The 70,224-nt window shown below is 49.3% G+C and overlaps 1 protein-coding gene, 1 long non-coding RNA gene and 1 other non-coding gene across 14 annotated transcripts; 2 read left to right on the top strand and 1 right to left on the bottom strand.

The window, feature by feature from the left end:
* The first annotated feature begins 15,308 nt into the window (after positions 1-15,308).
* TRNAL-UAA (transfer RNA leucine (anticodon UAA)) lies at positions 15,309-15,390 on the top strand. Its single transcript has one exon. It is a non-coding gene; the product is annotated as a tRNA-Leu (tRNA).
* Positions 15,391-21,820: 6,430 nt separating this feature from the next.
* On the bottom strand, positions 21,821-49,242 carry LOC102457762 (uncharacterized). Of its 5 annotated transcripts, XM_075913062.1 has the most exons (5): positions 49,093-49,242; positions 44,686-44,781; positions 43,383-43,561; positions 39,168-39,281; positions 21,821-24,926 (listed from the first exon to the last, which is right to left on the bottom strand). In XM_075913062.1, exons 3-5 carry the CDS (start codon positions 43,519-43,521, stop codon positions 22,984-22,986), a joined length of 2,196 nt encoding a protein of 731 aa, XP_075769177.1. In that variant the 5' UTR covers positions 43,522-43,561; positions 44,686-44,781; positions 49,093-49,242; the 3' UTR covers positions 21,821-22,983. The 5 variants fall into 5 exon arrangements, with proteins under 5 accessions (XP_075769177.1, XP_075769176.1, XP_014424950.2 ...); XM_075913061.1 differs by lacking the exon at positions 44,686-44,781; XM_014569464.3 differs by lacking the exons at positions 44,686-44,781; positions 49,093-49,242 and adding an exon at positions 47,703-49,068.
* On the top strand, positions 48,824-63,164 carry LOC102458018 (uncharacterized). 8 transcript variants are annotated; one of them, XR_012898331.1, is made up of 6 exons: positions 49,264-49,480; positions 52,337-52,536; positions 53,806-53,922; positions 54,144-54,324; positions 56,610-56,719; positions 57,736-63,164. It is a non-coding gene; the product is annotated as an uncharacterized LOC102458018 (long non-coding RNA). The 8 variants fall into 8 exon arrangements; XR_012898330.1 differs by lacking the exon at positions 49,264-49,480 and adding an exon at positions 48,824-48,864 and having other exon boundaries at positions 56,610-63,164; XR_012898329.1 differs by having other exon boundaries at positions 49,265-49,431; positions 56,610-63,164.
* Positions 63,165-70,224: the final 7,060 nt, after the last annotated feature.

Here is a 70,224-nt window from a genome sequence, read left to right as displayed (position 1 = left end):
GACTCATATCTAGCTTCTCATCCACTGTAACCCCCAGGTCCTTTTCTGCAGAACTACTACTTAACCGGTTGGTCCCCAGCTTGTAACTATGCTTGGGATTCTTCCATCCCAAGTGCAGGACTCTACACTTGTCCTTGTTGAACCTCATCAGATTTCTTGTGGCCCAATCCTCCAATTTGTCTAAGTCATTCTGTACCCTATCTCTGCCCTTAAGCGTATCTACCTCTCCCCCCAGCTTAGTGTCATGCGCAAACTTGCTGAGGGTGCAATCCATCCCCTCATCCAGGTCATTAATAAAGATATTGAACAAAACCGGTCCTAGAACCGAACCCTGGGGCACTCCGCTAGAAACCGACCGCCATCCTGACATCAAGCCATTGATCACTACCCGCTGGGCCCGGCCTTCTAGCCATCTTTCTATCCATCTTACCATCCATTTATCCAATCCACAATTCCTTAACTTGCTGGCAAGAATATTGTGGGAGACCGTATCAAAAGCCTTGCTAAAGTCAAGGTATATAACATCCACTGACTTCCCCATGTCCACCGAGCCAGTTACCTCATCATAGAAGCTAATCAGATTGGTCAGGCACGACTTTGCCCTTTGTGAATCCATGCTGACTATTCCTAATCACTTTCCTCTCATCCAAGTGCCTCAATATGGATTCCTTAAGGATCCCTTCCATGATTTTTCCAGGAACCGAGGTAAGACTGACCAGCCTATAGTTCCCTGGATCATCCTTCTTCCCTTTTTTGAAGATGCACACAACATTTGCCTTTTTCCAGTCATCCGGGATTTCTCCCGTTCTCCACGACTTTTCAAAGATAATAGCCAAAGGCTCCACAATGACATTTGCCAACTCCCTCATTACTCTCGGATGCACTAAGTCCGGACCCATGGATTTATGTACGTTTAGCTTTTCTAAATAGTTCCTAACCTGTTCTTTACCCACCACGGGCTGTCCATCTTCATCCCATCTTGTGTCACTTGGCGCAGAAGTCCAGGAGCTGACCTTGTCCGTGAATACAGAGGCAAAGAAAGCATTGAGTACTTCAGCTTTCCCCACATCATCTGTCACTAGGTTACCTCCTTCATCCATTACGGGCCGCACACGCTCTCTGATCACTTTCTTCTTGTTAACATGCCTGTAGAAACCTTTCTTGTTATCCTTCACATCCTTAGCCAGTCGCAATTCCATTTGTGCTTTCGCCTTCCTGATAACCCCCCGGCATTCTCGAGCTATACCTTTAAACTCCTCCCTGGTCATTTGACCAAGTTTCCACTCTTTGTAAGCTTCCTTTTTGTGCTTAAGTTCACCAAGGATTTCCCCTGTAAACCAGTCCGGTCTCCTACCATGTTTGCCTCTCTTGCTACGCGTCGGGATGGTTTCTTTCTGTGCCTTCAATAAGGCTTCTTTAAAATACTGCCAGCTGTCCTGGACTCCTTTCCCCTTCATGTTAACATCCCAGGGGATTCTGCTCATCAGATCTCGGAGGGAGACAAAATCTGCTTTTTTGAAGTCCAAGGTGTGTATTTTACTACTCTCTTTTCTTCCTTTCGTCAGGATCCTGAAATCTACCATCTCATGATCACTGCTTCCCAGGTTGTCACCCACCTCCACTTCCCCTATTAGTTCCTCCCTGTTTGTGAGCAGAAGGTCAAGCTGCACACGGCCCCTGGTCGGATCCTTCAGCACCTGTGTCAAGAAGTTATCCCCAACATTCCCCAAAAACTTCCTGGATTGCCTGTGTACTGCCGTATAGGTTTCCCAGCAGATGTCAGGGTGATTAAAGTCCCCCACGAGAACCAGGGCCTGCAATCTGGAAGCTTCGCTCAGTTGTCCAAAGAAAGCCTCATCTACCTCATCCACCTGATTTGGTGGCCTGTAGCAAACACCAACCACAACATCAATGCTGTTGTTTGCTCCTTTAAACTTAACCCATAGACTCTCAACAGGTTTTTCTCCTTCTATACTGGAGTTCAGAGCAATCGTAGTGCTCTCTTACATATAGTGCAACTCCTCCTCCTTTTCTCCCCTGCCTGTTGTTCCTGCACAGTCTATACCCTTCCATGACAGCACTCCAGTCATGAGAGTCATCCCACCAAGTCTCTGTTATCCCAATTAAATCATATTTCTTGGTCTGGGCCAGGGCCTCCAGTTCTTCCTGTTTGTTGCCCAGGCTTCTCGCATTAGTGTACAAACACTTCAGGTAACCAGTTGATCGTCCTATCTTCTCCATTCGAAACATGGGTCCTCCTTTCTTGCCCCTTCCTCTCTGCATTTCTTCCCGGTATCCGACTTTCCCACTCCCCTCAGGGTTTTGGTCACCGTCCTTCAACGAACCTAGTTTAAAGCCCTCCTCACTAGGTTTGCAAGCCTGCCCATGAAGATGCTCCTTCCTCTCTTCGTTAGGTGGATCCCATCTCTTCCTAACAATTCTTGCGCCCGGAACAGAGTCCCATGGTCGAAGAAACCAAAGCCCTCTCTGCGACACCATCTGCGCAACCACGCATTTACATCCTCAATTCGACGATCTCTGCCCAGTCCTTTCCCTTCAACAGGGAGGATGGAGGAGAATACCACTTGTGCTCCAAATTCTTGGATCCTTCTTCCTAGCGCTATATAATCCGCAGTAACACACTCAAGATCATTCTTGGCCGTATCATTAGTTCCCACGTGGAGAAGCAGGAAGGGGTAGCAATCTGAAGGTTTAATCAGCTTGGTAAGCCTCTCAGTGACATCCTGAATGCGAGCTCCTGGTAAGCAGCACACCTCTCGAGATTCCAGGTCCGGACGGCAGAGGGATGGCTCAGTCCCTCTTAGAAGGGAGTCCCCGACCACCACCACCCGTCGTTTCCTTTTGGGTGTGGTGGCCGTGGAACCCCCATCCATAGGACTACACATCCCATGCCTTCCAGTAGATGGTGTTCCCTTCTGGTTTATTCCTTGTGAGGTCCCTTCCAGAGCTTTCAGCACTGCAGAGCCTGTGGAGAGAGCTTGAAAGTGATTGCTTACCTCTATAGCATCGGGGGATTCCCGTGCTGGCCTTTTTCCCCTTCTAGAAGTTACATGCTGCCAGTTCTCTTCTTGGTCACGTACTGCCCTCTCTGGCTCTTCTGCCTGCCGTGCTTGAAGGATTAAATGCTGCCTTCTATCGAGGAAGTCTTCATCCTCTCTGATCAAGCGTAAAGTCAACACTTGGGCCTCCAGTCCTCTAATTTTTTCTTCCAAAATGTCGACCAGCTTGCACTTGGTGCAGATGAAATCCGTTCTTTCTTCCGGGAGGAAGACAAACATGGCACACTCTGTGCAGGTAACAACAGCAGACCCATCACCAACCATCGCTGCTATATCCCTTTCTTAATAATTCCTAGCATCCTATTTGCCTTTTTGACCGCCGCTGCACACTGTGTGGAAGTTTTCAGAGAACTATCCACGATAACTCCAAGATCTCTTTCCTGATTTGTCATAGCCAAATTAGCCCCCATCATACTGTAAGTATAGTTGGGGTTATTTTTCCCAACATGCATTACTTTGCACTTATCTACATTAAATTTCATTTGCCATTTTTTTGCCCAATCACTCAGTTTGGTGAGATCCTTTTGGAGTCCCTCACAGTCTGCTTCTGTCTTGACTATCCTAAGTAGTTTGGTATCATCCACAAACTTTAGCTGACGGGACAATCAGCTGGTGGAGGGTTATTTTTTCTCCTCCCTGGGCTGAAATGGATAGAACTGAGGAGAAGAAAATCCTCTTCCCTTCTCCTCAGAAGATGGAAATTGAAGTTTGTTCTCTCTTTGGTTCTACTAAGCTGGACCCCGCGACTTGACTTTTTCTTTCTAAAACCCTGGTGAAAGCTAAGTGAATTGCTTGTAGGCTCAGAATATGAGTTAAAGAAGGGCATTGCCCAGATTAAGGCTTAAACCCATGACACTGTAATTAAGGGTCTCATGCTGTATCAACTGAGCTAGCCAGGCTGCTCACAGGTGTCTTCCTAATACCTTGTCATAGGGTAACAGGAGCCATGTGTTTTCAAGTGCCTGAAGGTATGTCTACACTTGCACCTTCTTTTGAGAGAGGGATGCAAATGAAGACATTCAAAATTGTAAATGAAGCTGGGATTTAAATATCCTGCACTTCATTTGCATAATAATGGATCAATGCTATTTCAAATGTTTTATTTGTATCACTCTCTCAAAAGAGGGTGTGAGTGTGGACATACCCAGACTCAAGGCTCTTTCTTGCCCCAATGAGGTCTTTGTGCCAAGGTGCATGGCTGGGAGCCAGGACTCAGGACCCTTCCCAAAATACACAACGCCCCCCCCCCCACACACACACCAACTCACATTGTCTGGCTGCCTCCAGCATGCGCTGAGCTCAGGGGCCAGATGGGTGACCTGCCTTGCAGCTGTGATGGCATCAGACCCCTTACACCCACCTGCTAAGTCTGGAGACAGAGCTCCAGTGGGCCTCAGACACCCAGCAAGAGTGTTATTGTTAAACCTCAGTACATGGAAGCCAAAGCACCTGAAGCACAAGAGCCTTGTAATAACCAGCCCATTTGAAACATTTGCATCTCCAGTTGTGTCACATTTTGGATTTGGATTGTATAGGGTATCTTAAAATGACTACAAACCCCTAACGTGTTCCTGTGCCAATGCACATAAGCCAGGCAAACCCAGCCCTCAGCTGGAACCAGCTCAAACCCGTTGTGTGTCTGGTTTCTATTCCCAGCTATTCAATGAAGGTGTGATCTGGATTCCCATTGGTACATCCTTGCTCTCCATTGGTTGTGTTGTACAGAACAAGAACCACATCCAGCTGGGGATTAATGGCCACAATCGATCATACAGAGTTTGATTTAGCAAGCAAGACTCACTAAATCAAACCCAGAAGCCACCCCCATCAGCTTCCAGCAAGTCTCCTCTTTGCTCCCTTTGGCTTCCCGCTGTGTGGCCAAGCTCAACTGAAGGAAGCTGACTTCAGTTACATATTGAGAGATGGTGGGAAAAGCAGACACATTGGCTTGGCACCACTGGGGGCTGCCTCCCTCATTTCCCCCATACCTGGCAGGTACCTTGGCTAGCTTAGTCATGGGGCCGCTCTCTGGGACTTTTCTCCCAGCTGCTCTACATGTTGCCATTGCCCATCCCAAGGAAGGGGGGAGGAGAATCACTCTTCATGGTTGCAGGAGCTAAAGAGGTTGCACTCGAAGGATCTCTAGGCATGGACACTACCACATAATGACAACAGTGGTTGGCACTGGCTCTCCTGTCCAAGCAATTGCAGTCAGAGCCCTGCCTTGCCAGTGCCAGTCACAGCAGCCTCTGCACCTGCTCCAAGTTTGTGGTTTCCTTCTTTCCAATGCTCCTCTTCAGTTAGCCTTTTCCTGAACCAGCAGTTCCATGGGTAGTCAGGGGTGGCCTCTCCTGTGTCCCAGAAGCACATTGGAAAATGTGAGTAAAAGCTATAACAAGGTACCAGGGGAGTCGAACCCAGGCGCTGCTGTTTACTAGGCAAGTGTTTTAGCCAGCTAAGCCATGGTGCCCTCCTCATGCTCTTTGGTAAAACTGTTCTACTCTATGGTCCCAGACAACACCTTTGACTCCCAAAGTGTAGCTATTCTCCATTTCCCTCCAGCCCTGGCAGTGTGTGGCCACCTGGGCACAGAAAGCTACAGGTCATTGGGCAGAGGATCAAACATGCACATCTCCCCCAGCCACTGGGACTGCAGAGTTGGCCTTGAGGGGACGGGAGCAGTGTAGTAAACATTGATCATATGGCTTGCTAACCCCTAGGTCTCAGGGTTTGGGTTGGAGTCCCTAGGTGGGGGCCCTGCTGCCTTCAGTTTGGTACCTACCAAGAGAGAATTCCTTTCCCCTGCGTCTATCTGAGTTGGCCAAAGTGTTAGTAACAAATTTTTTCTCCATGTTTATGTACAGAAGAGCCCCTTGAAGGTGTCACTGTGGTGTAGTGGTGATCATGTTTGCTAACTTGCGAACGGTCCAACGTTCAAAGCCAGGCAGAAACACAGGACCGTCCCTTATTGCGGCTCCTCTTTGTACCCAGGTAAGCACAGTTCCTACAGCCTGGCCTGTGCCTGGGATAAGCCCAACTACCAGTTCAACATCCCCAAATAAAAACCAGAGAGTTTGTTCTTTCAACAGGGAAAAGTCCTGTTTGTTTTAACATCAGGGGAAGGGGCAGAGGAAAGTGGAAAGGGCAGGCAGGGGAAGGGTTTGTGGGGGGGAGGAGGCACAGAGAGGCAATGCAGAATCTCCTTGTGGGGGCACCCAGGAGAGAGTCTCACAGGTGCCCTTGTCTGAAACTTTCCTTCAGGGCTTCTTGGATGCACAAGCCCTGTAATGGGCTGCTGGATGTCAGCTGTGTGCTGCTGCCGAAAAACCTTTGGGAGCTGCTCAGCTTCTGGCCCCTACCCTGGGAGGAACATCTCCCCCTTGTTCTCACAAATGTGTTGTCTGGGACTATAAATTAAAACAGTTTTAGAGACACTTTTTTTTTTTCAGAAGAGGCTTTCTTGACATATGGCTCATCTATACGGGCCCAAATGTGGGGCAAACCCCGTCTGTTGGAAGAGTCCTTATTCCTAATAAAATTAGGAATACAGGGCCCCCGAAAGAACACACCCACTTTTTTGGAGACTGATCTAAAAAAGTTGACCCATTCCATGGATGTGGCGGAGTTTTTCCTGGATACAAGAGGTAAAAGCTCTGTATTGGGGCCCTAGCCAACAAGGGCACTGTGGCTTAGCTGGGTAAAGGGCTTGTGTGACGGACCGGGCCGTGTCTGGGCACAGCTGAGGGCGTCCGCTCAGAGCGAATTGCTCAAATCCGGGGCTTCTTACAGCCCCCTTGACTGGTGACCTCTCCAAACAGGCCACAAACCAGTCCCACAGAGCGCTTCAGCAACCTGCCTGAAGCCTCCCGAGCAAAACCCCTCCGACACCCCAGCAATATCCGTGCCCCAGATGGCCCCGGGCCTATACACAGGTGGGGGGTCCTAGCACCCAATCCCACCTACCCCGAACAAGTTCTGTCCGGTTCCAAGAAACCAGCCACAGATCCCTGGTCAATTTACCCTCTGGACCTTACCCACAAATCACGCTGGGCCAATCCTTTAGAATCTATATCTAAAGGTTTATTATTACAGGAAAGAAAAGCATGAGAGTAAGGTTATTAAAGTACAGTACGTTACATGCACCGAATCTCCCAGTTCTCGATTCAGGCTCTAGCAGAGATGTTGCAGCTGCTGGTTTAAAAGTTCTTATTGCACATCCTACGATCAGGATGGGTTCACAGGTCTTCCGGGCTCTTCAATCCCTGCAATGCTGCCTCTGGGATGAAGTGCTGAGCTGAGAACAAAATGGCATCGACCACATGGCCTCTTTATACCCCCTTCCCGGCCCCTTCTGGTATGCAGCAGGTCACCTGGTCCTCAGCCTCTCTGTGTTCCCTGCTGGCTGCTCTCAGGACAGCCCCCATTCTTTGGGTGTGTCTTCGGCCCATTGAGAACCATTGTTCCACAGGTAATTAGCATGTCCACAGGCTCGGCCCTGCCCAATGCTTAACCACATGCAGGGAAATCTTCAGTTTCCAAACAGATTACAGATCTACACACACAGACATTATATACTCACATAAACAGTGTACACAGGATCAGAAAACAACAAGCTCCCATTCAATACCAATTTCTGGGGCCAACACCCCCACCTAGGGGTGCAGCAGCGATCTGGCTGCTTCCCTCCAACTCAGTAATGTGACACCCCCAATGCAAAATTGATGCAGGAAGTGATGCCAGTAACATCACTGAGGGCATCACAGGCCTCCCCCAACAAAATGGTGGCACGCCTCAGTTTCCCTTCTTACACAGGACCTTCTAGCTGGAACCCTTTTTGTCCTGTAAGAAGTTCCAAGACTAGTTACAAGTGTTAACCATGAAGTAGCAACATCACAATGTCCCCTTACATACCGTCTGTCGTTTGGTACATCTCCAGACAGATTATATGGTATTTTCATAAGCTCATGCACACTGTATACCGTTACAATTCTCTGCAACAATAATACATTGGTTACAAGAATTAACATCAGTAACAAGAACAATCCTATATCAGGTGTATACTGAAATTCTCCATCAGACCCCTTCTCTGGCCCCACACCATTGCAGTTTTGGCCCTTCAGGTTTAAACTGCAAACCTTCTTGGCCAAAGCAAGTCCTGCCCCTCCCCCTTGTCCTCTGGGCTCCAGGCCTGAAACCTCTGGCCTGACCAAGACAAAGGGCTGGCTGGGTGTGACTCCCTGGCTCACAATGGCCCTGGAATTCTCCCCCTTCCCCCACTCAGTGGGGTAACAGCAGTAAGCTTCAAGGATCAGCCAGCTAAGGTAATACAGGTGGAATTTGAACCCACAACTTTTGAATGACTTGGTTGATACTGAACACCATAGCTTAGATGCCTAACACACTTCCCATTACACCTAGAGCCTGTGTGACCCCCCACATCTCTGTCTGCTTTGCTACATGGAAACTGCTGGGGGAAAAGAAAGGTAAACCAGGTCTTTCTTTCTTGGGAGGGCAAATTGGAAGAAGGAGGGGGTCACTGGAGGCCCTTAGCTCACTGGCTGGTTCTGCCAATGAGAAGATGGGATGAGGCCACCACTCTCACTGGAAAATGAGATCCATATGATCTCTAGCTGGCTCTCTGGGGGTGACACATTGGCTGCTCTCTTGCTGACCTAACACAAGGTCTGTCTTTTTCAGAGAGAAAGAAGAAACAGGGAGGGGGCTACTGCAAAAGCTTAGCCCTCTGGCTGGCTATGAAAACAGGGGGAAATGCCCCTGGAGAATGTGGGTGTCAATTCCACTGCCTCTTGCATGCAAAACAAGTGCTCTGCTACTTGAACTACTTTCCCTTCAATATTGCACTAATTCTAGGCCACCCACCTCATTCGGAAGCCCACAACATCCTTGCAGCTGCCTGGAGCTCTTCTCTGAAATGACCAGTAGTGATTCCCTTTGCTGGGGGCTGACTAACTCAGCTGTTTAGCCTTTGGTACTAATGACTTCATGCTGCTGGGTTCAAGCCTCTTGCTGGGCACTGCAAGCTTTTGGCAAGGTGGCCTGTTCTCCTTTAGCTGCCTGCTCGGGGCAGGGAGGCCGGAACAAGGAACAGGCTGAGCAGCTTGCAAGGAGCAGGCAGGAATCCTGGTGGGAGGAAGGAGCAGCAAACACAGACCCTGTGTAGCCCCAGCCTGCTGGGAGGGTGTAGCCAGACAGGAACCCCCCTTGTAACATCCATCTCTGCTTGCCTGGAGCATGCAGGGCACACAGAGCAGAAAGCCTTGAATAGGAGGCTCTGGATATGGCAGGCTGCTGTGACCGTGAATGGCTGTAAACAGAGATACGCCAATTGCTGACCAAGAGGCTGCTGAGGAGTGCCCTTGACTTAAACCTATATTGATACGAACACACAGCCGTCCGCAGGGGGAGGAATCTCTCGCACAGTAATAAAATGTCTAGTACTTACAATTTAGTTATCTCTCTTGCAAGTGTAAACTAACTAGAAACTTGCTTGTAAAAACTGGCGCCACAAAACGCACCAGTACAATTTGGCATCTTAAGAAAGAGGATATGGGCCCCCGGGGGTATAAAGATGGGTCCAGCAGCACATTTACTCTGAGTGTCACTCTACCATCTATCTGCTGGTCGGGTTTGGTGTTTGATCTCCTGAGGTTCCACGGGGACGCCCACCTCGTATTCGTCTTTCCTAGGAATTGAGGGACCGGCCCTGGCTTGACCCGCTGGAGTCGAGAGGCACAGAAGGGGGTAAAAATTGTACCTGGATGTGGTCCTTTGTCTTAAGTGTACACATAGATTTAGAGCTCTTTAAAAATTAAGCTGTCATTTGGCACCATTATTTTTATTTCCTATCTTTATTTTTTGTAACCATTTTTAAGATCTATATTTGCTAACAGTTAAGAAAGAGAGCAATAGCCATTGTAACCATATGCTTTTATAAGTCTTTTTTTTAAATAAGCCTGTAACTGTTTAAGTTTTAACCTGACTCCTTCAGTTGCTGTAACAGAACCAAGCACAATTTAAAAGAACTTCAGCCAGTCATAAGGGATAGGTATAGGAGGAGCTTGGGCGTTTGGATCGTGTCACTCCTAGGTGACAGATCCATTGGGGCATCTCTCAGTCTTCCCTAGACTGCCCGCTGTGAAGGGATCCTGTATCCTAGCAGCTAAAATCTGAGGTGTAATAAGCTCTTCCTATAAACAGGGGCGTCTGTAAACCTGTTGGCTGCCCTCTGTGACGGGACCCCCGGTCCTAGCAGTAAAGTCACGGACGTTAAACCTTTTCTCAGCACACATACACACACTGCCCTGACCGTCGGCTGACAGAGGGGGCTCCGGCCACGTTCTTCCCTCAGCCACCTCCATCCCCTGGGGCCTGAAAGTGACTTGGGCCCTTCCCCAGTGGCAGGAGAAGATGCTCATGTCTTGCCCCCACTGTCACCAGTCCACTGACTTTATGACCCAAATTCTTGCTGCCCGTGGTCTCCACCTGAGACAAGCGAGTTTCTTTGCCCTGCCTGAGCTGGCCACTGAGTTTCCCTCCTGCTTAGCTGGCTGGCCCCAGGTAAGGTCACATGAGATTATCCAAATACATCCCCATCAGCCCATAGCCACTGTTCCATATCTAGGGCCACCACTGGATGGACATTAGTCAAGGAGGCAGCAACTCACAGGTAGAAGTCAGGGGCGGGGCTATTCAGATTATCTTGATTTGTCAATGCCAAGCTGTGGCCAAAAAGGGTGAAGTGATGATCAAACACAGGAGTAACACTGGGTTAAAAGATAGGTTCCTTCCACATGTTGGTACATGCCAAAGCATGGGATTAAACTAGGGACCTTTAGACCTTCAGTCTAATGCGCTCCCAATTAAGCTACTTTAATTACTGGATACAGATCTCTCTGGCCTGTAATTCTCTGTCTGGGATGTTTGGCACCCATGCTGCACAAAATGGATATTGTCATGCACTGCCCAGGAAGGTAAGACTGGCCTTTCCACAGCACCACTCCTTCACAGCCCAGAGCCAAGGTTCCCTCTAAGCCAGGCCTGAGCAATACAGGCCAGCGGGCTGGATCCAGCCCATGAAGCCACCCAACATGGCAGCGAGAAGTCTCAGGTAGATTCCCTGCTTGCCCTGCCCCCAAACACAGATGAGAAAAGGGGCTGCTGGGCCCTTTGTTTTTCACAGCTGTAGAGGAGAAGGCTTCATGCCTGATCCCTGCTCCCAGATTGTTTGTGGCCAATGGGAGATACCTGCTTGAAGCCCTGGCTGGACCACACAAGTTCTTATTCACCCAGGCATATGACCTGTACTGCCTGCACAGGGAAGGAGCTGCCTCAAACATGTGCTTGGCTGCTGGGAGTGTCTCCCAGTCAGAGCCTGCCTCTGGCAACCCAGCCCCTCCTTTTCCTCAACCCACTGGCACTCCCTATGATGGAAAAGGGCAAAGACTTTAGCAGATCTCATAAATGCAGATGAGGTTGGCTTCTTGACTAGGAATCAAAACCACATGATAGCAGTAAGAGTGGTGAATCATAGTCACTAGACCACCAGAGAGACAAGGACCTGAGGTGTTTGCTCAGCTACACTAGCTCTTCTCAAGCCACTTTCTGTCCCCTTCAAGATGTGGGTATATTCTTGGAGAAGGCGCATGCTGCCGGCATATTTTGTTGCTCCTGATTCTACCAGAAGATGCCTCCCAGTACTTTCCCCCGACCGCACTCTCAGAGCTGGAGATGTGGACCTGCCCCTGTGCATCGTGGGGGATGCTGCCTGCCCTTTGCTCCCTGGGCTGATGAAGCCCTACACAGGACAGCCCTAAAGCAAGGAACATTTCCCAGGCAGGTTCAGGAGGGCCCGCATTGATGTGGAGGTGCCTTCAGGTCCCTTAAAGAGAGATTCCGCTGTCTGCTCCCCTGGCTAGACTTTGGAGAGTTGAACGCCACTCAAGTGTCCTCCAGAATAGTTGTGAGAACAAGGTGGAGACATTCCTGCCCCCTGAACAGCTGGCCTGGTCACTCCAACCCTGCTGCTTCAGCCCCCTGCCAGTCTCATTCCTACTCTTCCCTGCTGCCCCATCTTTAAAGTGGCGTACCGGGCAATGTTCTCATAATGATCTAATGCCCCTTCGATGACGGAAATGCCCAGCCTCTTGTTCTTAAGTCACTCAGCCTGCCTCTTTCTAGTACAAACTCCCTCTCCCAAAGGCAGAGCTGCAAGCAGCTCAAACTCCGTTGCATTTAAGAGCAGCCTCTGGAGTCAAATCCTGCAGCTTTAAGCAGAGTTCCAGTATGAAATCGAGGGAGTTCAAACTCTCCCACAGCCTTGCCAGTCACAGTGGCCTGTGCAACCACTCCAGGCTTATGGTTTCCTTCTTCCCAACCCTCCTCCCCAATCAGCCTTTTCCTGAACCAGCAGTTCCATGGTTCTGGGGAGGACCAGGGGAGGCCTCTTCTGTGTCTCAGAAGGATTTAGGAAAATGTGATCAAATGCTCCAACAAGGCATCACTGTGAGTTGCACCCAGGATTTCCTGTATATAAGGCAGGTGCTTTAGCCAGCTATGCCATGGTGCCCTCCCCAGACAGGGTTTTTCTGGTTTATGGTCCAGGACAACACCTTTGACTCAAAAAATGAGGAGTAACGTTAGTTTGAACCAAGGGCTTTGGTTCGAACTACCGCGTCCCAGCGAGCACTTCCTGGTTCAAATCAGCTATGATTCGGACTAACCCGCCAGGCGAGATCTTACTATTTAAATCTCCACGGGATATTTAAATCTCCACTTCATTAGCAATTTCGGTCGCCTACATTTGCATCCCTAGTCCGAACAAAGGAGCAAATGTAGACATACCAAAACAGCACTCCGAACCGAGCCCATTAAATAACAGATTATTTAATTTCCAGCATAAAGTGTAACAACTATTTCATTTCATGTAGCGATATGAATCATCATATCTTGCTTGCTAAATAAAGAAAATGGAGAATTTTGTTTTACGCCTCAAAGGAACAGATCCGTGTAAGATACCAAATGACTACGGAATGTGTTGCAGTGTTTATGTTCTTTGTATTTGATTTCATATTAAATACATAAAGTCACGTACCTTGTTAATTATCCCTTGTTTCAGTATTTTTTCGTCTATAAAATTATAAAACTATATTTAGCTAAGCTGTTTGTGAGTAATTGGCGGATACCACAGTAGCACACATCCGCACAAGGGCAAACGACCTCACTAGTGGTGCACATTATGAAACTCACTCTGCCCATGGATGGAAAATCTCAGAGGGAACATGGCCCTCCGCCCATCTTCTTCCCCCTGTTGGCAGCCACTGTCCCTTTCAGCCACTGGGACACCCTGGGAAGTGAGGCAGGAATGGGGCCAAGTGTGAGTCAGGCTGAGAGGGGTAGGCAAAACTCATCTTGCTTTTCAGGGCCACAGGCAGCAGCATCTCTCTTGTATACTGCTGTGGAGAAAAACATGCCTGAGAGAAGTCTCGGACTCAGAAACCTTGGGGGAGTTGCCAAAGTAGCTCACTTTGGAGAGTATTAGACTGATGATCTAAAGGTCTGTCATTCAATCCTGGACTTTGGTAGAAGCCTTTGTCAATATGGCTTAGTTTATTTTGGCATCTCTCCATCTCTGGTAAGCACATCTGCACTCAGAGTTCAAAGGCTGTACCAAGAGGCCAGAAATGACATCATAAAGATGATGATATTTCAGCATTCGAAACTGGAGAGGGGATTTCATGCCACCTCAGAGATTATTGACAAAGTAGAACAGGGCTCTTGGCTTCATCTACTCCCAGTCTTGATTCTCTGTTTTTAATTCCATGCCCCCATGAAGGAACATTAACAGAGCCTGCCTCGGACTAATTCTGAGGCTTCTCCATAGTGAGGACACGTTATTTCTATTTTCCTAGACTGGAAGTTATTAAGTCAATTTAAGCAATTTCAAAATAGTTTCCAAGTATAGACATGCTCTTATAGTCCTGGTCTTCACAACATCCTCTGGCAAGGAGTTCCACAGGTTGACTGTGAATTGTGTGAATAAATACTTCCTTTTGTTTGTTTTCAACCTGCTAATATCATGGCACACCCTTAGTTCTTCTATTATGGGAACAAGAAAAATACCTTTCCTTATTTACAGTCTCAACAACAGCCATGATTTATAGACCTCTATCTTATCTCCACTTTGTCTCCACTTTTCTAAGGTGAAAAGTCCCAATCTCTCTTTGTATGGCAACTGATCCAAACCTTTCATCATTTTTATGTGCTTTTCTGAACGTTTCCAATGTCAAGATATGTTTTTTGTGGGGGACAGGGCAACCACATTTCCAGTCAGTGCTCAAGTTGTGGGCATAGCATGGATTTATAGAGATGTAATACAATAGTCATTGTCTTATTGTCAAGGTCTTTTAAAATAATTTCTAACATCCCATTTGTGGCTGCACATGGAGTGGATGTTTTCAGAGATCTCTCCAGCTGTGACTTGTTGTAGGCATATTTGTTTTCATTTAGTATGTGTGTTACCAATTGTTTATAGTAAATATAGGGCTTAATTGCCAGACTCAGAGCTCACAGCAATTTCCCATGAAAAGGTGTTTTCCCTCCCCTGCAGAAGATGGTTTTAGAAAAAGAGTAAGTTTAAACTCTTCGGTGGGTTTCTGTGGTGTAGTGGTTATTACATTCACCTAACGTGCAGAAGGTCCCTGGTTCACAGACAGGCAGAAACACAGGGTCTCCTCTTATTGCAGCTCTCCCCAGGTAAGCACAGCTCCTGCTGCCCAGCCTATACCTGGGACAAGCCCGACTCCCATGTGACAGAGGGGGGTGACATTAGCTGAGAATGCCTTTTAGTGCCAGCCTGGGGAAGCAAGGTCTGTGGGGCCAGGCATGAGTTGGAGGCTTGTGACTTGGTGTCCCCTACCCTGGGAGGCTAGCGTATGGGGCCAGCTCTTCCTGCTGCCTCCTTATGTGACTGGCCCAAGGAGGAAGCAAGGCAGGAATGGGACAGAGAATAGTAGGCAAGCTGAGGGAGGCAGGTCAGAGGCTCAGGGGGACTCACTGGGGTGAGGAGAGCCCCCCCCCTTTGCTCTGCCAAATCCTTTGTGCTCTGGGAGCCAGGTTTGCTGTGTGAATTCTGTGTGGCAGGTGCTGTCAGGGCTGGGCACTAGGTTTATTTACCTGTTTCCCTGGCACCGGAGCAACACTGCATTCATAGCTGTGATAGCCCAGTGGTTAAGGTGTTGGACTTAAAATCCAATAGGGTTGCCCTGTGCAGGTTCAAATCCTGCTTACAGGGAGGCCTGTGTTTTGGCCACACCCATTGCTAGGGCAGCAAGCTACCTGACCCCCCCCCCTCCCCCCCCCGGCCCAGAGTAGAATGTCCCTGTCCCATCTGAAGAAGCACCTGGAAAAGGCAAGGGAAGCTACACAAAGCAGGTGGGAACGTAGATAACAGGGCCTGCCTAACTGATAGGACATGAGTCGGGCTTTCAACAGAGTTGCCTCCCCATGGACGCAGCCAGGGGGCTAAGGGCCTCCAGTGGCCCCTCCGTCTCCTTACTTGGTCTCCCAAAAGCCATCCCTGGTTGGGCAGAAAGATGCTGGGCCCCAGTGGCCTCCCTTTGGCTGGCAGTGGCAGAAGCGATGGAGACAGGCCCCCAGGGTAGCCGAGCTGTTCATGTGGGGAAGTGCCTGGAGGCAGCCAGACAGCTGGGAGGGAGCCAGAGCTGGGCAGGACCAGGGAACAGGAAAGGGACAAGGCAAAGAACAGAGGCAAGGAAGCAGAAAAGAACATCCAGGAATGTCAGTGAGAGGCGGAGGGATCGAAGTGGCAGCAGCAGCATTACTCCCCATAACACTTGTGGAAAGGGGCAGCCCCAGGAGGCATTGAGCAGACCTCAGCCCCCAGAAGGCAGCTGGACTTGCCCTTTCTCTTCCCCCCTCATCCTCTTTCTTATGTGGGGTGGAGGGTGCAAACAAGCATCCCTGTGGTGCAGAAACTTGTAGCCCCTGGGGGCAGCCATTTTTCCCCTTCTTCTGGGCCCCTTTGAAGAGATTTTCTGTCTTGTACACACTGCTCAGACAGCTAAAGTGACTCTGCTGCAATTTGAACTCACAACTTTTGAATGACTGGCCTGGCTCATACTGAGCACCACACCTTGGTAGTCCAACATGCTTTCCGTTGCACCACAGAGACACACAAGGTGAGATTTCTTCCTCTGCTCTCTCTACAGCAGAATGACTTGCTTGTATGTAGATGCCAGAAGGGTCAACTGGTACATGCTGCAGGGGGCTAGGTCAAAAAATGAGGATTACAGGATCTTTTGAAAAAGGGTTTTCTTTTTGAAAGAACCATGTCTAGATGCGGTTTCACTTTCAAAATAGCATTTTTCGAAAAAAAAACCCACCATGATGCAGTTATGTAAATGAAGCATGGGAAATTCAAATCCCAGCTTCATTTACAATTTCAATGTGTCTAACTTAAATCCCTCTTTTGAAAGAGGAATGTAGTCTAGACATAGCCTGGGTGTCCTTTAAGCCAAGGAAGCAGGGACTCTCAGAAAGAGCTGGGAGGGACCAGGGCTAATCCCATGAACATGATTTGTCAGTGCCAGGAAGTGACATGATGATCAAACACAGGAGTAATTCTGGGTTAGCAGAGAAGTTTCTATCACAGGTTGACACATGTAAAAGCCTGAAATTGAGCCAAGGACCTTTAGAGCTTCAGTCTAATACGCTCCCAACTGAACTACTTCAGCTCCAGTCCACAAAACCAATGGATCTATTCCCTGCTTGCCCTGCCCCCAAACACCGATGAGAAAAGAAGCTGCTGGGCCCTTTGTGTTTCACAGCAGTAGAGGAGAAGCTTCATGCTCTGTCCCTGCTCCTAGCTTGTGTCTGGCCAATGGCAGCTGCCTGCTTGAGGCCCTCCCCCTCCACTCAGGCTTATTCCCCCAAGGACATGACACTTGCAGCCTGTGCAGGAAAGGAGCTGCCTGGGAAATGTGCTTGGCTGCTTGCCAGAACTCAGCCAGGTGAGTCTCCCGGTCAGAGCCTGCCTCTGGCACCCTAGCCCTTCCCATGATGAAAGAGGAAAGATTTAGCAGAATTCATGAATATAGATGAGGCTATTTTCCCTCACTGGGAATCCAACCCAGGCTGCAGCAGTGAGTGTGCTGAATCCAAGCCACTAGACAACCAAGTACACAAGAACCTGAGGTGTTTGCTTAGCTACACAAGCCCTTCACAGGCCACTTTCTGTCCCCTTCAGGATGTGGGTCCATTCTCGGAGAAGGCACGTGATGCCGGTATATTTTGTAACTCCGGGCTCTACCAAAAGATGCCCCCCAGCAGTTTTCCCCTGACCACACTCTCAGGGCCAGCGATGTGGACCTGCCCCTGTGCATCATGGGGGATGCTGCCTGCCCTTTGCTCCCTGGCCTGATGAAGCCCTACACAGGACACATTGCCTAAAGCAAGGAATGTTTCCCAAGCAGGCTCAGCAGGGCCCGCATTGGTGTAGGGTGTGTCTACCCTGCAGCGTTTTTCTAGAAAACCAGCCATTTTTCCAGGAAAAAAAATATGTCCACACTGGCATTAAGTTCTTTCAACAGAAAGTCAAAAGAATGGAAGGGTTTTGCCAGCGGCAGTAACCCTCACTCTAGAAAGAAGCAGCCTTTTTCTAAAAAAGCTTTTTCAGAAAAAGGCATGTGTGGATGCAGAAGAGAAAGCTCTTTCGAAAGAAGAGGCCTCCAGGAAATAACATAGGTGCCCTGGTGGCCACTCCATCCAGACTAATTGCAACTTAAATGAAAGATAGCATCCAGATTGATTGGATGCTATCTTTCAAAAAATCATATCCCTTATTCGTTGTGGTTTTCTTGTGTAGATGCTCCCTTTTGAAATAAGCTTTTCTGGTAGATCTCTTCTGAAAAAGCTTCTTCCAAAAGAAGCTTGCAGTCTAGATGTAGCCTTAGTGACATACACTCTGGCTCCAGAGGTACCCTGGGGCTGCCTCATCCACGGTAAAATACTGTGGGTAGTCAGCAACCACCAGCAGCCCCATCAATCAGCTCCTGACCCTCTTCTGCTGCACCCTGTGCACCATGGGACTCAAGGGATCAGCTTCTCTTCTCAACATATGCTTCCTATATGATGTGGATCAGCTATTATGGACCTACTAGAGAAGAGGGGTAGAATGGGTGCGGGAAGAGAGAGGGCTGGGGTGGGTGTTTGGGGGAAACAGGTAAATTTGGCAGCAGAACCTAAGATCAAGTGTCAGTCAAGCATTCAATTCAGATTAATGAACGATTAATTACCTGCCTTAAGGACAGATAGCATGTGTATGCATTCAGTGCATGGAACTTCTGGCCCTCAGAGCCCATGCACCTGCTTTGGAGTCAAGGGTGACTAAATTGGAAGAACTAAGGGAGGCAGAGAGGAACACAGATGAGACTTCTGGGACAAAGTAGAACAGTTCCACCCCCAGTCAGGAAGCCTCTGCTTCAGAGGAAGGTAAAAGGTTCAAGGAAGGAGAACATCCAACCGGAGTAGAGGGAAATGATCTCATAGTTGGAAGCCTCTTTCCAGATGATGTCACGGTATTCCTCCAGGGGAGGAAGTTATTATGAAAAGACAAGTGTTAATAATAGGGGATTTGATCATTAGAAACATAGACAGCTGAGTGTGTGATGACTAGGAGAGCCATAAGGTAACGTGGCTGCCTTGTGAAAGGGCTATGGATCTCTCTAAAGAAGTGTGTTGTACCCACTAAAGCTCATGAAACCAGCTACATGTTTTGTTAGTTTTTAAAGTGCTGCTAGACTATTGTTTAAGCTTTTCAGAATGTCTAGATAGACTTATATGTAATGATGGGGAGGAGCCCCATGGTTGTGGTGCGATGTAGGTACAAATGACATAGGGAAGGATAGGAGAGAGGTCCTGGAAGCAAATTTAGGCTGCTAAGTAAGAGATCAAAATCTAGGATGTCAATGTTAGTGTTCTCTGAAATGCTTCCAGTTCCACAGGCAGGGCCAGGTAGAACTGCAGGGTCTCAGAGTCCACACAAGATAATCATGCAGCTTATTTTAGAGGGGTTGTGATATTGCCTCTCTTAGGGTGCATCTAGACTACGTGGCTCCAACCACGGACTTATGTAAAGTAGTTTACTTGACATAGTCAATGAAGTGGGGATTTAAATAATCCCCACTTCATTAAAATAAAAATGGCCACCACGTTGTGCCTACGATCAGCTGATCCGGCACAGCATGGTGGTCTAGATGCGGCACTGTTGACAAGGGAAGCCTTTGTTGACTGCTCCGCTATGCCTCATGAAACGAGGTTTACCGCAGTTGACAAAGGCTTCCCTTGTAGCCTGCACTGCATCTAGGCTGCCGCGCTTTGCCGAATCAGCTGATTGGCAGCACAGCATGGTGGCCATTTTTATTTTAATGAAGCGGGGATTATTTAAATCCCTGCTTCATTGACTATGTTGAGTAAACTACTTACACACCTCTGTTGACGAACCCATGTAGTCTAGACGCACCCTTACTTCTGCACTGCCTTCAGAGCAAGATGGCCAAAGAGTGGGGCTCTTGGCTAGGTGTCCAGGTCTGAATGCAACACAGAATTTTAGCAATACCACAACTCCCCCAACAATGCTGTAGCACCTCTCCACCTCCCAGAATTCCATTTTTGGTCAGGACCCCTACAAGTATAGCACCACGAAATTTGAAATTAAAATATCTGAAATAGTGAAACTTTACAGCTTTTAAAATCACCTGACTGCAACATTGACAAAAATGGACCATGAATTTGATAACCAGTTCCGCTTTTGTCTTCGGAAGAATTTTTGGACTCATGTACATGTAACATTTTTCACCTGAAGTTATGAGTATTGGCTCTGTACTTGTATTCCACATGTTTGCTTCTGGGGGATTATCAACAGGTTTTACCCACCTATTGTGAAAGGGTTGCTAGTCAAATGAATATTAACTATTGACTGACAATGCACCTCATGTAATGCCAATCCACAGCTGAAGACTTTGATATGTAACTTCAGACTAGCATGTAAGCCAGGGCTACTTGTCTAAAAGGACAGAGTCATGCATGGACAGGTGACTTGCTCATGTGACAAACTCCATTTTGGGAAGTACTTTTACACAATGAGAACTATGGAATTCCCTCCACATGGACAAGGGTATAAAGATATCCCTGGGGATTCGTCCATCTTTGCCTTTATTCCAGCTCATCACTTCAGGAACATCTTTGCTATGAATTGAGCCCAAAAGGACTGGTGACCCACCCTAACAAAGGGATGTGCACCAGAGAGATTTAAGATAGCCATTTATTCCACCTCTGCTACAAGCCTGCACCAGGAACAGTTCAATTAGTGTATTCAATTGGTTTCCTTTAACAATTTTACTCTCAACATTTTTTTGCTTTTGTTATTAATAAATCTTTTGGTTTTAAGATTCTAAATGACTGGCACAGCGTGCTCTTTCAGGTAGGATCTAAAGTATAAATTGACCTGGAAATGTGGCAGATCCTTTGGGATCATGAGAACCTGCTTAGATTTGGTGCAATTGGTTTTTATTGCACCTTCATCTGGATAAAGTGTGGTACTGGTTGTGGCACAGGAAAAGCTGAAGGGTTGCTCTTTGGTGTGGATTCTCCTATGTCTAACAAGTTCTGAACTCTCACGGAAGGTTTTTTACACTCAGGGCAGTTATACACAGTTTTCCATTGAATTTTTTCCACACATGTGCAGAATGAGTTTTACCCATAGGGAGGGAATGTGTGACATACCATCTCTGTATTGGTACAAAAAATTAAGTTCATGTAGCAGGTGTGAGGCTCGGGATTTGATTGTGGGAAGGAACTTAGGCCTGGGGCAAAAAGTTGGGGAGCAGAGGTGTGAGGGCTGGCTCTGGGGTAGGACTGGGGATGAGAGCCTCAGGAAGGAGATAGAGGTTTGCAGTATGGAGGGTTGAGGACAGGGTTCCCTCTAAGGTTGAGGCCCACCCACCTCCAAAGCAGAGCCACACAGTGGCTACTCAACTGCTCTAGGGTGGGCTGTGTGGCAGACAGCACCTGTTCTACCAGCCCCAGAGCAAGAGCCACAGCCGGCACCTGCTCCAGCAGCCCAGCTGGAGCAAGAGCCGCAGCTGTGTGGTGCGTGCTTTGGCAGCCTCAGCTGGGGCCTGAGCCACAGCAGCAGCATGGACAGTGAGTGCTTGGGTGGCTTGGGCCCCGAGCCACATAGTGGTAGGGTCACTCCACCAGCTGCTCCAGCAGCCAAGGCCATAGCCACACAGTGTTGGGGGACTGGGCTACTCTGGTGACCAGGACCATGTGGTGAGGATGTCTGGTTCCTGATCCTCTTAACTAAAGACCTCCACCTTGGGATCTCAAAAGGTAAATCTGCAGATTATCTGAGGGATAAAATAGATGGCAGATGACTAGGAAAATGTTCTGCTCCCTGTTCATATTTATTTAAGAGCCTAAACCATGTCAAGGAGAACAGTTCTCTCTAACCCTCTATATTCTTGTCACTTTTGAAGGCATCAATCATGTCAATGTTGATTGTGCCAATTATTATTTTTCTCCCTGTGGAAGTTATTTCTCTCAATCTCACACACACACGTTCGCTGTGCAGAGGCAACTAAAATGTTTTTAATGGATATTGATTATTTTGTATTGATGCTAAATCAATATGCAATCATCAGGACATATTAAAGAGATTTTATTATGATTCACATGGATCTAAAGCAAGAAAATACTCTAAGAAATATAATAAGTAATTAGATTATGTCCTACACACAGTATAGTAATGTAGACCGAAGAAAAAGAGCTGGATGAAATTTTTTGGTGCTATCCCTAAATTTACCTTCTAAATGTCATTCACTTGCAGCTACAGAATGAGCTTTAGGATCAATGGTGGGGGGACGATGACAATGCATTCATTTTTTATCCTTTACAAATTACTACACTGACTGGATTAGACTAGGAGGAAAATGCAGGGGGGATGAAGGGGACACTGCAAAAGTTAGGGGAAAAGGAGGCACAATGCAGGGTTGGTGGTAAAAGGTGCACAGGATGAGGGTGCAGTGGATAGGGAGCCCATGGATGCAGGAACAGTGGAGCAAGGGTGGGTGGGAATGACACTGAGTTTCAAGCTGGGTAGTTTTCAAGGTGTGTGTGTGTGTGTGTGTGTGTGTGTGTGTGTGTGTGTGTGTGTGTGTGTGTGTGTGTGTGTGCGTGCGCCTGCAGGGTCATGCATCTTATTAACTATCCCCTGTTTTAGTATTTTTCTTCCATAACCATTTAAATTGTGTGTGGGTGTATTTAGAATGTGTGTGTGGGTGTTTGTGTGAGAAAAAATATTCTCAGTAACTGGTGGGTGCCATGGTGGCACACATCTGAACAAGCACACAGGATATCACTCGGTGTACAAGAAAAAATGTGCTCTATTCATGGATGGAAAATCATAGAGGGAATACTGGCTGAGGGCTCAAGCTGGGGATGTGATCTCAAAGATGGAGGGGACTGACATCTAGGCCACTGAAAGGATACATTCTGGAGAGAAAACTCCCACAAGCTCTCTCCGCCTCAGCTCAGGTACTACTGTGAAGGGGGAGAGGGGAGACATACCTTTCCCTACCATGGCAGCTCTGGGGCTGGGGCCACTGCAGGTCTGGGCCATGGTTGAGACCAGTGGGAGAGATCTCTCTCCCCACAAATGGCCTATAAGCTTGCATGACAATTAATGGGCTGTGGCACAGCCTCCTGGGCATACAGCTTAAAGGGAACTCAGGTTATAGGTTTCTCCCCTCTGTGGGTTCTCCAATAGCTAACAAGACTTGAGCTCTGACTGACGCTTTCCCCATAGTCAGAGCAGCAGAATGATTTCTCCTTTGTGGGTTGTCTCATGTTTAACAAAGTTTGACCTCTGTTTGAAGCCTTTTCTGCAATCAGAGCTAGGAGGTGACTCTCTTGTATGTATTATCTCATGGTTAGTAAGGCAGAAGCACCGATTAAAGCTTTCCCTGCAGTCAGAGCACCTGAAGGATTTCTCTCCTGTGTGGGTTCTCCTATGTCTAACAAGGTGTGAGCGTCTACTGAAGCTTTTCCTGCAGTCAGAGCAAGAGAAGGGTTTCTCTCCTGTGTGGGTTCTTCTGTGTTTAACAAGGTTTGAACTTGTACTGAAGCTTTTCCCACAGTCAGAGCAGCTGAAGGGTTTCTCTCCTGTATGGGTTCTCTTATGGTGAACAAGGTCCGAGCTCCCCCTGAAGCTTTTCCCACAGTCAGAGCAAGTGAAAGGTTTCTCTCCTGTGTGGGTTTTCCTATGTCTAACAAGGTGTGACTTACATTTGTAGCTGTTCCCACAGTCAGAACAATTGAAAGGTTTCTCTCCTGTGTGGTACTTCTTGTGTTTAAGAAGCTCGGAGCTTTCCCTGAAGCTTTTCCCGCAGTCAGAGCAGCTGAAGGGCTTCTCCCCTGTGTGGGTTCTCCTATGGATAACGAAGTATGATCTCTGATAGAAGCTTTTCCCGCAGTCAGAGCAGGTGAAGGGTTTCTCCCCTGTGTGGGTTCTGCAATGGATAGCAAGGTATGACTTGCATTTGTAGCTTTTCCCGCAGTCAGAGCAATTGAAAGGTTTCTCCCCTGTGTGGGTCCTCCTATGAGTAGTTAGATGTGAACTTCTACTGAAGCGTTTCCCACAGTCAGAGCAGGTGAAGGGTTTCTCCCCAGTATGGGTTCTCCTATGTAAAACAAGGCTTGAGCTCTCCATGAAGCTTTTCCCACAGTCAGAGCAACTGAAAGGTTTCTCTCCTGTATGGGTTCTCCTATGGGTAACAAGGTGTGAGCTTCTACTGAAGTTTTTCCCACAGTCAGAGCAATTGAAAGGTTTCTCTCCTGTGTGGGTCCTCCTGTGTTTAACAAGGTTTGAACTCGTACTGAAGTTTTTCCCACAGTCAGAGCAGCTGAAAGGTTTCTCCCCTGTGTGGGTTCTTCTATGTGCAACAAGTCTTGAACTTTCACTGAAGCTTTTCCCGCAATCACAGCAGCTGAAGGGTTTTCTCCCAGTGTGAATTCTCCTATGGTGAACAAGGTCTGAGCTCCCCATAAAGATTTTCCCACAGTCAGTGCATGTGAAAGTTCTCTCTCCTGTGTGGATCCTACTGTGTTTAACAAGGTGTGAATTCTGACGGAAGCTTTTCCCACAGTCAGGGCAGCTGAAGGGTTTCTCCCCTGTGTGAATTCTCCTATGTCTAACAAGGGCTGAACTGTCACTGAAGCTATTTCCACAGTCAGAGCAATTGAAAGGTTTCTCTCCTGTGTGTATTCTCCTGTGTTTAACAAGCTGTGAATTCTGACGGAAGCTTTTCCCACAGTCAGAGCAGTTATGGGGTATCTCTTTTGTATGTATTATCTGATTGTGCTTAAGGTGTGAGTGCTGGCTGAAGCTTTTCTCAGAGCCAGAGGAACATTTCAAGAGCTTCTCTAGTGTGTGGGCTCTTCCATGTTCAATAAGAGTTTCACAGTCACTGCAAGTGCACTGTGACTGTTGATGGGGGATTTTCTGTTGAATGGTTTCTATGTTTCTTTTCTCCCCTCTGCTCCTGTGACTGGAATTACTCTGTCCCTCTCCTGGATAGTTTTCCTGCTGCCTTTCTGGACTATGCTGACTCTCACAGCTCTCTCCCTGCTCACGTATCTGGGAAACATGCCCTTCAGATCTTCCCAGTAACATCCCACATGGAGCCATTTGTTCCAGTCCTTCCAGCTGAAGACTCTTCTCATGGTTCTTAGTCAGCGCCCCATCACCTGCTGGGATAGACAAAGAATCCAGACAGGAGTTATTCTCCACGATGAGCTGAAAGAAAACTCTGAAAGAGGAATAGAAAAGGGGACACACTCAAATAATGCTGGAATTATCATGAGCTGAGTTTATCCTCCTTCTTCATGACCCTTTTACAGAGGAGAGAACCAAGCCTTCCCCCAGCCACCATGCTTTGGCTGGAGATGAAGACAGGCTGAAGAGTCAGTTAGACTTGTGTAGCAGCCTGAGAACAGTTTCATGTAGGGCAGATATGCGGGGAGCTGGATATGTGGCTTTTATGTTCCCTGAGTCGGCTGTTAAAGACTAGAGACAGCCAGCCACACCCAAAGCCTATCTGGCATCAGCCTGACGGGAGGACTAATTGGAACACCTGCAGTCATTTAAGGTGGATGTGTGCACTATACAAAAACTTCCCCAGGCAAGGCTAGAAAAAAAGAGAAAAGGGACAGACTAGAGGAGAAGGTAGCAGCCCAGAGTAAGAAAACACACCCGAGTGAGTTCACATGAAGGTTTGCTCCGTGATATCAGGCACGAGGTACTGCAGAAGGGGTTGGGAGGTGGCCCAGGGAGAGGCTGCTGCTCAGGGGCCAATGGCCAAGCTACACAGCCTGCTCAGGGCCGCCCCCCTCCTATAGGGCCTTCGGCCAGAACCCAGAGCAAGTGGGTGATACGGGGTTCCCCCCAACCCTCCCCTCTGGCTGGAAGGGCTAGCAGGGACTGGAGAAAGGACACTAGACTGGCCAATGATGAAACTGGCTCTGGTAGCAGGATACCCTTGCCTTCGTGGCAGTAATTAGGGACACTGTAAGCCTCTGAGGCCCATAAGAACCTGCCAGGAAGCACAGAACCCACAGGGCTTAGCCCAGACTTTGCCACAACTGGTGTCAGGGCTGGGATTGGTTCATAGCACGGTGGGGTAGTCTGCAACTCCCCCCTCAAAAAAAAAAGAAGTTGGAAGGAGAAAGGGGAACACACTGCTGGGCTTGTGGCTCTCACTCTCACACTCACTGCAGTGTCCAAATAGGTGAAGGGTTCACATCAGAGCACCATGGAAGTCTTAGTGAAGGCCTTAGTGCAGGCCACAGCAGTCCAGCAGGTGGCCACCTGTGTGCAAGGGCAGGCCATGCAGAAAGCCACCAGGCTACAACAGGAGATAAACCAGTTGCTCCTGAACCAGGCAGCAGCAGATCGAGCTCTTCTCCAGGAAGTGGTGGACTGGTTGAGTGTACTCACTGACTGGCCCTGAAGTAGGGGATTCGGCAACAGTGAGAGCTGCTAATTGCCTACCCAAGATGACCCAGGGAGACGACGTTAGAGGCATATCTCCTGGCTTTTGAATGGGCTGCCCACTGTGAGGCATGGCCAGAGGGGCAATGGGCCAGAATACTCACACTGTTCCTCTGCGGGAAAGCTCAGAGAGCCTACTATGATCTGCCAGCTGAGGTGCCAGCTGACTACCCCCGGCTGAAGGAGGAGATCCTGGCCCATGCAGGGGTAACTGTTGCAGCTAGAGCCCAGAAATACCAGGAGGGAAAACCCCTAAGTGCCCAGCTGTTTGAGTGGGTACATCTTGCCCGGAAGTGGCTGCGCCCTGATGTACACAGCCCAGATGAGATCCTGGAGACCCTCATGAGTAACCAGTTCACCCAAAAGTTACTGCCAGATCTTTGCTTGTGGGTAGGTCAACATGACCCCTCTACTTTCAAAGAAGCAATCATGCTGGTAGAGAGACAGCTGGCTGCCAAGGGACTGGCCTGGCCTCCTATGGAGAATGAACTACAAGGTAAAAGACTGAAACTGTCCCTACAGGATAAAGTGCCCCGTGGTCCCAGGGACCCAAGACGGGGGGGTAGGGGGGGAAGGGATGGAAACCCAAGGTCCATGTGGGGAGGAAAAGAATCCTGAGGCCAAACCCTTCTCCTCTGTTCCTGAGAGAAGAGACTACCAATGCTATGGATGTGGGGAATGGGGCCATATTGCAGCTCAGTACCCCAATGTCGAGGAGCCTATGCAGTGTAACCTTGGGGCCAGCGTCCCTGCTTAGACTGGTGGGAGTGGCAGCCACCCCACACAACTATACCCAGTATTGATCGGCAGGGACTTTCCAGGGCTTAGGGGCTTACTTTCCCTTCAGGAGCAGGAACCTGGGGAGCCCCCTGATTCAGGGGTGGCCTACTCCAAAGTGCTTTCTCCCCCCATGTTTGCGGAATGGGCCCAAGAACTCTTTTCTATCCCCGGAAAAGACAAGAAAACAAGGAAACAAGGAGGATGGCCAAGGCTTTAGGCACGCACATTCTGCCCCAGGCCAGAAGGGATGCTTGTGTGGACCAAGATACACAAGTGATGCTAGGGGAATGCTCTGAGACTCAGGAGGGGAAGAGCCCTGAGGGGCCTGTAGCAAGGGACACCGAGAAAGTGGAGGATCTTGGGCCTAATGAACCAGGGCCAGCTGAAGAGATTGAAGGAGATTCCCCAGGGAGTTGAGTTGCTCAACCCAGGGAGGGCAACTTTTGGATAAGACCAGGCAGAGGATCCTAGGTATGAAAATGTGAGAAAAGAAGTAGTTGAAATAGACAGGGTACCTGTAGCAAGGAAAACCCGGGGGCCTGGTCCCTATTTCATACTCAAGAAGAACCTCCTATACCGTGTGGCCAACATACAGGGGCAGGAGGTTTATCAGCTCTTGGCCCCCCAAAAGCACCAGTGGGCTATTCTGGACCTGGCCCATAGCCACTTATTCGGAGGGCATCTGGGGGTGGAGAAGACCCAGGCACAAATCCCGCACCGGTTCTTCTGGCCAGGGGTGTATGAGGACGTCCAGAGATACTGCACCTCCTGTCCTGAGGGCCAGTAGCATAGCCCTCACCCTCACCTAAGGGCCCCACTAGTGCCATTACCGATCATAAATGTGCCATTTGAAAAAATTGCGATGGACGTGGTGGGGCCACTGGAGAAAATGACTTGGGGTCACCAATACATACTGGTTGTCCTCAACTACGCTACTAGATACCCGGAGGTTGTTCCACTACAAAACATGGTCTCCCGGACCATCGAAAAAGAGTTGGTGGCGATTTTTACCCGGGTGGGGTTCCCAAAGGAGATCCTTACTGATCAAGGGACTCCTTTCACATCCAAGCAGATGAAGGACTTGTGTTCTCTGCTGCATGTCCAGACTTTGTATACATCGGTTTACCACCCCCAGACTGATGGGCTGATGAAAAGATTGAACCAGACCCTGAAAACCATGATTAGAAAGGTGGTGAGCACAGATGGGAAAGATTGGGACCTGCTGCTGCCCTATCTCATGTTTGCAATTCGAAAGGTGTCCCGGGCATCTACCAGATTCTCCCCCATTCAAGCTACTATATGGGCGGCACCCCTATGGCATCTTGGATCTTGCCAAAGAGGGCTGGGAAAAAGAATTAGCTGAGGGGAAGACATAGTGGACTATGTACTGCTAGTGAGGGATCGCATATCCCGAGTTACCCCAATTGTGAGGGAGCATATGGAGAAGGCACAAGAAGCCCAGTGCACTTGCTATAACCACCAGGCCAAAGTTCGGCAGTTCCAGCCGGGGGACCGGGTGCTAGTACCCACTACTGAAAGCAAATTATTAGCAGAGTGGCAAGGTCCGTATGAGGTGATTGAAGAGAAGTAAATTATAAAGTCCAGCAACCAGGGCACCAAAAACAAGAGCAAATTTATCACATAAACATACTGAAGCCCTGGAAAGACCGTGAGGCTTGTGTGGTTGCTCAGAGGGAACCAGTCCTCCCAACAGAAGCCCAGGCATCCCAAGATAGGCCCTGAGTTGTCACCCAAGCAGAAAAAGGAAGTAATGGAAATGATTCTCAGAAACCAAGATGTTTTCTCCATGAAATCAAGCCGAACATCAGAGGCTGTCCACCATATCACCACCAGTACCTTGGGCCAAGTAATCTTGAGACCCTTTTGGGTGGCAAAAAGAGACGAGATCAGATCAGAAGTAGAAAAGATACTGTTGATGGGGGTTATAGAGGAATCTTATAGTCAGTGGTCCAGCCTGATAGTTCTAGTTCCTAAACCTGATCGTACCACCTGTTTCTGCAACTTCAGAAGACAATGAGATCTCCCACTTTGATGCCTATCCTATTCCCCGCACCAATGAATTAGTTGATCAGCTAGGTGACGCTTGATATCTGACCACATTAGACCTAACTAAGGGGTACTGGCAAATTCCCCTTGCAGAAGATGCTAAGGCACCCCTGGCTTGAAGGTCCTCGAAGGCTTGGAGTTCCTTCCAGAGTTCAGGGAGGGGATAAGGAAAAGGAGGGTTATGAGAAAGGGAAGGAAGAGGTGGGGGATTAGGGAAAAGACAAGGATGGGGGGGAGCAGGAAGAGTGGTGGGAAGTTCAATTGGGAGGGGGTTTGAACAGGGAGCAGGAGTGGGGCAGAGGTTAGAAGAGGGAGCAGGGTGAGAAGCCTCAGTGGAGGAGGTGCCGGGATGCAGTGCCTCCTCACCGGGCAGTGAATCGGTGGCAGCAGTAGGGGTAGTTCTAGTCTCCCCAGCACCGGGCTCCAGTGCCACAGAGAGTGCAGCACCAGAGGCCTCAGCGCCGGGGGTGATGGACAGTGACGGGAACTCCCTCCTGCTGAGAGCCTCCAGGGTTTCGGTAGCCATGGCCAAAGTGCTGCTGATGGCCGGGCAGATGGTCAGACCGTGGGGCAACTCAGAGGCAAGGAGAAGGGAAAGCAGCGGGTCGGAAGGAGAAGGAGAGGTCAGTTGTTGTCCCTCCAGGACATGATGATCCCCCCTCTGAGGCAGCAGGGATTAATCCCAAAGCCTCCACCTCCTGAGAGAGGAAGGTGAGCCTGCTGCCCGCCAGGTGGTGATCTTTGTCGGTGGCAAGGTCAGCGGCTGCCCCCTCAGTGGAGGTGTGAACAGTGGGAGCATCCTCCTTGGACGCCCCCTCTTGCACGGACCCCGGGAAAGAGGTGTTCACCCCTCCCGCAACCACCGTGGTGACCTCGACTGCCACAAGGAGCTGTGAAGCGTCTGGGGACTCAGAGGAAGTAACAGCTCCAGCGTCCACCCCTATAGGTGCAGGGAGGTTGTCCTCTCCCTCAATAGGGAGATAGCTGCAGCGGCACAGGAGCCAAGCAAACAGAGCTGTAAACAGGGGAGTTTGTAAAGGGAGTTTGGATTGTGGGACTTGTTTGGAGTTTGTTTTTGCTGTGGAGGGGGTGTTTTGGTTAGTTTTTGTGTTCACCGGACTAATAGGTTTTGGTGAGAAAGTAGATAAAACACAGAGGCATTAGTGGCCATGGCCCAAGTAGAAGCAAACACAAGGAGAATGATTGGATGTGGTAGCTGCGGTATGTAAATGATTCTGGAGGGGGTATCTGAAAAGAGTTTTGTTTGCATGAAGTGCCGCCTGATGGAAGAAAAGATCTGAGGACTGGAGATGCAGGTGGAAACTCTGGTTGAGTTTAGAAGGGGGTTTGAGCAGATGATGGGGCAAAGGCATGACGTGGCTGAAGGGGAAAGTTTAGATATGCAGATGGAAGCAGGATCAAGGGCCTCAGAGGGGGGACTGCTGGGCGAAGAAAATGGACAGTGGAAGCATGTGACTCAGAGAACCAGGCAGAGGAAAAGATGGGTCAGTGAAGGAAAAATAGAGCTCAAGAACAGGTATGTGGAGCTGGAGAATGAAGAAGGGGTACAGCAGGTAGATAATGAAGATGGAAGGGTGAGGAAGAAGAGAAGAGTGGCTAGTCCAATAGATAAAGGGGAAGACTTAATGGAGACAACACCAATAATGAGCATTAGGAGGATACAGGATGGGTTAAAGAGGATTACAAGGGAAAATAGGAATGGCAAGGACTTGCAGCCAGAGGAAGCTAGAGATAGACCAGAGAATTTCACTGTCACTAGGAAAAGGCAGGTCTATGTGATTGGGGACTCCTTATTGAGAAGAATAGATAGGCCTGTAACCAGAGCTGATCCAGAGAATAGAAGGGTGTGCTGTCTGCCAGGTGCTAAGATACAAGATGTGGAACTGAGGTTGAAGAGGATTATTAAGGGAGCAGGAAGGAATCCATTGATCATCCTTCATGTAGGAACAAATGATACGGCTAGATTCTCGCTGGAACGAATTAAGGGGAACTATGCTAGGCTGGGGAGGATGCTCAAGGAAATTGAGGCTCAGGTGATCTTTAGTGGGATTCTGCCTGTTCCTAGAAAAGGGCAACTAAGATGTGACAGGATTATGATGATCAATAGATGGCTTAGGCAGTGGTGCTATAAACAGGGCTGTGGGATGTATGGTCACTGGGAGGCATTTATGGACAGAGGACTGTTCTCTAGGGATGGACTTCACCTAAGTAGGGAGGGAAATAGACTTCTAGGATGGAGGCTGGCTCAACTGATAGAGGGTATGTCTACACTACAAAGTTAGTTCGAACTAACGGACGTTAGTTCGAACTAACTTTGATAGGCGCTACACTAGCGCCCCGCTAGTTCGAATTTAATTCGAACTAGCGGAGCGCTTAGTTCGAACTAGGAAAACCTCATTTTACAAGAATTAAGCCTAGTTTGAACTAGCTAGTTCGAATTAAGGGGTGTGTAGCCCCTTAATTCGAACTAGTGGGAGGCTAGCCCTCCCCAGGTTTCCCTGGTGGCCATTCTGGCCAACACCAGGAAAACTCGTCTGCCCCCCTCCCGGCCCCGGACCTCTTAAAGGGGCACAGGCTGGCTACGGTGCCCGTGCCAGGTGCAAGCCTGCCAGCACCCAGCCAGCAGACCCTGCACCTGGCACGGATCGAGCCACCCACCCGATGCCCCCCAGTCCTCCCCCTCTTCCCGGAACCAGGCTGGCGGTTCCCGGGAGCCTGCCCAGGACCGCAAGAGGTGGGCACCCGCCTGGGCTAGTGCAGACATCGTGGACCTTGTCCACGACCTCCGCACTAGGCACAGGAAAGTGGCCGGCTAGGGCAAGAGAGCTGCCAGCCTGGCCACCCAAGAGCAGGTGTGCATGAAAATCAAGGTAGTCCACTGAGACCCCCGACCCTGACCCCTGAGCTTACAATGGCCGTACTAGGTCAGACCAAAGGTCCATCTAGCCCAGTAGCCTGTCTGCCGACAGCGGCCAACCCTAGGGACCCTGGAGGGGATGGACTGAAGACAGTGACCAAGCCATTTGTCTCGTGCCATCCCTCTCCAGTCTTCCACAAACCTTGGGCAGGGACACCACTCCTACCCCCTGGCTAATAGCACTCCATGGACCCTACCTCCATGACTTGATCTCACTTCCCTTTAAACTCTGTTCAAGTTCTAGCCTTCACAGCCTACTGCAGCAAGGAGTTCCACAGGTTGACTCTTTGCTTTGTGAAGAACAACTTTCTGTTACTAGTTTGAAGCCTGCTACCCATTCCTTTCCTTTGGTGTCCTCTAGTCCTTCTTTATGGGAACTAATGAGGAACTTTTCTGTATGCACCCTCACCACCCAACTCCTGCTTTTAGAGACCTCTATCCTGTCCCCCCTCTGTCTCCTCTTTTCTAAGCTGAAAAGTCCCAGTCTCTTTAGCCTCTCTTCATATGGGACTTGTTCCCAACCCCTGATCATTTTAGTTGCCCTCCCCTCTCCCACCCTCTCTCTTCCCCTCTCCCACCTCCTTTTCCCAGTCTCCCCCAGTTTTGTTCAATAAAGACAGATTCCATTTTTGAACACAATTGTCCTTTATTTTGTACATCAAGAAGAGGGGCTAGGGAAGGGTAAGTGGAAGGAGGTGAGGGAGGAATGGGTTACGCGCCCCTGATGGGGAGGACTGGGCTGGCTCTGTGGGCTTCTGGGGGTGGAAGCTCCCCTGCAGCCCCCCAATTTCCCCCTCTCCCCAGATGGCAGCCTGCGGCAAGTGCAGCCGGGCTGATGGCCGAGTGCTGTGATGTGCCCAGTGTGGGTACTCCGGGCAATCCAAGCCAGGACTGCTTTGCTAGCAGGGCACCCCTGAGAACTGTCTGTCCAGGGTGGGGGTCGGGACCCTTTAAGCACAGCCCTCAGCTAGCCTGAGACAGCAGCTCCACGCTTTAAGTCCTCCTCTGATGCTCTGCCGGCACTGCTTCCGGCCATCCTTAAGCCTGGTTCAGGGTCCACTTAATGTGGACATGCTAGTTCGAATTAGCAAAACGCTAATTCGAACTAGTTTTTTAGTCTGGATCCGTTAGTTCGAATTAGCTTAGTTCGAATTAACGCTGTAGTGTAGACGTACCCTAAGAGAGCTTTAAACTAGGAATTTGGGGAGACGGTTGGGAGATGCCCAGGTAATCTCTACGCCAGATTTTAACACTGAGAGGGAGGAAAACGAAGTAAGAAAGGATATAGCTGGGGGTTGGAGAATGAACATGAGGAAGGGTGCGGTGGATATTAGTCTAATAGGTCATATTGGAGGTATAACGTCCGTGCCAAATTGGGTAAAGAATGTGAATGAGGCCAAACAGCAAAAATTAAGATGTTTGTACACCAATGCAAGGAGCTTAGGTAACAAAAAGGAGGAACTAGAGCTATTGGTCCAGGAAGTGAAACCAGATATTATAGGAATAACAGAAACATGGTGGAATACTAGGCATGACTGGAGGTACTGAAGGGTATGTGCTGTTTAGGAAAGACAGAAATAAGGGTAAAGGTTGTGGAGTCGCATTGTATATCAAAGATGAGGTAGATTGTAAAGAAATAAAAAGTGATGGAATAGAGAAGACAGAGTCTGTTTGGGCAAAAATCACATTGGGGAAGGAAACTATCAGATCCTCCCCTGGGATAGTGCTTGGGGTATGTTATAGACCACCAGGATCCAATTTGGATATGGATAGAGACCTCTTTAATGTTTTTAATGAAGTAAATACTCATGGAAACTGTGTAATCATGGGAGATTTCAACTTTCCAGATATAGACTGGAGAACAAGTGCTAGTAATAATAATAGGGCTCAGATTTTCCTAGATGTGATAGCTGATGAATTCCTTCATCAAGTAGTTGCTGAACCAACAAGGGGGGATGCTATTTTAGATTTGGTTTTGGTGAGTAGCGAGGACCTCATAGATGAAATGGTTGTAGGAGACAACCTTGGCTCGAGTGATCGTGAGCTAATTCAGTTCAAATTAAATGGAAGGATAAACAAAAATAAATCTGAGACTAGGGTTTTTGATTTCAAAAGGGCTAACTTTAATAAATTAAGGAAATTAGTTAGGGAAGTTGATTGGACTAAAGAAATTATGGATCTTAAAGTGGAGGAGGCCTAGAATTATTTTAAGTTAAAGTTGCAGAAGCTGTCAGAAGCCTGTATCCCTAGAAAAGGGAAAAAAATTATAGGCAGGTGTGTTAGACCAAGCTGGATGAGCAAGCATCTCAGAGAGGTGATTAAGAAAAAGCAGAAAGCATATAAGGAGTGGAAAATGGGAGGAATCAGTAAAGAAAGCTACCTTATTGAGGTTAGAGCATGTAGGGACAAAGTGAGAAAGGCTAAAAGTCAAGTAGAGTTGGACCTTGCAAAGGGAATTAAAACCAATAGTAAAAGGTTTTATAGCCATATAAATAGGAAAAAACACAAAAAAAGAAGAAGTAGGACCGCTAATTACTAAGGATGGAGTGGAGGTTAAGGATAATCTAGGAATGGCCCAATATTTGAACAAATACTTTGCTTCAGTCTTTAATGAGGCTAATGAAGAGCTTAGGGATAATGGTAACTTAACAAATGGGACTAAAGACATGGAGGTAGATATTACCATATCCGAGGTAAAAGCCAAACTTGAACAGCTTAATGGGAGTAAATCGGGTGGCCCAGATAATCTTCATCCAAGAATATTAAAGGAACTAGCACATGAAATTGCAAGTCAATTAGCAAAAATTTTTAATAAATCTCTAAACTCAGGGGTTGTACCATTTGACGGGAGAATTGCTAATATAGTTCCGATTTTTAAGAAAGGGAAAAAAAAGCGACCCGGGTAACTATAGGCCTGTTAGTTTGACATCTGTAGTATGTAAGATCCTGGAAAAAATTTTGAAGGAGAAAGTAGTTAAAGACATTGAAGCTAATGGCAATTGGGACAAATTACAACATAGTTTTACAAAAGGTAAATCGTGCCAAACCAACCTGATCTCCTTTATTGTTAAAGTAACAGATTTTTTAGATAAAGGAAATGCAGTGGATCTAATCTACCTCGACTTTAGTAAGGCATTTGATACAGTACCACATGGGGAATTATTGGTTAAATTGGAAAAGATAGGGATTAATATGAAAGTTGAGAGGTGGATAAGCAACTGGTTAAAGGGGAGACTACAGCGGGTCATATTATAAGGTGAACTGTTGGGTTGGAGGAAGGTTACTAGCAGAGTTCCTCAGGGATCAGTTTTGGGGCCAATTTTATTTAATCTTTTTATTGCTGATCTTGGATGACCTTGTAAATTGGAATGATAGCAATAGGATGAAATTTAATAGTGAGAAGTGTAAGGTTATGCATTTAGGGATTAATAACAAGAATTTTAGTTATAAGCTGGGGCACATCAGTTGGAAGTAACGGAGGAGGAGAAGGACCTCGGAGTCCTGGTTGATTATAGAATGACTATGAGCCACCATTGTGACATGGCCATGAAAAAGGATAATACAATCTTGGGAAGTATTAGGTGAGGTATTTCCAGTAGGGATAAGGAGGTGTTAGTGCCATTATACAAGGCATTGGTGAGACCCCATTTGGAATACTGTGTGCAGTTCTGGTCTCCCATGTTTAAGAAGGATGAATTCAAACTGGAACAGGTACGAAGAAGGGCCACTAGGATGATCCGAGGAATGGAAAACCTGTCTTATGAAAGGAGACTCAAGGAGCTTGGCTTGTTTACCTTAACCAAAAGAAGGCTGAGGGGGGACATGATTGCACTTTTTAAATATATTAAAGGGATAAATACCAAGGAGGAAGAGGAATTATTTAAGCTTAATACCAATGTGGACACAAGAACAAATGGATATAAGCTGGCTAGTAGGAAGTTTAGACTTGAGATTAGACAAAGGTTTCTAACCATTAGAGGAGTGAGGTTCTGGAACGGCCTTCCAAGGGAAGTAGTGGGGGCAAAAGATCTATCTGGTTTCAAGATTAAACTAGATGATTTTATGAAGGGGATGGTTTGATGAGATAACATGATCTTGGTAACTAATTGACCATTCATTATCAGTGGGAATAGGTCAATGGAGGGATGATAGGAGTTACTATAGAGAACTTTCTGGGTGTCTGGCTGATGAGTCTTGCCCACATGCTCAGGGTTTAGCTGATCGCCATATTTGGGGTCGGGAAGGAATTTTCCTCCAGGGTAGATTGGCAGAGGCCCTGGAGGTTTTTCGTCTTCCTCTGTAGCATAGGGTACAGACCACAACTAGAGTATTCTCTGCATCTTGGGGTCTTCAAAGTATTTGGAGGCTTCAATATCTGAGATATAGGTGAGAGGATTACTCTGGGAGGGGTGGGTGAGATTCTGTGGCCTGCACTGTGCAGGGGGTCAGACTAGATGATCATAATGGTCCCTTCTGACCTTAAAGTCTATGAGAGTCTAATAGGCGGGGTGGATCGCTGGGCACGCTTGCAACACCTCCCCATGGCAAGCTCCCATCCCTCGGAGGAAAAGGGCTGAGCCTGAATGGGAGAAGAGCCAAAGGACAAGGGAAGCGGTGGGAGGGCAAGGGAAGACAGAGCTTGGGCAGCAAGGGAAATGGATTTCTCCCCGAGGTAGGTCATTCCTGAGTCCCATCGCTGACCCCGCCGCCCTCTCCTCTGTGGGCCTTGCTGCTTTTGGCGGTGGCAGCAACAGCACCTGCATGCTTGTCTGGGCCCTGCGGAGCCCGAACGGGTTTGGCGATGGTCATGGTAGGAGGAGGGGCAACCCCAGGGTTCGGACCATCAGGGCCACCAGTGATGGTGGGGCCAGTGCCCTCCCGGGCGTCGGGGGTCCCAGGTGCCTCTCCGAACTGGACCAGGAGGCAGTCCCTTCGGACATGCCCCGTTGCCCAACAGAGAAAACACCGGGCCTCCCCCATGGTGTAGTACACCCGGTACCGGGCCCCTTGATGGGGCATCAGAAATGACCCTTCGAGGGCTTCTCTGCCATGTCCCGCCGGCAGTAGTTGGATTTGTACCTGCCGGTGAAAGGAGAGGACATGGCGAAGGGTAGGGTCTTTACAGCCCAGAGGAAGGGGACTCAGGACTGATAGAGGCCTCCCCAGGGTGGAGAGGAAAGGAAGTAGAGTGGCATTGGGGAGGAAGGGTGGACAAAACCACCCATATGCCCAGGTCCTCCAAAGGCTCGAGGGGAACATGAACTCCCCCCCACTGCCAAACATCTTTCCACTACCTCCTGGGCCGCGGCCTCAGACACCAAGAAGAATACCACCTTTCTGAACATCTTAGAGGCTTCCACCACGGCCGCGGGCCCCACCACCCGTGCCTCCTGGTCAGGGTGGGAAAGGGGCTGCAGCCGCTGGGGATGGAATTCCAGGAGGCGGCTTGGGAGGTGGCAGGTGGGGGGGATGGCGGCTATCTGGGCATATGACCTGCGGCCCGGGACACCGTCGCCCCCAGAGCTGGTGGAAGGAACAGGGGAGCAGGAAGGAGGGGGGGCCAAGGCCAGCACGTGGGCCGCAGCCAGGGAGCAAGCACTCGCCTCAGGTGGTTTTGCCTTCCGGGAGGGGCACTTGCCCTTCTTGGCCCTTCCTACCCCTCAGGGGAGGCTCTTCAGTGGTGACTGGAGGCGCTGCGGCAGAAGCAGTCAAGGACCCGGGGTCCTCGTCTACGTCTGCCCCCTTTAACATAGTGACGGGGGGCCCGGCAGCATCAGAGGAGGAGTTGTTTTTAGGGAGGGGTGGGGAAGGGTCAGCAGGGGTGTCACTGGACAACCCTTCCATTGTCGTCATAGATGGGGAGGGAAGACAAAAACAAACATTAAGGGAGAACCAAAAACACCAGGGGAAGGAACAAGGAGGGAAAGGGAGGGAAGGAAAGAGGTTCACTGCTCCCCCCGCTAGGCTGGAAGTGGGGTGGAGGGTGACAATTCAGAAAGGGGAATAGGAAAAAGGAGTAAGGAACATAGCCCCCAGCACAGAATGGAAAGTGTGACTCTTTTGGCTGCACTGGGGAGATGAGGGCTAAATAATCATTTAAAGGACATGGGAACAAGTGAAGCTGTGTGTGTGGGAAGAGTAACTAAAAAGGAAGGGGAAGCTCAAGCACCCAACCAAAGGAATGTGGGGGGGGGAGCCACTGGCACCCAAGAGGGTGGATGGGACAAGCAGTGGAGTGGGAAGGCAGGCAGTGAAAAGATGCCTGTTCAAGGGCAGGAGGGAGGAAGGGAGGAGTTCTTGTGCAAAAACTCTTCCACAAGAGAGCGTGTGCTTTGTTAGGCATGTGATTTTGCGCAAGAGCATCCATGCCAGTGTAGATGCTCTTTTGCGCAAGAAAGCTCTGATGGCCATTTTAACTATAGGGCTTTCTTGCACAAGAAATTCATGTTGTCTGTCTACACTGGCCTCTTCTAGAAGAGGTCCTGCGCAAGAGGGCTTATTCCTGAGCAGGAGCATCAGAGTTCTTGCGCAAGAAGCCCTGATTTTATACATTAGAACGTCAGTTTACTTGCACAAGAACATGTGACAGGCAGCAAGTTTTTGCGCAAGAGCAGCCACTTTTGCGGCAGATCGCGCCAGCGTAGACACAGCCAAGAATAAGGGAGCAGCCCAGAGCAAGAAAACATACCTGAGTGAGCTGACGTGAAAGTTTGCTCCGTGATATCAGGAACAAGGTACTGCAGGAGGGGTTGGGGAAGTGGTCCAGGGAGGGGCTGCTGCTCAGGGGGTAAGGGCCAAGCTACACGGCCTGCTCAGGACTGCCCCCCTCCTATAGGGTCCTGGACTGGAACCCGAAGAAAGGGGGTGGGACAGGGTTCCTCCCAACCCTCCCCTCTAGCTGGAAGGACCAGCAGGGACTGGAGAAAGAAGGACACTGGACTGACCAATGATGAAAGAGGCTCTGGTAGCAGGGTACCCTTGCCTTCGTGGAAGTAGTTAGGGACACTGCGAACCTCTGAGGCCCACAAGAGCCTGCCAGGAAGCGCAGGACCCACAGGGCTTAGCCCAGACTTTGCCACACTTGATGAAAACGCACAAGTGACACCTGCTATAAAGATACAGAAATTTGTTTGAGTCAATTTAGTTGATTTCTCACCTTTGTGGGTGTTGCTGATGATCTCCCCTTCCTCACAGCCCTGGGGATCTGGGACCCGCAATTCCTCTTCTCGATCCACCCAGGAGATCACATGAGCTTCAGAGACTGGAAGTCCTGTTTGGAGACCAATTAACCAAGTGCTGATCTTGTTCATTAAGGTCTGTGCTGTTATTCCTTCCAGAGCCAGGATCTGAATCTCCCACCCAGAAAGGCTCCTCCCGCACCTTGCAGAGACTGGGGTCTGGCTGGTACAAGATTCCAGGACACACTCGCCTGCAGTAAAGGTGCATGCCCCCCTGCCTCAGAGCAGCCCTGCTTATTCCCCAGAGGAGTTGAGAACTCTTCCGCACTCTCTAGGGTACAACCCAGTCCCCCTCATAGCCCGTTCAATCCCCTCAGCATCCCAGGGAAGGACAGGAACACACTACTCAGAAGGGGATTGGCAGGTCTGACACCAAGGCCCCCAGGCAGGGCTCAGACTGCAGCTGCCACATGGCAGTTCACTAGGACTTAGAAAGAAAGGACCTAGCAGAGCTCTAACTCCCCAGGGCTCTGTCCACAAAACTCCTGGCTGGGGGACTGGGCTTGCCCTGCTCTTTGGCTCAGATGGTCTACTAGAGTCAGAAGGAGGCAAAGGAAGTTGCCTGAATAGCTAAATGAATCTTTGGCTGGCTGCTTCAGACCCTGCCTATGTTCCTGACTCATGATCCCAATTGCCTGTGTCTGGGTGGGCCCTGCCAGCTGCTCACAACAGCTGCCATGCCCGTGGCCGACCAGAGCAGAGCTGGGCCATGCTGCTTCTCTGGTGCTTGTGGCTATTACACAGCTCCCCCTCTGCAGCCTCAGTCCTACTCTGCCAGCAGCAGCCTGTGTGTGGTTTCCCAGCCTTTCTCTTGTGGTGATCCTGGCCTGCCATTTGGTGCTCCTCTGGGCTGTACACAATCTACCATGTTCCCCACAGCTTTGACCTGACCCCTTCTTGGACATTCCTTTAGTGTTTGGAAAATTCCCCCCCCCCCCTATGATGTGCTAAAATTAAAACATGACCATGAGATCATTGTGCTACCACTGTTACACAACTGCAAGAAACCTTGTGCAAAGTGTTCCATGTCAATGGGAATGTTCTGATGTGATGACTATGATTATCTTGTTCATACCCATTATTTCTGAACAAGAACAGGCCAGGCTTTGGCAGAATGGTGGGGCTCTTGATACCAATTAAGCAGGCAAGCACATTCCCAAGCAGTGATGAGGGCAATCAACACTCTGATCTCTGCAGTAACTGCAAACACAGTGTCCTAAGAGATAGCTCAGGAACACATTGACCCTTGTGCACATGAGAGGGATGAGGGGATAATGGATATGGATGTTTTATTCAAACAGACAGAAGGCTAAGAGGGATAGCAACACATGGAATGCAACATGCATCTTGGTACCAGTGTCGGGGTGGAACAAGTCTCACTTTAACTATGCCCGAGGAGCTGGGACACTATCAACCTTCTCCTTGCACAATAACTTGCCCGAGCGCCTTAGCCGAATGGAGCCTGGGTCTTTCTTTAGGTACAACCCTGAGTTGTGCTGAATGGAAAAGCTGCACGCTTTGCATCAGAGCTCTAGAAAGAGCTACCCTGAACAGCCATAACGACTCTCTGTGGTGCTAGTAGCAATTCATATGGCACCGCAGTTGCTACGGAAAGCAAAATTATCAATAACAGCAGCACCTGGGAACTCCGGTGTAAATCAGGACCCCACTGTGCTAGCGGGATGCTCATATGGAGCTAAGCATCACCCCTCTTTAGTGTAGGTATCCTTCCCAGCCCTGAGAAACAGGGAAACACTATAATAGTTACTGCAGAGAGAGGCAATCACACACAGAGTCTCTAAGGGATTTGATCAAGGTCACACAAGCAGTCTGTGACAGGGACAGAGAACTGAACACAGGTCTCCTGAGCATGAAGCCAGACATTCACATAGGAAGAAAAAGTCTCTACCCAAAGATATTTCACGCTAAAAAGACAAGACTCTTTAAAAAGGGCTCTAGAGGCGATCCTAGCAATTACAGACCGGTAAGTCTAACTTCAGTACCGGGCAAATTAGTCGAAACAATAGTAAAGAATAAAATTGTGAATCATGTAGAAGAACATAATTTGTTGGACAAAAGTCAACATGGTTTCTGTAAAGGGAAATCCTGTCTTACTAATCTATTAGAGTTCTTTGAAGGGGTTAAACATGCGGACAAGGGGGATCCAGTAGATATAGTATACTTGGATTTTCAGAAAGCCTTTGACAAGGTCCCTCACCAAAGGCTCTTGTGTAAATTACATGGCCATGGGATAAGAGGGAAGGTCCTTTCTTGGACTGAGAACTGGCTAAAAGACAGGAAACAAAGGGTAGGAATAAATGGTAAATTTTCAGATTGGAGAGGGGTAACTAGTGGTGTACCCCAAGGGTCAGTCCTGGGACCAATCCTTTTCAACTTATTCATAAATGATCTGGAGAAAGGGGTAAGCAGTGACGTAGTAAAGTTTGCAGATGATACCAAACTGTTTAGGATAGTCAAGACAGAAGCAGACTGTGAGGGACTCCAAGAAGATCTCACCAAACTGAGTGATTGGGCAACAAAATGGCAAATGAAATTTAATGTGGATAAGTGTAAAGTAATGCACATCGTGAAAAATAACCCCAACTATACGTACAGTATGATGGGGGCTAATTTGGCTACGACAAATCAGGAAAGAGATCTTGGAGTTATCGTGGACAGTTCTCTGAAAACTTCCACACAGTGTGCAGCGGCGGTCAAAAAGGCAAATAGGATGCTAGGAATTATTAGGAAAGGGATAGAAAATAAGACCCAGAATATCTTACTGCCCCTGTATAAAACTATGGTACGCCCACATCTTGAATACTGTGTCCAGATGTGGTCTCCTCACCTCAAAAAAGATATTTTGGCCTTGGAAAGGGTTCAGAAAAGGGCAACTAAAATGATTAGGGGTTTGGAACGGGTCCCATATGAGGAGAGGCTAAAGAGACTGGGACTTTTCAGTTTAGAAAAGAGGAGACTGAGGGGGGATATGATAGAGGTATATAAAATCATGAGTGGTGTGGAGAGGGCTGATAAAGAAAAGTTATTTATTAGTTCCCATAATAGAAGAACTAGAGGACACCAAATGAAATTAATGGGTAGCAGGTTTAAAACTAATAAAAGGAAGTTCTTCTTCACACAGCGTGTTGTCAACCTGTGGAACTCCTTGCCAGAGGAGGCGGTGAAGGCTAGGACTATAATAGAGTTTAAAGAGAAGCTGGATAAATTCATGGAGGTTAGGTCCATAAAAGGCTATTAGCCAGGGGATAAAAAGGTGTCCTTGGCCTCTGTTTGTCAGAGGCTGGAGAGGGATGGCAGGAGACAAATCGCTTGATCATTGTCTTCGGTCAACCCTCTCTGGGGTACCTGGTGCTGGCCACTGTCGGTAGACAGGATACTGGGCTAGATGGACCTTTGGTCTGACCCAGTACGGCCGTTCTTATGTTAAGACGGATTATGTGATTTATCTCCACTGCCAACAGAGGCAAGTGAGCCCCGGAGAGAATAAAACTGAATTTTTTAAAGGAAATCCAGCTTGTGCCTGAAATGCAAGGAGAGCTCTGCTCATGTTTATCTACCTCAGAGCTACCTCTGCCAAAACACTCGCAGAGTGTGAACTGCCTCATCCACCGTCACTCAATCCCTCCCACTGACAAGAACCAGCATTTCACAGCTTAGCCAGAGGCAGGGAAAAGGGGACCCTGCAGGCACTAACAACAGCCAGACCCAGACCCACAACTCTGGTACCTGCCATTCCTGCCTGGGCCCTTCCACTCACACTTCTGGCAAAGGTACAACATGGACAAGACAGTGGGAAGCATAGTAAGACCTTGACTGTGGGAAGAGCAGCACCACCGATATGTCCCTGAACCTGCTTCCCCTGGCAGGGGCTGCGGAGGGGACAGTCTGTCACACAGGAGCCAGGATTATTGGGGCAGATATTCCTGACATTGGGGGCAGGAAAAGAAAGAAATGGTCTGGTAGCACTTTATAGACTAATAAAACGAGTAGATGGGATCATGAGCTTTTGTGGGCACAGCCCACTTCTTCAGATGTGAAAGAAAAACCAAAGCCAACCCAGCTGCTCCAAAGCCCATCCAGCTTCTGTTACTGAAAGGGGGAGGAATCCTTACCCAGCCAGCTCACAGCCTCATAATTCTCCTGCATCACATCCCAGTAGAGGGCTCTCTGGCCCGGATCCAGCAGAGCCCATTCCTCCTCAGAGAAATACACAGCCACCTCCTCAAATGTCACCAGCTCCGGCACAGCCATTTCCTGTCTCTGGCTCTGCAGGTTGTGGGTGTTCTGCAGCCTATCAGGAGAAGAACAGTAATTGGAGACATTTCAGAAGGGGCTTTACTCATTTCCACACCCTCATTCCCCCCAGATTTAGTTCCTGTTGACACACATGCTAAACTCCGGCATTTTGGGGAAATGCTTGAGTCTAGATCAAGGATTGGCAACATTTCAGAAATGATTTGTCAAGTTTTAACCTATTCACGGATCTGTGTGCCAGGCAGAAGTAGGGGACAGGGCAGGCTGGGTACGGTGAACTTATTTTCTGAACCAGCTGCAGCTGGGGAGAAGAGTTTAATTAAAATTATTAAACAGATAAAGCATTTTAACTTTCTCAAGCTTCACTATAAAGTAAAATATTATGTTTATCACAAAAGGTTTCAATGTTTTCTGTATTTATAGCAGGGGTGGGGAACCTTTTTTGGGTCAGGGTTACTGACCCACAGAAAAAAAATCAGTTGGGGACCACACAAATGAGGAGCAAAAAAACTCCAAATCCTCCCAATCCTCATTGGTGTTTACCCCAGCTAAGACTCCTCACTCTTCTGGTGCCCTGCCCCCCCCCCTACCCTCTGTTCCAGCCTCATGCCTCTCAGCCCCACGATTCCTTTCCCTAAAGCCTGATCCCCCTGCATCACTTCATCTCCCCTCAGTGCAACTCCTGCACCTCCCATCCTACCCCCGCATCCTCCTTCACCCCACATCCCTATTCCCCATAGCACACTCACCGGCAGGGCAACAGTATTGAGACTTGCAGCCCCCAGAAGCAGTGCTGGGGCAAGGAGGGGCCAAGGAAGCAGGGGGAAAGAGTCACTTCCCTCTCTGGCCCAGCCCTTTGACTAGGGCTCACCCCTCACTTGCAGGCTGTGGCCCCAGGTGCAGCAGGGCGCTAGGAAAGGGGCTCCCTGCCCCGCCCCCAGCTCACAGAGAGCAGCACGGTGCAACTAGGGCCCAGGCTTACCATGTGTGACTGGCCACCCAGCCCTGATCTGCAGAGCAGGCCCAGCCCACCCAATCCTGAAGCAGGAGGTAGAGCCTATAGCGCGGTGATGGGAGGATTAACCCCTTATGTCTCGGGAGCTCCATGCCCAGGCCAGGCAAGGGCAGCCCTAGGGACATGCACACGCCTTCCCCACTCACCTGCTTTCCAGCAAGCCGGAGCTGGTGCTCCGGCGTACGGCTGCGAGGCTGAGGCTCCAGTCACAGTACAGGCCTGGGAAGGGCTGAGCTCCTGCCCTACATGCCACAGAAAACTGGCTCAAATGCCACTTATGGCACGGATTGCCGCATGTTACCAACCCCTGGTCTAGATATTCCATTAACAGCACATAGAAGTTAGATCCCAAACCCATATTCACTTCTCTCAATACCTGGGCTTGAGTGTCAACATTATTGTGCCAGCAACAATGGGATTGAGTTCTAAGCACCAGTGTTTCCGATAAATAAGCTGCATATTCTGAATCTAGATTCAGGTGTTTAAGTTTAAGCTGCTGTATTTAAAGCCCCTCGTCTTCTTCTATTTATTTGCAGCACAGACCTAGGCCTTCTTATCAGGACTAAACCAACAGGGATTTAATAAAACCAGCCCACAACAGAGATAAAATGAAGTCAAGGAGACGATTCGGATATTTAATATTAAACACACATGCTGAAGGTTTATAGGATGAGACCTAAGAATCATCGATTCACAGCATTGAACGGGATCATTATATCATGCACTCTGGTCTCATCTGCATCACAAGCCATTGTATTTAATCATGTTACCCCAGGACAACCCTTTCTTTCCCCACGCCATATTTTCGAGAAAGTTGTCAAGCTTTGCTTTGAGAACATCAAGAGATGGAGAAACCACCAGTTCTTCAATCATTTGATTTAACAGCAAATCATCTTCCCTATTAAACATTTGTGCCTCTTTTCTAGTCTGTATTTGCCTGGCTTTGGCTTCCAGTTACTGAGTCACACTGAGCTGTGTCCACTAGACAGAGGAGCCCAAGATCCAGCAGTTTCTCTCCATGAACAGACTGATACAGTGGTAGCCAGTCAGCTTTCATCCTTTCCACCTATTTATTTTAAAAAACTGACAGTATATTCAAACTGAACAGTAACCATTGAAATCTCTCAGACTTAAGGTGCTGCAATTTGTGCACTTTAATTTCACAACTGTAGCATCATGCCCTGCAGACAAACCCTTTATAACAGAATGGACAAATGGGAAATGGGGTAAAAAACTATGTTAATTCCTTTAGTTTGAACCTTTTTAACTGCCCTTCCATAATAGCTACATATATGGGGGGCTGCAGACATTCCGATGCAAACACCTGTGATAGCAAAATAGCACCGTTAGCTCCCCAATCGGTATCAGAGCTCTCATACTGTTAATAATAATGTTTAACTTCACATTTGAGTCAGTTTTATAGAATTGAAATTGTAAATGAACTCCAATTCAGCTGACTCCCTCTGTAATCTGGCTAAAATTCTTTTTGTGAAAGGATGGCTGCGTTTAAATCCATTATTGAAAGTCCAGGGAGGTTAAAACATTCCCTAGTAGGTTTGTGTGTGTTACTCCCTGGACATTCAATAATGGATCTACAAGTAGCCCGTCCTCTACAAGCCCAAAGTGGAACACATTTGCAAACTCCTTTGAAGCTTTATGCCAAGAGTGGGAAATATCAAGCCCAGAGGTCAGAGGCAGTAGCCTCTGGCTTGCCTGGATCCAGCCTTCCGAGTCTCAGGGGCTCCTCCCCAGCATTGATGAGCCCAGAATGGTATTTCAGTGCCCCCTCTCCCCCATATGGTTGGAGCACACAAAATCTACTAGCCTGGGCACCCCAAGACGCTGCTGTGTGAGAATGTGAGGAACATCTGTCTCCTTCTCAGTTGGGGGTCACATCAGTGAGGGTTTGTTTGCATGTTTTTTTGCTTCTCATTTGTGTTGTCTGAAATGATTTTTTGTGGGTCAGTGACCCCCCCCAACCCAAAAAAGGGTCCCCACCTCTGCTTTAAGCAGACACAGAAACCCATAGGGACTCTTTTAAATACCAAGACCAGGTCTGACCATTACAGTGTTTGGAAGGGACTGTATCTACAGTACTGCACTGCATCGAGTCCCACTTAGCAGGCAAATCCAGCTTATCAGGCAGGGAAGAGCTGCCTTGTCCAGTCCCTGGGCGATATTGCGCCAGTCCGATCACAGTCCTGGGAAGCAGCCCTGAAGTGTTCCATCCTGGCACTGGGAAACACACCCTATCTGCTCCCACTCTCAGGCTTTGTCTACACTGCAGGTTTCACGCGCAAGAACAGATGTTCTTGCACAAACACTTGCAGAGTGTTCACTCTACAAGCCCGTTCTTGCACAAGAAAGTTTCCAGTAGATCATCAGAAGAGAGGGCTGTATGCACAAGACTTATTCCTCTCCCCATAGGAATACACCATTTTGTGCAATAGCTCTTGTGCAAAAACTAGAAGGCATGTGAGGATGGGCAACAGGGATTTCTTGTGCAAGAAACCCCTATAGTTAAAATGGCCACCAGAGCTTTCTTGCACAAGAGAGCATCCACACTGCCATCTCTTACACAAAAGCACATGGCAGTGTGGATGTGCTCTTGCACAAAAAGTTATTGTGCAAGAAGCCTGCAGAATAGTTATAGCCTCAATGTTTGCAAGCACTGTAGAAGGTTACCTGCCCCATCATTGCCATCCCCTCTACCCTCTTCCTATCCTGGGGTTTCTCCTCTGCCACTGGCTGGCAGGGCTCATATCCTGTTCTAAAGCCCACTGCCTGCCCTGATTTTGCCCCTTGGCCCCTCTCCTGGCCCTGCTGCCAGCTGTGTGATCTACTCGTGGAGTTAGTTCTGCCTCTGCAGACTGTCTCAATCCCTGCTCCCCGACCTGTGGTGGTCGCCCATCTGCTCCTGCGGTGGGAGCATATGGGAGGTCGTTGCCCCATGTGCCGAAGCTGGAGGCAAGGTTGTGGTGCAGCTATCCCTTCTGGGGCAGTCACATTGTGGTTCCAGCTCCAGTTACACAGAGCACCCTAGTACAGTTCTAGCTACAAAAGGATTAGCTTAAACTTTTGTTGAAGACTCTGCTCTATTTTCAGTCTGACATAAATTGCTTTTTTAATAGCACTGCTGTTTTTTGCCTCTTTACACACGTACATATTCACAATCTGTTGTTTCTGCATCAACTTCTAGAAGTGTGTAGTCTATTTTCCATTTTTAGATTAATATCTAAAATGGAGAAAAATAAATAAAATTAAAGTGAAAACAATTGCTATGTGAAGTATCAAAAAGGAAGTAACTACAGAAGGTAAGGAAAGTCAGTGGAAAGGAGCTGAAGTGTTCCCTTTTATTTTTTGCATGTTGCAAAATTGCATAACTGGAAATCGAGAAAGCTAAACTCCATAATAAAATCCAGTTGAAATCCACTATCAACCATTATATCACTAAAGAAAAGTATTTTCCCAGACCTATTTAATTTGGAAAGATGTGAAAAATTGTCCAGCAGCACATACTGGCTACAGAAAATATAGGGTTTAAAATACATTTCTGATCATAATGGGGGGGGGGGGGGGGCGTGCAAGTGGGACAATTTGCCCCAGGCCCTACAGGGACCCCTACAAGAATGTCTGAAGTGTATAGTATTGCAACTTTTTTTTTAAATGGAAGGGGCCCCCAAAATTGCTTTGCCCAGGCCCCTCAATCCTCTGGGTCATGAAGTATAATAGATTTTGGTGTAGGCACCGAAACTGATTTTCATCATTTTAACCTAATTTCCATATACATTTAGATTAATAGTTTGGTAACAGTTCCAAGTTGTCCCATTTTAAATAATTTTTCAAGAGATGCAGGAGACAAAATGATACAGTTGGACGAGCTATATAACACATTGGTTTATAAGCAGATGGAAGAGAAGGATCTATAAAGCATCTTGTATTTTAAAGAAGTGCGGTTTTGGTTTTATTTTGCTACCATTAAAAATGTGACTATACAATCAACACGATTCAGATTCTCAGGCATGTTGGCACCCGCCAAGATTTCTCCACCCCCCCTCCCAAAATCTCTGAGCTTCTGACAGAAAGAGGTAAAAACCTAACCGCCCTGCACCGATCCCCACAGCCTTGTCCCGCGCTGGTTTGTGTGTAATATCGGTTGGTGTGTGTGACATGGGGGGAGGGTGATACCGGTGGGGGTGATACCGGGGGTTTGGGGTTCGGGGGTGTCAATGCTCCCAGCGCACGAGGCGCAGGGGCGGGGCCCAGACGCCCGGGACGAGGTTCAGTCCCGCAGCCCGGACGCGGCCCGAGACCGAAGCTGTTCGGTGAGAAACCCCCCCGCGCCGGGCCGGGGGTCACGTGAGCACCAACCCGCGCGCCCGGGACGCTCCGCCCCGATGCCAGTGTCGGTCTCCGCGCGCTCGGGCCGGGCCCAAAACCGCCCCCCCCGCGTGCCCCGGCTGCCGCGTCCCGAGGGGGCGGGGCTCGGACCGACACGCGGGGGGGGGGGGGGCTGGTGACAAGCGCCCGCCGCTCCGCTCCCCGCACCTCACCTGGGCTCCTCCGCACCCCCAGTCCTGCCCTGCCCCGCCCCGCGCGCCTCAGAAGCGGCAGCCGGGCGAGTAACGGCCCCAAGGGCGCCAGCAGTACTCGCGGCGCATGCGCAGTGACAGCGGCGGGGCAGGAGGCCGGAGGGCTCAGGCCGCGCGTGCGCAGCGGGCCAGCTCCAGAGGGGCGCTCCGGCCGGGAGCTGCCTGGCTCGCTGGGTGGGGCTTCCGGGGCCGAGCCCCCCACCCCAAGCACGTGCCCCGCCGGCATCTGGGACCGGCCCCTTCCGCCTGCTGAGCAGCTGCTGCCGCTCCCGGAGCCCCTGGCAGGGCGATCCAGCCCCGGTCTGCCAGAGGAGTGGGGGGAGCTGCGGGGCTTGGCGAGGGGAGTCAGGTGGGGAGGCGGGTCACGTTTCCGATGGGGGGGTGCTAAGGAGGGGTTGTGGGGGCTGAGGCTGGGGTGGATCGAGGGGTGGGGAACCTGTGAGGGGAGGTTTTCCCCGGGACGGGCTGCGTGGGGCTGTACCATACGGGGGAGGGGGGGGTCAGAGAGCACATGACACCCCACCAGTCTGGTGACGCGGGGGGCGATTTCGTTACCTGGGGCAGAGAGAGAATTTTTCTGGCTGGGCCCCACCCTGGCGTTTCTGCATTGGGTCAGTTCAGGTAGACTGGAGTAAGCCCTACAGCCCCCAAGTGAAAGACATTGAATCGCCCTGCTTCCTTCTGAGGAACAGGTGAGTTAGACACCTAGAAGACATGTTCATTCATCCCCATCTCCTCAACTTTCAGGCTCCAGAAGCATGGTACCATCCTGCCTACATTATTTCTCCTTCATGCACCATTCACTTGCTTTCTTGGGACTGGCTCAGTCTGAGGGGAAGGAGCTAGGCAGGAGTTTAACCTCATTGGGGGGGTAGAGGCGGAGGGTGTGTGTGTGTGTGTGAGTGAGTGTGACAGCAAGTCCCCCGGAGCCCTCAGATCATTACAGCACATAGCGAGGCATGACAAACTGAGAAACACCAGTAAGTCACCAGGTCCTGCACCCCCCCCATCTGCAGCCAGACGTGACTCTCAGCTGGCAGGTAAAAAAGAAGGTTTATTAATTCACACCCCTGCAAGGCTCAGATTACCATGAGCCTCAGTCATTGTAAACATTCTGGCCTGGGCATCCTCCCTCAGTGAGTCACCCCCAAATTCATCACCCCATTGAGATACTGGTGCAGTGTTCAGGGAAACTGAGGCATACACAGAGCATTACTACAGGACAGATATAGGAGGGATCCTAGAAAAGCTATGCCACGTCTAAGGAATGTGTCTGTTTTTTCAGAAAAATTTCTGAGAACAGACCTGTTCTTTCACCATCCCTTTAAACCTTGTTTGAGGAGGAAGAAGAGATTTTACTGAAAGTAGGTGGGGTGTAGATGGGCCAAATTTTAGAAAAGCCTCTTAAAAAAAAAAGCAGAAAAAAAGCAAAATTTGCATATTTTTCTCCAGCGTTTCTTTGCAGTGTAGGTATAGCCTTAGGATGGGCAGGGTGAAGGGCAGAGGCTACAGCAGAGTTATTGAGCATGCTCAGTGCCCCTAAATTCTCCTTAAGTAGCACAGCTGTACAGGGAGCAGCTTTCTAAATACCACAGGTCTCGTTGCTCCCTGTGAGCCTTGCAGGGCATGTAAGAGTTTCCCCTCCCTTCCCCAGGAGCAGTTCCCCGGTGCCCAGAGCTGCAGGTGAGCGGGTTGGCCCAAGGCTGCTCCCAGTGGAACTGGTTGTGCTCCTTGCCTGGGACCCAGGGAAACTGCCACCAGATCCCAGTGTGTGCAGGGTGGGGGAGCAAGCCCTGGGAGGAGTCAGAAGGGGGTTGAAGAGGGGAACAGGGATTTGTGAGGTGGGGGCAGGAGAGGGATGCAAGAGCTGGGAGCAAGAGCAGCCTGGCTAGAGAAGGGAGAGACCTAGATTGTATAGAAGGGCTGTGTCTAGACTGGCAAGTTTTTCCGCAAAAGCAGCTGTCTACACTGGCCGCTTGAATTTCTGCAAGAACACTGACTTCCTACTGTCTGAAATCAGTGCTTCTTGCGGAAATACTATGCTGCTCCCATTTGGGCAAAAGTCCTTTTGCGCAAAAGGGCCAGTGTAGACAGCTCAGATTTCTTTTGCGCAAAAAAGCCCCGATCGCGAAAATGGCGATCGAGGCTTTTTTGCGCAAAAGTGCGTCTAGATTGGCATGGATGCTTTTCCGCAAAAAGTGCTTTTGCGAAAAAGCGTCCATGCTAATCTAGACACTCTGTTAAAAGTGTTTCTTTCTGTTAAAAGCATTTCCGGAAAATCATGCCAGTCTAGACGTAGCCGAGGAGATACAATGGCAGCTCTCCCACCTCATGGGGCAGGTGAGAAGACGGCAGAGGTGACTGGTGGTAGCAATAGGGGGCCCCAGCTCCCATGCCCCGGACAATATTTTAGTTGCTAATTGCTAATAGGGTGCCCCAAATACCCCCTGCCTCTGTGGGTGCCCCTCCTTCTGCAGGCACCAGTCGCCCACCCAGCAGTGAGAGGGGAATTCTTTACATTTTGATTTTTTTAGTGTTGTAGATATTGGCAAACTGATCCATTATAGACTGGCAGCATTTCATTTGCATATTGATTTTTTCCATAACAAATATGCAAATAAAATGTTCCTTCTCTGCCAAAAGTTGTGAATGGGTTTGCCAGTCTGTGGTTGTCAGCCGGCGGTCAGGGCAGTGTGTGGGTGTGTCTCCTAAGTCTTTAGCTGCTAAGACACGAAGTCTCGTTGCAGCGGGCAGCCCAGAAGGCTGAAAGGAGCCCCGAGAGTTTAACGTCCGTGACTTTACTGCTAGGACCGAGGTCCCGTCGCAGAGGGTAGCCAAACAGGCTAACAGACGTCCCAGTGTGTAGGAAGAGCTTATTACACTTTAGATTTTAGCTGCTAGAACACCATGCTCAGGCAGCATAATTAGTGGCTTGTTTTTCAAAAACATTGGGGGCTTAGAACCAAATCCCATTGTTGCAGGCACAGTAATGTTGAAACTCAAGCCAGGTGCTGAGAAAAATGAATGTGGATTTGGCATCTAGCTTGTGTGTGGTGTTTATGGAATATCTAGACTCAGCAATTGCCCAAAATGGCAGAGTCTAGCATGTGTGTCACCAGGGACAGAGGCTGGAGAGAATGGATGTGTGGAAAAGGATTAAAAGCCCCTTTTGAAATGTCTCCAATTCCCCTTCTCTCCCTGCCAGGCTGCAGAACTCCCGTGTCTGTCTCCAGCTCAGCCCCTGGCCTGCAGAGCCAGGGACAGGAATTGGCTGTGGCGGAGCCGGTGACCTTTGAGGAGGTGGCTGTGTATTTCTCTGAGGAGGAATAGGCTCACCTGGACCTGGGCCAGAGACCCTATACTGGGATGTGATGCAGGAGAATAATGAGGCTGTGAGCTGGCTAAGTAAGGATACCTGTCCTCTTGGGTATCAGAAGCTGGGTGGGCTGTGGAGCAGCTGAGATGGGTTTGGTTCAGGGTCCCTCATTGCCTCCACCCACGATGTCAAGAGTATCCACCCCAATAATTCCTGGCTCCTGTGTGAGAGACTGTCCCCTCCATAGCCCCTCCCAGGGAAAGCAGATTCAGGGACATAACAATGGTGCTGCTATTCCCCACAGCCAAGGTCTTCATGTGCTTCCCCACCATCATGCCCTTGTGCCTTGGCTGGAGGTGTCAGTGGAAGGGCCCAGGCAGGAATGGCAGGTACCAGAGTTGTGGGGCTGGGTGCAATTGCTGTTAGTGCAGGGTCCTCTTGTGCTGTTGTGCTGAGCCTCTGGAAGGAAGGCGCGGACTCAGAATCTTTTCCTGTCTCTGGTAGATTTTGTGCAGCTCAAAGGAGCACCAAATGGCAGGCCCAACTGGCCAGAAGAGGGAGGCTGAGAAACCACACAAAGGCTGCCCCTGGCAGAGTAGAACCAAGGCTGCAGAGGGGGAGCTGAGGTGCAGCAACAGTCACAAATGGCAGAGAAGCAGCACAGCCTGTCTCCACCCAGGCCAGCCAGAGGAGCAGCCCAGCACTGCCCTGGCTAGCCTCAGAAGTGTCAGCCATTGTGGGCAGCTGGCAGGGCCCACCCAGGCACAGGCAGTCAGGATCAGGAGTATGGAGCTTAAGCAGGGACTAAAGCAACCAGCCACGGGTTCATTTTCCTGCTCAGACAACTTCCTCTGCCTCCTTCTGTCCCAAGTAGACAATCTGAGCCAGGGTGAGATGATCCCCCCTCCAGGAGTTTGTGGACAGAGCGTTTGGGGCTCTAGAGCTGTGCTTGGTCCTTTCTCTCCAAGTCCTAGTGACCTGCCAAATGGCAGCAGCAATCTGACCCCTGCCTGGGGGCCTCGGTTTCAGACCTGCCAACCCTCCCTAGAGCTCCCGTTCTGAGCAGTATTTTCCTGCCCTGCCCTGCCCTTGGATGCCAGGGGGGTGGAATAGGTTGTGAAGGAGACTTAGGTGTACCCTACAGAGTGCATCAAAGCACTCAGCTCCCTGGGGAATGAGCTGGGCCATTCCCGATGTAGGGGGGATGCACCTTTCCTAAAAGTGAGTGTGTCCTGGGATCTTGGCTGTGTAAGATGTGGAAGGAGTTTCTCTGGGTGGGAGGCTCAGATCCTGGCTCTGGAAGCAGTAATGTCACCAACCGTAATGAACAAGATCAACTCGTTTAATTGCTCCTCAAGCAGGGTATCCAGTCTCCAAAGCTCATGTGTTCTCCAGGGTGGACCGAGGGGAAAAGCTGCAGATTCTGGATCTTCAGGGCTGTAAAGAAGGAGAGATCACCAGTGACACCCACACAGGTGATTAGTCAGCTAAACTGATTCACAATCCATTTTCTCTGTTCTTGTAGCAGGTGGCTCTTGTGCAAATTCATCAAGTCTAACTGACCCTTCAGCCTGTCTTCAACTCCAGTGTTAGGGTGCTGGATGGGTAAAAGGGTTATGTGGAAGAAGAGTCAACTTGGCTTCAATCTTTCCAGCCATTCTTTGAGCGTGTTCCCCCTTTTCTATTTCTGTTTTAGAATTTCCTTTCAGCTCAGCACAGGGAATGACTCCTGAATGGATTCCCTGTCCCAACAGATGGTGGGACTCTGACTGAGAACCATGAGAAGAATCTTCAGCAAGAAGAACCAGCGTGAATGACTCCATGTGGGATGTTATTGGGAGGATCTGAAGGGCATGCTACTCAGAGTCCTGAAGAAGGTGAGGCCTGTGAGAGTCAATGTAGCCCACAAAGGCAGCATGGAAAACATCCAAGGAAGGGACAGTGTAAATCCAGTCACAAGAGCAGAGGGGTGAAAACAAACACAGAAAATGTTCAACAGAAAATCCCCCATCAGCAGTCCCCCCATGCTTACAGTGACTGTGCAACTCCTATTAAACATGAAAGAGCCCACACAGGGGAGAAACTCTATAGCTGCTCTGATTGTGGGAAAAGCTTCAGTCAGAGCTCAAATCTTCTTCTCTATATGAGAACCCACACATGGGAGAAACCCTTCAGCTGCTCTGAGTGTGGGAAAAGCTTCAGTAAGAATTCAAACCTTGTTGTACATTGGAGAACCCAAACAGGGGAGAGACCCAATACCAGAGGTAGGGAAAACTTCTCAGCAAGCAGAATCTGGCTTGCCTAGGGCTTTGATCCTGCCGGTGAGGCACTGCCAGGCCCCACCTCCTTACAGGCATGTGCTGCAGGAGAAGGAGCTCAGCCCTGCCCTTCTTTCTGCCAAGCAGCCACTGGAAAGTCGTCAGCACACCTCTGCCACATGACCTGGGGCCAACCCCAGAGGCTGGAGGCACTGCTGCCACTGCAACTCTGGCCTGTTAGGCTGGCTCATGGCCACAGCCATAGACTCCCGTGCTTCCAGGGCCACGTGGCCATGGCACGGTGCCTCGGGCCAGCTCTTGGCTGCGTGGCTCTGGCAGCAGCACCTCTGGCCCTGGGCTATGTGGCTGCAGCAGCAATGCCTCTGGTCCTGGGCTGGCCCTAGACTGCATGGCTGCAGCAGCAACAGGATATCTCTCTATGGTGGCCATTACAGAGTGGCTGGAGATATTGCTGCAAGGGGGCATGAAGCCAGGTAATATTCCCCCACATTCCCAAATCCATCCCATCCCATCCTCTCACTTCCCTCCCACCCAACATCTCCAGCTTGCTCGGACACCCTCCCTTTTTTTGCATCCTCTTTCCTGGCCATGCACTGCTCTTTCTCTTCTTCCTGCTCCCTCCACCTGGCCAGATACCCTACTCCCAGCATGCTTCTGCACTGCAGCTCCCTCCCAGATCTTTCAACCTATTCTGCTTGCTGGCAGCCCTGTCTTGCACCCCTCAATGCCAGCCCCTCACTGTACCCCTCACTTTTGTCTCCACCCCTGAGCCTAATGAGTTCCATAAAGTCCACTAACTCCAGCACCGCAGAAAAAAAAACCTGGCCTATGGTAAGCCTTGAACCTCACTACCTCCCCTCCCCTCACCCTGTGAGAATGCGGTACAAGAGGAGTGAGGTACCTCAGTTGGGGCCACATCAGTGAGCACTGGGAAGTTTTGGAGACTATTGGTTTTTGGGGGGTTTTTTGGCTTCTCACTTGTGTGGTCTCCAGCTGAGTTTTCTGTGGGTCAGTGACCCCCAACTGAAAAATGGTTCTCCACCCCTGCCTTAAGTAAAAGAAAACATTGAAACTTTTTATGTTGGCCATAATGTTTTACTTTGTTTAAAATGGAGTTTGACAGAGTAACACAAGAAAGTCACAATGCTTAATCTGTTTTATAAAGTAAGTTAAACTGATCTCCCCAGCTGCTGCACTAGGAAAATGGCTCAGGTGTAATGATATAATTAACTGTGAGTGTCCATTAGCAATTTGTAGTTTGTGGAAAGGTTTGCATCAACACAGTGTGTGGGGTGGAGAGAGTATGGCCAAAGCACAGGTCTTACAGTGAACAGGCTTTGAACCTGTGCAGGGAAACCCTATTGCATGAGTTCCCAAACTGGGAGGAGGGAGGCCTGAAGAAATTCTAGGTGGGGGTGAGCCTCCCCCCATCAAGTTTTGCTGCCCCGCTCAGTTCTTTTTTTTTTTTTTGCTTAAGTTTCCCTGCTATTGGGGGAGGGGGGCTGAGGGTTTGTCAAAAATCAAAAAGGGGGGACACGTGATGCCAAAAAGTTTGGGAACTGTGGCCCTATTGGATTTCAATTCCAACACCTTAACCACTCGGGCATTACAGCTATGAGTGCAGTAGTGCCCTAGGGCAAGGAAAACTGGTAAATAATCCCAGTGCCCAGGCCTGACGTCACCTGCCACACAGAATTCAAACAGCACACCTGGCTCCCCAAGCACAGTGGGAGTTTGTGGTTTCCCGGTGCAGATTAAAAATCCTGTTCCCAGTGAGGTCTGTGTTTTGGCCACACACAAGCTGCACAACCCCCAAGACACTCTCTTCACACTTCCCATCCCCGTTTCAAATAACGTAACAAATCCCCTTCTGCCACTTTCAGAGAGATGCCAGGGATGGTGCCTCATGCTGGGTCCCTGAGGTCTCAAACAAACTCAGCTCCTGCCTGCCTGTGTATCAAAGCTTGGGGGACTGTTCCTGCTGTGTATGAGGGTGAGATGCTGCTTCATTCTCAGCCTATCTAGTTTCTGAGGCTTAGATGGTGTTTGTGTTTATTTCTTGCGTGATCTGCTTTGCCCTGTGTGCTCACGTCACTCCAGCTGAACTTTCTGGATTGATATAATCTCCTTTGTGAGTTTTCCCCCTGAGGGCAGAAGGGATTGAGGGTCCCATCTGGGAGTGTCTGTGGAGATTTCCCCTTTCCCCAGACTGCAGTGGGAAGGGGACTGGAAAAGGCAGGGGTACAGGAGGGGCTGGCATTGAACTGAGGAGAGCTCCATGAGATGGTTGCAAACACCCGATTTGGGGGGGGGGGGATTTGAACCCACGTGTGCAGAGCACAACAGATTAGCAGTCCATCATTGTCACCACTCAGCCACCTCACTTGAGCTGTAGTTATTTCTTTCAAATTACCCAAAGTCAGCACTGCTGGGAACCATTGTGCCACTTGCTGGCCGGCCAGGGACACCCAGGGCTGGAAGGTTTTGGCTTTTCACAATGTTCCCAGGGCTACTGTACAAAGCTCAGTGCTGGTAACAAACCCAAACACCCCCTGGGTGCCCAAAGACGGGCTGGCTAGTCACAGTCTGGCTCGGAGCACTCTGCAATGGGAAGATGTGCACGGGGCAGTCACACGGCAGTGGCACACAGCTCAGTTCACTCTGCTATGTCGTGTGCGATCCCTGCTGTTCTGTGGTAATTCTCTGTGTGTGCCTCAGTTTCCCTAGTCACCGCACTGCTATTTAGATGGGGATGGGAATTCTGGGTGTGACTCACTGAGGCCCGCTCTGTACTAGGCCGGGCAGGTCGGCTTAAGGGATGCAAAATGCCAACCTGCTAGGGAAGCTGAATCTAGCTGCGCATTATGCATCTCTGGTACCTGAGCTAACAAGTCTGTTCTACACTGTCCCCCTGTGATGTAACAAACCTTCTGTTCTACCTGCTGGCTAAGAGTCACATCCGGCTGTAGATGGGGACGCAGGGCCTGGTGACTTACTGGTGTTTCTCAGTTGTTTCCCAAACCTCCGCTAATGGCACCTCAGCCTGGGAGCATCAGCCTGAGCCTCCTCCTGCTCTTCAGCGTCATTCTCCACCAAAGGCTCGTGCCAGGGCAGGAAGCCTCATCAGCCCCGTTTTGCTGACCGGAGAAGGGAGGCTCTCAAGAGTCAGGTGACATGCCTGGGGCAGGCTAGGAGAAGTTCTGTGCGTGGGGAGGGGCAGAAGGGACAGATGCTTTTTCTTAGGGGGAGGGAGGGTGTCTGTGTTCCTGTTCCTCCCTGTGCCCCCTTTCTGACTGGCTAGCGGAGGGCTCCTCCCTCCCCCACTTCCTTCTTGCCCCTTCTCTGCTCTGGCTGCTGAGGGGCTGCTAGGCCTGGGTCAAGAGGGTGACATACCCAGCTGGGCTGAGCTGGGGGTGAGGATGGTGGGGGTGAGACTGGGAACCACATCACCTGGTCCCTCCCAAATGGTGGCCCCTGACAGAGCCAGCACCTCCACAGTGTGGGCTGCAACGGGGCAGAGCAAGTGCCCATGGGGTTAGGGGTCACAGTGCAGTAGTGGGGCCAGGCTCTAAACAGCAGAGGAGGCAGGTCTTGCTGGAGAGGGGTGGAGCTGTGTGAGCCCATATGCAGATGTTGTCATGAGAACAGCCCTGTGGGAGCAGAAGAGGGTTGGCGAGCATGGCCCAAATTTGGAAAGTAGGGTCGGGCTGGGGCATCAGGGTGGTGGCAGGGTGGGAATGGGCAGGAGGGACGCGGTGTAGGATGGTCATGTGGGGCTGTGCCCACCATGAGGTGAGAGTGTTTGTGTACTTGGGGTCAGGCAGTGGTTGTGCCTGGGGACCTTATACTTAACTAAATAGGTGGTTTTCTCAGGGTGAGGCTCCTCTGTTGCACTGTGGTTGTGCTGACTCCTGTAATTTCCCCAAATGGTGAAAGCTTGACTGTACAATTTCTGGCAGTGGGGTGACTACATTCATGCTTTTCTTTGGTGCTCACTGTGGTGGTGGGGGGGGGGGGAATAGAGCTGTTTTCTGCTTATGCTTTTGCTATTCTGTTTTTTCAGCTACTTTCTTGTTTTTTTTTTTCCCTACCTGCTTTGATATTGCTATCTGAAATAAGGAAAAATGGATCTTGAGCAAAAGGGAGTTTTTGCACCAAAACTTGCCAGTATAGACGCAGCCAGGGAGTTCAGAGACTTATGAAACACGAGGGTTGGAAGAGATAGCAGGAGGTCTCTAATCAAACCCAACTCTTCGAAATCACCCCAGCCAGAGCTTTTACAAGCCTGGTCTTAAAAACCTCTAGGGATAGAGATTCCACCAGCTCCTTAGGAACCCCTTCCAGTACTTCACCATCCTCCTAGATAAACTGTTTTTCTTAATAGCCAACCTAGTCTAGACCTTCCCCACTGCAACTCAAAACCATTGTGCCTTGTTCTGCCATCTAATGCCACAGAAAATAGCCTGGCTCAAGCCTCTGTGAACCCCCCCCCCCCCCCCCCCCCCCCACACACACACACGCAAACACCTTGAGCTAGCACCAGTAGCCCAGATGTTTAGCAGACAGTACTTGTAGGGCAGTGGTCTCCAACCTTTTTAAGCACAAGATCACTTTTTGAATTTAAGTGCAACCTAAGATCTACCTCAAACCCAAATACCTTTGCTCCGCCTCCTTTGTGCCCCTTTTCCAAGGCTTCACTCTTGCTCACTCCATCCTCCTTCCCTCCCCCATCTTCCCTCACTTTCACTAGGTTGGGGCAGAGGGTTGGAGTGCAGGCTCTGGTCTTGGGTTAAGGGATCTGGAGTGTGAGAGGGGTTCTGAGCTGAACTTGGGGCAGGCAATTGGGGTGCCAGAGAGAGTTCTAGGTGCAGGCTCTGGGAGTGTGTTTGGATGCAGGGGTGCCCAGGGCGAGGGCAGGTGTTTGGAGTGCAGGAGAGGGTTCATGACTGCAGTAGAATTTCAGGATGTGGGCTTCAACTGGGCACTGCTTACCTCAGGTGGCTCCTGGGTGGTGGTACAGTGGGGCTAAGGCAGGCTAACCCCTGCCCTGCCCCTGCACCACTCCCAAAAGCAGCCAGCAATCTCTATCCCAAGCGTTCGTGCTCCCTCTTTGGTCTGTGGACTTAGGCTACAGGGTGGGAAAGGGGGCACTTTCTCCCTCCCCTGCACTGCACAGCAAACAGGAGGCTCCCGAGGGTGGGTGAGGCAGCTCCACGGCAAAGGGCAGGAGATGCGCAGCAGTAGGGAGAGAGGCAGCTGAAGTGCCTGCACTTGACAGCCTCTTAGCCAAACCAGTCAGGATCACCTGTCAGAGGCTCCAAGATCTACCCGTAGATCCCGATCTACTGGTTGGTGATCACTGTTGTAGGGCAAGACTCCGAAGAGAAGTGTTTTCGTTATGAGTTTAAGCCTGACTTAAAGCAGTGATTCACGCTAACCTTACCCAGACAATTAACTTATAAAGCTGGAGTCCTAGCCTAGAGGCCATTGAAGAAGGGAGCAGTTAAAATGCCCCTTCACTTCTCTATCTCCTCACCAGAGTGTTGGTTCAAATCCACAAATCCACCCTCCTTTCTTCATGCCAGCCCCTATTCCAGGCTCCTTCAGGCAAAGAGAGAAATGGGGAGATAATCCAATGTAGAGCTAATGTTCTGGTGGCAGCGCAAACAGGGACTTGAAGCCCAGACCCACCAAATCTAACCTTGTGGCTCAGCATGTTAAAATGGTAAGAATAACCCCCGGGTAGTGGGCTCTTTCTCTCCTCGGGACTTGGCAGTGGCGCTGGGGGGTGCCCAGAACCTTCTACCCTCAGGCTCATTTGGGGCCCTTGGGGAGGAGTCCTGAAGAGTCCCACAGGCCCTGCCCTGGACAGGTGGGTGAAGGGGAATTGCAGGTTGTGGGTGCTACAGGCAGGGGGTGTGGGGGTGAAGATGATAAAATCCCCCCCCCCCCCCCCCCGGCACTGCTGGGATTGTCCCTCCTTGTCAGAGGGCAGAGCAGAGGAACCCAGGCGCTGCTGCCATGAGAGGGGCAGCCCTGAGGCTGAGGCAACTCAGCCCTTATAAAGCCGCCAGGGTGGGGCAAGTCTGAGGAGAATAGAGCCCTTGTGCCGCTTGGTGGGAAAATCCAGTTCCGACTGGTCCAGTTCTGACAGTGGCCAATGCCTGAGGGGTTCCAACATGGATCCCTAGATCAAAGGTCACAGACTCCATTTTGAGGCTCCAATTACTGACCTACACATCACCATGCCATTACATGTTAATGTGGTAGAACAATTAAACCAAACACATACCAAACTTCCTTGCACAGGGAGAGGCAGAGATCAGAATTTTCCTGCCTCCCTCAGCTTGTCTGGCTACTTTGTCCCATTTCCCACCTCTTTTCCTGAGCTGACCCAGTGGCTGAAAGGGATAGTGGCTGCTGATGCCAGGGAAAAAGATGGGCAACAATAACCTGGCTGTGAGAGGGACAAGGGTCCAACCCTCTCTCTGCCAGTTAGCCTTGGCTCTTGGCCACCCACCATTCACTTTGATGAGGCCATAGTATGCGAAGGGGGAATTTTGACCAATCCCCTTCCCTGAGCTAGAATCCCAGCTCCTACTGGAGGAGACAGCCCAGCAGGGACTGAAAACCACTGCTTCAGGTGAGGTTTGAAGTCACAACCTCAGCACGTCTTCTAGGAGTACTGCCTTATAAGTATTGTGCACTGACCCATTGCACCACTGCGTGAGAGTTTTCTCCAAAGACCTCAAATTGAGAACATAAAGAAGCACAAAGTGGAATTGAAGGAGAGGGGCAAGAAGATCCATTCTCAGGGATTTGTAACGACTATAATCTCACCAGCAGGTCCCATCAGATTTGAGCTCAGATTGCAGGATTCAAAGTCCTGAGTGTTGCCTGTTACACCATAGAACCATCACTCCACTACATACTTGAGGTTCTCAGCTTGCTCTCTCTGTTTTTTCCATTCAGCAACAAGATCTCTCTGTACATGGCATTGGCTGGGAATTGAATCCAGGTTAATTGCTTGGAAAGCAGCTATGCTCACCACTATACCACCAATACTTGCATTTGTTGTTTTTGGGAAAATTAGTGAGGGAAGCCTATGTCTGCCATGAGGCGAGCTGGTGGTGAAAGGCTGCCTGTATGGTTTGGGTAAAGGACAACTTGGCTGTTTGGACAAGATCAGGAGTGGCAAGGTGGGGATAGTGGTTGACCTCCACTCTCCATGGAATGAGGAGCTGGGCAGGAGAGGAGTCCCAGAGGTTTTTGGGTGGGAGAGTACAGCTTCTTGGCCTTTGGGCTAAACCTCAAGAGCAGCAAAGGGAGAGGTAGGGAAGTGACTTCTGGATCATTTGTGTGGCCTGGGGATCAGACATAAGCCCCCAGAGACCCCTTCAGTGAGACATCACAGGACCGAGCATGGGGCAGCAAACACCAGGCACTGTCATTGTCTGGGTCAGAGATAAAGACCCCCTTGGAGCTGTGGTCCGATGAGGAGCCTCTGCAGGCCCTGAAGTCCAGGTGGAGGAATGCAGATATTTATGGCCAAATGGCTGATGGCCTTGCAAAGAAAGGCCACTTCGCTGCCCCATCCCCACATCCTAGACCAAGTCAGAGCCAAGGTCAAGGAATTGTGGCAGGGTATCTGAGGACCCGTGAGCACAGCTCCTGCTCTGGGGAAAGACCGCAGTACTGTGCATACTATGAGGAACTGGACAGAATCCTGGCAGGTGGGGAACCCCTGTATCCAGAGATAGTTGTGGAGTCTGGGATGGAGAGAGCTGGGCAGCAGCAGCTTCAGCTTCAGGACAACAAACCTGATGACCAGCAACTCCAGAACAAGTAGGAGAATTCCAGGAGCATCGTGACCCTCACACTGGAGCCAATCCCCCAGACACAGGACGTAGTATGAGGAATAAAGGTTATTTTGGATAAGGGTTTTCTCCTGAAATAACCGCATCTAAACAGCATTTTTTTTATTTTGCAATAAAGTATTTTGAAATAGTACCCGTCCTCAAATATGCTAATGAAGCATGGGATATTTAAATTCTGTCTTCATTTAATATTTCAAATGTCTGCATTTGCATCCCTCTCTCGAAAGCGGGTGCAAGTGTAGATATACCTACATAGGGCAGGGGAGGTGGGAGTACAGGGGATGAAGTGCTATTGTGACACGTCACGCTGGTCACAGCCTGGGGGGGCCACCTTACATGTCCAACCCCAGAGAGGACTCCCACCGCCATGTGTGAGAGGCACCACCTGCTCCTGCAGTCAGTACAGCCAGGTGCTTTTTTCCCCAATACTGTATGCAAACGCATGATTGCTATGGAGGTGTAATTCAGGGGTAGAATGTTTAACTGCAAATCAAGTGGTTTTCAGTTCAACTGCAAATACCTCCTTAAAAAGCTGATCATCTTAAATAAAACAATTGCATATCCAGGTGTGTCACATTTTGGATTTCTGTTGTACAGCAATTCTTAAAATGACTACAGAGCCATAATGCTTTCCTGTGCCAATGCACATAAACCAGACAAACCTGTCCCTCAGCTGAAACCAGTTCAAACCCGTGTATCTGGTTTCTATTCCCATCATTTCAACAAGGGTGTGATCTGGATGCCCACAGGCAAGTCCTTGGTCTCCATGGGCTGTGCCATGCAGAAGAACAAGAACCACGTCCAGCTGGATAGGAATGGCCACAATCAATCTTATGGAGTTTAATTTAGCAAGTCCAACGAAGACTCAATCAAAACCAGAAGCTGCTCCCACCAGCTTCCAGTACTTCTGCTCTATGCTTCCTTTGGCTTCCTGCTGTTGGGACACCGTCAAACTCGACTGAAGGAAGCCAACTCCAACTACACATGGAGAGATGGTGGGAAGAGCTAGCAAAGGGGGCCTAAAAGGTGCTGCTTTGTCCAGGTTGGCCCTTCTACAAGTGTCAGGGCACATGCTCCCCCAAGTGGATGGCATTGCAGGTGACAGGTAAAGGAACCCAGGAGCACAGGGGTTGTCCCAGGTGTTTCACAGGCAGAAGGACCCCTGATCAAAACATGAGCTAGCTCCATCCATGTCACAGCAAAAGAAAAATAGTTGGGTTCTTCTCATGTGTCTTCTTTGTTCCAGAGTCTCTAGGGCTACGTCTACACTGCAGGCTTCTTGCGCAAGAACTGTTTTGTGCAAAAGGTCTTCCAGAAGAGCGTGTCCACACTGCCACATGCTTTTGCACAAGAGATGTGCTTTTGTACAAGAGTGTCCCTGGCAGTGAGGACGCTCTCTTGCACAAGACAGCTCAGCTGGCCATTTTAGCCATAGGGGTTCCTTGTGCAAGAAATTCATGTTGCCTGTCTACGCTGCCTTCTTGTGGAAGAGCTCTTGCGCAAGAGGGCTTATTCCTTGTGGAGAGAGGAATAACTCTTCAGGAAGAAGCCCTGTTTTCCAATGCTGTACTATAAATTTACTTACACAAGAATGTGCATGCAGTGTAGACACCCAGCAAGTTTTTGCGCAAGTATAGCTGTTCTTGAGCAAAAAGCTTGCAGTGTAGCCTAGGATTGCAGGAGGGGCAGATCCACAAAAACAAAGTATGCGAGTGAATCTTGGTCTTTCTTGTGCTGCTTGCTTTCCCAGACAGTTCCTACACCCAAGGCAATAGCTCCACAACCAACGTATGTTGATTCAATTTACCTCAGCCTAGAGCCACTGCAGGGAGCTTTCTTTACCCTTCTCAGAAGCAGGGAACAAACACTGTCCGAGTCCTGGTCCTGAGACTCCCTCCTTTTAATGCCAGTCAGCAACAGGCAGTTAATGGGACTAGACGTGAGGGCATCAGGGGAAGCAGGGAGAAACACTTCAGCCCTCCTGCATCTCTAGCCAGGCTGGTAGGTTCCATGGCCCCAGCACATCCCAACCTCAGGCTGAGCCAACCAGACAAGACACCGAGGAGCAGGGGGCATAAGACACCCAGCAGAAAGCACAAAATTCTGTTTTCACCAACCTAAGGGGAAGGAAACCAAAGCACATGAACTGGGAGGGTTTTGCAGCAAACAGCCCAGGAAGGTCCCACTGAAATTGCAACTCAGATTTCAGAGCCCTGAGGGCTGCCCCTTACACCATGGGACCTACAGCTAGTGCTTTTGGGGGGCACCTGTGATTATCAGCTCTCAACCTGGCCTCTTCTCTCCTGGCTTCCTGCTATTTGCCCTATCTCAGCTGCTTATTTATTTATTGTTTTTATGTAAATACCAGCTCTAGCAGAAAGACATGTGACACTCTTCCCCCCACCCTCCCATCACGGCATACACAGGTCACCGCCACCAACCATATTCTGAAATGGCCCCTTGCTTTTCCCCTGGCCCCATGGGGCTGACAGGAAAGAGGCCCAGGGTCAGGCTGGAGCCAAGGGAAAGCAGGAGGCAGGAAGAGCCCCAGGCTAGAGCCCAGCTCCCCTTTACTCCCCTGGGTACCTTGAGCAGGGTAGCTGGTGCTGACAGCTCCAAGGGAAGGCTGAAAAGCCACAGAGCAAGCAAGGCAGGCCAAGAGGGGAGCAGAGCCAGGCCTACATGTGGCTGCAGAGCCCCAGAGACCCTGGCCGGGCTGCTCCCCGCCCTCTGGCTGCCAAACGCTGAGCGAAGGCTCCACCCACCAGCACATGGGTGGCTGCTGACACTTTGACCAGTGTGAGAAGGTAGCAGGAAAGGCCCCTGTCAGGCCCCCCTACTGCTCCCACTCCAGGGGCTCAGTAGGGCAGGAGATGTTGCCCCAAGAGGCTTCTCCCCCACAAGTGAGAAGCAGAGAAACACACAGAGCCTGGGCATGCTATTAAATAAGCCCCCTCAAGGCCAGGGGCCCATCTGGGAGAGAGAGACTGCCCCACCCACTGGCCTGTCCTTCCCCTTCTCTCTCTATCAAGGTCAAAATAGCAAAGCTCCAGGGGGAGCAACCAAAGATCCCCCTGACCAGGAACTCTTTCCCCTAGCCTAGCTGACACCAGACCAATGGTCAGAGGTGGTACCCGCACACATTTTTCTATCCCTTCCACACTGCAAGGACACCCAGCCTTACCCAATTCCTAGGACTCAGGGCGGAACTTTCTGTGGGTTTGCAGGATCTTTTGCCACTGGAAGGGCCTTATACGATAATATTCTTATTCTCTATGTATTAACAATTCCCAAGCAAGCCAAATACACATGCTAAGCACACAGTGTCATGCTCACCAGTCCTGATACAGGCAGGTTAACTTCCCCTGTTGGACAGGCAAGGTCAGACTCTCTAGATCTTAGCTGCTGCATGTCACGGTCGTGCAGATGAATCCTGGCAGCTCTGGTCTTAGGCTGTGTCTTGGAGGTGAGTTCTTCCAGGTCTTCCCCCCTTCTTGTTGGTCTTCCTTTCTCTTTTCCTTCTTCCTCCTCTTCTCTTTTCCCCCTTTCCTCCTTCTTGCTGGTCTCCTTCTTGGACCCCAGTTTTTATAGCAAAACTTGAGTCCCGCTTACCTGGAAGTGGGTCTGGCCCATGAAAGCTCATCATCTAATAAACCATCTTGTTAGTCTTTAAAGTGCTACATAGTCCTGTATTTTGTTTTACCTTAACCAATTATTTTAGTATAATTTTACTAACTAATCATAACATATTGTAACAGAATTACCTAACCAATCATACCCTATCATCTTGGTTGATTAACACCTAGCAAAATTAATCATACAGGAGACAGAAACAGTTAGGGTATGTTTACACTTGCACCCTCTTTCAATAGAGGGATGCAAATGCAGACATTCAACATTGTAAATGAAGCTGGGATTTAAATATAAAATGAGTTTTAACAGTTATTTTGGAAGAAGGGTTTTCTTTAGAAATAACTGCATCTACACAGCGTTTTTATTTTGAAATAGCCCTATTTCAAAATAGCGCCATAACGTGATTATGCAAATGAAGCATGGGATATTTAAATTCTGGCTTCGTTTAGAATTTTGAATGTCTGCATTTGCATCCCTCTATTGAAAGAGGGTGCAAGTGTAGACGTATCCTTACAACCTAGACAGAGATCCCACAGACAAATAATAGGAAAATGAGGATAATAATCATTGAATTAGGATTCCACAACCACAACTGGTGGTAAGCAGGTGGGTTTTTTTTGGGGGGGGGGGGGGTAGTTTGCCAGACGAAATGCTGTTAATTAAGTTTTCTTCACCCATCTTGAGATCTGTTTCTTATCTGATGACAGTGGGTGCCATTAGGATAGGATCCCCTTCTCACAGCCTAGCCTAACAGTGTGACACTATTTTAAAGCAATTTAGATGAAATGTGAGCATGTGACTCCAGCTTACCAATATGGATACAGGCCTTCCCATATGACTACAGAGAAAGCATATTGTTATATAGGAGCTTTCCAGTCAAAAGACAGCAGGGCCCAGACAAAGCAAAGCCAACACAACTGTAAAGGAACTTGACCTGTCTATCTTCTGACCCAAAATCAGATGCCTTATCCTTTAAGCCACACAGTCTGGGCTGTTTTAGTAATGGACTTTTTGAAAAGTGTAAGGAAGGAAAAGTTTAGCTAATCCATCAGGTTTTATTATTTACCTTGTTTAAAGGATTTAGAAATCATGTCTGAGCTGGTGAATTATTTTTATTTCTTGGTACTAAGCATTTTTTCCTGAGTCTATGTCACTTCATGTCTATCTAATACCTAGTAATTTACTATTCTTGCAACAGTAGTTTTGTTTTGATAATAAAAGTACTTTCCAATTTCTTTTGATTAACCGCTATTGATTTATTATTGTGTCCTTAAGCTTATGTGCCTAGTTATGCAGGCTTTGTCCATTGCTCTTTGTGGATTCCTTCTGTTTGTTTTCTCAACTCTGAACCAAAAAGGAGGTTGGGGAAGGGGGAAAAGCTTTGCTTTAGGAAGGGGCTACCCAAAGGTAGGGCTACACTGCTTTTTTTGTTTCAGAAGAGGTATGCAAATAGTGCTCTGCATTTACATACTTCCTCCCTGCTTTTTTTTTTCTTCTTCCTGAAAGAGGCTTTTCCTGTATTTGGCCCTTTCTACACTTTCAAAGGACCCTGTATACCTCATTTTATGGTCATGGGGAAGGGGCTGGCTGTGAATGATAGGGACCCATGAAGGCGCCACCTGCCCTTCTGAGGGTGACATCTGAGGTGGCCGTCCTAAATACAGCCTGTCTGTGATATGACCTAATGTTAGTACCTGCCCAGCTGTTCTAATTAGAATCTCCTGTATGTGTCTGAACAACCCTTGAGTTCCAGCCCTGGATCTATCTGATGAGGCAATATTAAGTGAAGGGGGAATTTTCACTGCACTCCTCATCTGGGCTGGAATCCCGGCTCTTACAGGGCTCACTGCAAAGGGAAAGCCCTGTAGGGACTGAAAACCACTGCTCCAGGTGACCCTGGAACTCATAACCTCAGCATATCTCCCATTGATACTGCCATATAAGTACTGTGTGCTGACGCATTGTGCTACTGGAGCAGTTATTTAGGAGTTTTAGCCAATGTACTTAGATTGAGAAAGCCAAGCGCCAGAAAGTGGAATTGAGCCAGAGGGGCAAAAAGGCAAAAGCATCAATTGCCAAGGATTTGACACAAACCAACATCTCACCAGCAGGTCCCACTGAGATCTGAACTCAGATTGCAGGATTCAAAACCCTGAATGGGGCCCATTATATCAGGGCTTTCTCTGGGCACCTCTGACTCAGCTGGCAGAGATAAATAAGCTACTTCTAAATAGATTTGAAATAAGATAATTTGTGTATTAACCAGACCAGTCATTCAAAGATTATGAGTTCAAACTCACTTTAGCTGCCTACTCCTGGAGCAGCTTTTACAGAACTGACAGCTCCTTGTATGTGGCCCAATGGGACCAAGGAAAGGGTCGAAAGACAGGGCTGGACACCAGGAGCTATGAGTCTCTGCCAACAGGCAGGTCTGCTTGCACCTGCCTGCTCCTACACACAAGCAAGTGAAAAGTGGGGAGAAGCAAAGAAGAGTCCAGCTGCCTCCTGGGGCTGCCCCTTTCCAGAAGTGTTGTGGGAGAAAATGCTGCCGCCCCTTTGCCACCTCTGCCTCTCACTGACATTCATGATTGTTCTTTTCTGCTGCCCTGTGTCTGTCCTCTGCCTCCCCCCTTTCTCCTCCGCTTCCCCAGAGGGAGCCAATTCTGACTGTGTATTTCCAATTCAGCCCAGTTTGTTTCTCCCAGCCAGACAATGACAAAGGTGAGCGGTGGCACAGAGACATACCTCCATCACACTATGCTACAGCTCACTTTTCTCACCCTCTGCTCAGGGCCCGCTGGTTGGGCTGGGTGGGGTCCCTTCTTTCACCCCCTCTCTGAGTTTCAGAATCTCCACTTGAAATGGGGAGACACAGAAAAATATTTTACAAAATTTGAAAAGTTTGTAACAAGGATGAAGAAAAGCTCCTTTGCCTTTTATTTCCAAAATCAGTCACACCCTCGCTCTGGGCATTTAAGGACAAAGAAGCCAAGCACTTGTACTGCCAGTATTTCACCAGAAGGTCCCATTGAGATCTGAGCTCAGATTGCAGGGTTCAGAGTCCTGAGTGTTGTGCCTGTGACGGTCAGGGCCGGTCTGGGCACTGCTGAGGGCATCTGCTCAGGGTGAATTGCTCAACTTCGGGGCTCCTTACAGCCCCCTGGTGACCTCTCCAAACAGGCCACAAACCAATCCCACAGAGCACTTCAGCTGCCTGCCTGAAGCCTCACGAGCAAAACCCCTTCGACACCCCAGCAATATCTGTGCCCCAGATGGCTCCAGGCCTCATACACAGGTGGGGGGTCCTAGCACCCAATCCCACCTACCCCGAACAAGTTTTGTCAGGTCCCAAGAAACCAGCCACAGATCCTTGGTCAATTTACCCTTTGGACCTTACCCACAAATCACACTGGGCCAATCCTTTAGCATCTAACATCTAAAGGTTTATTACTACAATAAAGAAAAGCATGAGAGTAAGGTTGTTAAAGAATAGTACATTACATGCATCGAATCTCCCAGTACTCGATGCAGGCTCTAGCAGAGATGTTACAGCTGCTGGTTTAAAAGTCCTTGTTGCGCATCCTAGGATCAGGATGGGTCCACAGGTCTTTCTGGCTCTTCAATCCCTGCATTGCTGCCTCTGGGATGAAGTGCTGAGCTGAAGACCAAGATGGAGTCCACTGCATGGCCTATTTATCCCTCCTTCCTGGTCTCTTCTTGGCTACAGCAGGTCACCTGGCCCACGGCTTCTTCCTGTGTCCCCTGCTGGTAGCCCTTAGGTATGAGTCACCACTCATTCTTTAGGTGTGTCCTTGGCCCATTGAATGCTATTGTCCCACAGGGCCTCGCTGATTAGCATGTCCATAGGCCGGGCTCTGCCCAGTGCTCAACCACATGCAGAGAAATATTCAGTATCTACACAGATTACAGGCTCCTAACTACACACACAGACATACAATCACATGACTAGCGTACATAGGATTAGCAG

The sequence above is a fragment of the Pelodiscus sinensis genome, chromosome 31, assembly GCF_049634645.1.
Source record: "Pelodiscus sinensis isolate JC-2024 chromosome 31, ASM4963464v1, whole genome shotgun sequence".
NCBI lineage: Eukaryota > Metazoa > Chordata > Testudines > Trionychidae > Pelodiscus > Pelodiscus sinensis.
The sequence above is the reverse complement of the archived record's forward strand: the minus strand, read 5'-3'. Positions and strand labels throughout refer to the sequence as shown.

Bases quoted from the DNA above. Each gene is read 5' to 3' on its own strand.
- LOC102457762 (XM_014569463.3), bottom strand. From the start codon at position 44,897: ATGGGTTTGGGATCTAACTTCTATGTGCTGTTAATGGAATATCTAGAC. The intron at 39,282-43,382 runs GTAAGGATTCCT...GTCTCCAAACAG, and splicing joins TGAGGCTGTGAGCTGGCTGG to GACTTCCAGTCTCTGAAGCT. The intron at 24,927-39,167 runs GTGAGAAATCAA...TGTCTATCCCAG, and splicing joins CATCAGCAACACCCACAAAG to CAGGTGATGGGGCGCTGACT.